At 39.9% G+C, this 71,133-nt stretch overlaps 4 protein-coding genes across 4 annotated transcripts; 3 read left to right on the top strand and 1 right to left on the bottom strand.

Moving 5' to 3' along the window:
- The first annotated feature begins 7,042 nt into the window (after positions 1-7,042).
- On the top strand, positions 7,043-12,291 carry LOC134629458 (germ cell-specific gene 1-like protein). The gene is made up of 5 exons (XM_063476794.1): positions 7,043-7,650; positions 9,029-9,076; positions 9,671-9,823; positions 10,384-10,495; positions 11,127-12,291. Exons 1-5 carry the CDS (start codon positions 7,362-7,364, stop codon positions 11,419-11,421), a joined length of 897 nt encoding a protein of 298 aa, XP_063332864.1. The 5' UTR covers positions 7,043-7,361; the 3' UTR covers positions 11,422-12,291.
- Positions 12,292-12,941: 650 nt separating this feature from the next.
- Positions 12,942-22,251, bottom strand: tmc5 (transmembrane channel like 5). The gene is made up of 20 exons (XM_063477320.1): positions 22,178-22,251; positions 21,395-21,594; positions 21,132-21,200; positions 19,063-19,179; positions 18,823-18,925; positions 18,454-18,532; positions 18,063-18,344; positions 17,427-17,560; positions 16,981-17,125; positions 16,697-16,849; positions 16,227-16,402; positions 15,702-15,777; positions 15,488-15,585; positions 15,300-15,395; positions 15,081-15,156; positions 14,516-14,649; positions 14,160-14,333; positions 13,902-13,980; positions 13,659-13,751; positions 12,942-13,570 (listed from the first exon to the last, which is right to left on the bottom strand). Exons 1-20 carry the CDS (start codon positions 22,249-22,251, stop codon positions 12,992-12,994), a joined length of 2,937 nt encoding a protein of 978 aa, XP_063333390.1. The 3' UTR covers positions 12,942-12,991.
- Positions 22,252-23,690: 1,439 nt separating this feature from the next.
- On the top strand, positions 23,691-37,832 carry LOC134629460 (transmembrane channel-like protein 7). The gene is made up of 16 exons (XM_063476796.1): positions 23,691-23,797; positions 26,643-26,907; positions 27,000-27,148; positions 27,325-27,480; positions 27,571-27,653; positions 27,736-27,881; positions 27,953-28,100; positions 33,418-33,600; positions 33,723-33,868; positions 33,966-34,080; positions 34,387-34,484; positions 35,425-35,608; positions 35,713-35,843; positions 36,041-36,196; positions 36,284-36,362; positions 36,973-37,832. Exons 1-16 carry the CDS (start codon positions 23,782-23,784, stop codon positions 37,171-37,173), a joined length of 2,256 nt encoding a protein of 751 aa, XP_063332866.1. The 5' UTR covers positions 23,691-23,781; the 3' UTR covers positions 37,174-37,832.
- A 612-nt stretch (positions 37,833-38,444) lies between these two features.
- On the top strand, positions 38,445-53,446 carry nomo (nodal modulator). The gene is made up of 31 exons (XM_063476795.1): positions 38,445-38,644; positions 39,154-39,243; positions 39,325-39,370; positions 39,484-39,584; positions 39,851-39,957; positions 40,080-40,152; positions 40,851-41,003; positions 41,182-41,319; positions 42,479-42,568; positions 42,695-42,800; positions 42,912-43,062; positions 43,155-43,332; positions 43,779-43,920; positions 44,049-44,180; positions 44,717-44,853; positions 44,953-45,040; positions 45,216-45,279; positions 45,379-45,474; positions 45,615-45,836; positions 46,079-46,161; positions 46,264-46,423; positions 47,536-47,662; positions 48,271-48,384; positions 48,525-48,652; positions 48,796-48,937; positions 49,133-49,216; positions 49,969-50,079; positions 50,211-50,312; positions 51,037-51,156; positions 51,239-51,331; positions 51,563-53,446. Exons 1-31 carry the CDS (start codon positions 38,489-38,491, stop codon positions 51,692-51,694), a joined length of 3,666 nt encoding a protein of 1,221 aa, XP_063332865.1. The 5' UTR covers positions 38,445-38,488; the 3' UTR covers positions 51,695-53,446.
- The last annotated feature ends 17,687 nt before the right edge of the window (positions 53,447-71,133 follow it).

The raw sequence follows: 71,133 nt of genomic DNA on the forward strand, positions 1-71,133 counted from the left end.
ATACCCAAACAATTGTCTTTTTTTTTTTTTCGTTCACTGCTACTGTATGAAAAGCCCACATAGAACACAATCCCAATCATAAAACCACTCACACACCATCTACTATCACTGTAAGCTGATTTCAGAGCACCCAGACCGTATGATTTCGAGGATCAGTGAACGGCAGATTATGAAGACTAATCCTTAGGGGCTATCTGTTTAGAGGCACATTCTACTCTTAGCAGCTTTAAGTGGAAGTTGCTGTGGAAATACAAATGAATGCTGTGTCTGTCAAGAGCTTAGCCCTTACTATGTGTGCTATGAGACTGCATATGCTTTAAAGGTATTCATGACCAAATCAAAACATACAGTGCAATGACTTTTAATCTCTTTTGACATGGGTAGTTGTGCATACTATCAAAATATCCTTGTAAGTCTGCATTTTGCAGTTAAAAATTGCTATGCTGCATGTATTTTGTGGTCATATAGAACACGGATATGAAATAATCTCCTGAAGGAAAATTTGTGTCTGTTAATCTGTGTGTCTATATACTTGGTCATCTTGATTTGTGCAAAAGCTGTCACCCAAAGATGTTCCAAGGGACAAAAGAACATACAATTGCTTTTAGTGCTTTAGTTTTTTTTCCTTTTTTTTTCTTCTTCCATCAATGATAATTCATGATGCTTGTGCCCTAGGCTTAGGAAAAGCTGTAAGGAAATGTGCCAACTTATTTTCTCCTATCAAATCCTAACATTTCAGTTGTATTTTTCTATTCCAGCAACTAGAGAAATCCATTCTGGCTTCTGTGCCTGAAAGCTAAGATGTCTATACACTACCAGTTGAAAGTTTGGACACACCTTCTCATGGTTTCTCTCGTGGTTTTTCTTGATTTTTACTGCTTTCTACATTGTATATACAAACTGAAGACATCAAATATATGAAGCAAGATATATGGAATTACGTAGCAAGTAATTATATTTTAGATTATATTTTTGATTCCTCAGAAATCGCAAGTTAAATGATTAGAGCCCACACAGAGTTGTCTGTCACACAGAGTTCCAGCAGCAGACACATTTCTACATCAACTGTTCAGAGGAGACGCATGGTCTCTACTTTCCTGTTTCCCACTGTGAAGCATGGAGGAGGTGTGATGGTGTGGGGGAGCTTTGCTTCTGACACTGTTGGGGATTTATTGAAAGTTGAAGGCACCGAACCAACATGGCTACCACAGCATCCTGCAGCAACATGCCACGCCATCCAGTGAACAGCAGTGACAATGTGTGAACTACCTCAGCTGCAAGATGATTTTTTGCATTTAGTATCTCTTACAGCATCCTGACTATGACTGTGAAGAGTATGGCGACAACTGTGGACACAAGGTCAAAGCCAAGAACCCATGGACATGAGCAAATGCTGTATTTCCTTCGCTTAAGATACTCTGCCAGGCCTTTACTGCCTTCAGGTGCTGATTGTTTGTGACTCTTCCTGAACTCAGTTTTGTCTTCAGTGATGGAAAGTATGCCGTATGGCAGCGGTCCCCAACCTTTTTTGCACCACGGAACGGTTTATGTCCGACAATATTTTCACGGACCGGCCTTTAAATACAACAAAATAAAACCAGTACTGGTACCTAAGTAAGAAGAATTATTCATAACACACAGGAAAAGACCCAGGGAAACCGAGTTAACGATAAAAACGCTTAAAAAAACCAATAAAACTCCTGAAAAGCATAAATTTCACACCCGACTCACCAAACGACTCACGACCGGGGGTTAGGGACCGCTGCTGTATGGCCATGCCTCGAGAAACTCCTGGTTTGCTTTAACAGTATTCTTTAAGTCATTAGGACTGTAATCCCTTCTGAGCAGATAGTATGGACACTGCAGAATTAATCCTGTTACTTCTATCAGCAATCACATTATCAGTAAACACTAATGACCCGGTTCCATTGGCCCTTCCATAACATTGCCATGTTTGATAGATAATTTGGTATTCTTTGGATTATAAGCTGTTTCTCTCCTTTTATACACTTTCCTCTTCTCATCATTCTAGTTCAAGTTAATCTTGGTTTCATCTGTCCAAAGATTTTTTTCTTTGCAGTACTGCACATGCTCTTTTAGATGTTTTCTGGCTAAATATAATCTTCCTGATCTTCAGTGTAATCACTGGTCTGCAACTTATTGTGAAATCTCTGCATTTCCATTCATGAATGTCTCTTGATTGTAGACTCTGAAAATAATATACCTAACTCCTTGTGACATCCTCTCACTCCTGTTTGGTCACAGACGTTTAATTTGCAGGATATTTTGAAGTGGTAACCAAAGCAAAGAGTATTGTGATCATCCTCTTTGGCTGCCATTCCTGCTTTTCCAGGCCTTTTGGTGTTGGTGAGCTGACCACTGCATTCATTCTTTTTAAGAATGTACCAGATAATTGATTTGGGCGCCCCTAAATATTTTGCTATCTATCTGATTTGGACTTTTCAGGGTAACGATGTCCTCCTTCATTTTCATTGACATTCTTTTGGATTTCATCTTGAGAGTTCCAGGGAATAGCTGGATTAAACAATGCAACTACAAGTACAACACTTGGAATTAACTCCAGATCTTTTATATCTCTAATCTGTCATAAAGTAATGAGGGAACTAGTATCTTTATCAGTCATCTGTCTAATTTCCTTTGAGCCTCTAAAAATGAGTATAAAAATGTTCATTATTCCTAAACAGTCGGTGCAATACTTTTGTTAAATCCCTTGGATTAAAGATGAAAGTCTTCAGTTTTTGCATACCAATAAGATACTTACATAGGTCTGCTAAGTGCAGTATTGTACCACAGAAGTAAACTACTGCTGTGAACCACTGTACATCCTGTCGCTCCTGTTTGGCCACAGATAATTTGGCTAAAGTGAGAGTACACTACATCCATTCTCTGGATCTACTCTGGATCTACTCTGTGGTCTCCTCCTTGCTATACTGCCTTGCTACTTTTCTTTCTCTTCTGTGAGGGGGTTTGTTTTACAATAGTCATATTTACACTTGTGGCATAAGCAAATTTTGGCGTGTAGATGGATTACTGTCCATGCAGTGCCTCCCAAGATAAAAAAAATCAAATCAAAAAAATCTTTTGGAGAGTAAAACTATCTGAAATATTATCTACTTTGATCACAACGGTATATACAACTTGTAATTAGTTGAAGTGCTTGAACAATTGTGCTTAGCCATTTGCCTTAATGCCCTAAACATTTGCCAGTGCTAACAAAGAATGAGAAATGCCATTCCCAATGTGCACAAGTAAAAAAAAGACTGCTTTGTTTTACATGCTTTGACAACTTCAGCTACCATCCAAAAACTGAAAGCCCTGGCTGTTCCAAAGTTATAGTTCCTAACCAAGAGTATACTTTAAAAAAAAAAGCTGGACTTTAAGTACAAGAGAACTAAAGAACATCTATTTTGCTTTGCTTTATACTATGTTGATATGAATACTGAATCAGTCTTAATTTCCATTGGTGGATGCTGTGTGCATAGTAAAACTCTATCTGACACATTTGTGAACTGAATTATTGTGCTCAAAGTCTTGGTTGGATGTGTGATTGGATTTCCCACATTACAGGAAAAGACTGGTTAACTTAAAAGTGCGGATTAACTTCTTGTCACGAGCTTAAGAGACGGCCTATGACCATCACAGAGACGTCATAAGCAGTTTACCAGACTGTAGACAAGTGCAGTGCCATAAAAATTATTTGACTCCTGAGCTCTTAGTTTGTTGCATATTTTTCACACTCATATGTTTCAGATTAAAGAACTGCAGTGTAGAAAAAAACAACCCAAATGAATACAAAATGCCATTTTTAAATGATGATTTCATTTATTAAGAGAGAAAAGTTATCCAAACCTATGTGAAAAAGTAATTGCCCCCAAAATCTAATAATTGGTTGTGTTACCCTTGGCAACAAGAACTGCAATCAAGTATTTGTGAGTCTTCACATCATGGTAGGGGGGATTTTGGTATACTGTTCTTTGCAGAATTATTTTAATTCAACCACATTGGAAGGTTTTTTTAAGCATTAACTGTCTGTTTAAGATTATGCCAAAGTGTCCGTGTAGGTTCTTAGTTATCCAGGTCATTCTACTCTAAGGAGCTTTGAAAGAAAATAACTAGACTTATTAAGGTTTCTTGAAGACTTTCACTTCTAATCTGAGAAGAACTGAAGAAGCTTCTTGGGTGAAACGTCTTCGAGATACTTAAAGAAGTCCAGTCGCTGTCTTTCCAAGCTCCCTAGATTATGCCAAAGCATCTCAATAGAATTTAAGTGTAGAGTTTGACTAGGCCACTACAAAGCATTCATTTAGGTGGACTTGCTATGGATTATAGTCCTGCTACATAACCCAAGTGTGCTAGAGCTTTAGAGCACAAACTGATGGCTGGACATTCTTCTTCAGGATTTTATGGTAGCACATTCATGGTTCATGGTTATGCCGATTTAACAGGACTCAGACTTTCCAATAAACATTAAACTTTTGTTTCATCAGTCCACAGAATATTTTCCCCAAAGTCCTGGGGATTGTTTTGGGCAAATGTGAGACGAACCTTTGTGTTCTTCTTGGTCAGCAGCACTTTTCTCTTTGGAATTCTCCCAATTCGCCATTTTTGCCCAGTCTCTTCCTTATTTTTGAATCATGAACACTGACCTTAACTGTGGAAAGTCAGGCCTGCAGTTCTTTAGGTGTTTTTCTGGCTTTGTGTGTGTGTGTGTGTGTGTGTGTGTGTGTGTGTGTGTGTGTGTGTGTGTGTGTGTGTGTGTGTGTGTGTGTGTGTGTGTGTGTGTGTGGACGGGTATTAACATCTTCATGGGGACCAAAAATTGGTAGTTTACTATACTTGTGGGGACAATCAGCCCTCGTGGGGACCAAAATCCCGGTCCCCACGAGTTTGAAGGCATTTTTGAGACTCAAAATGTGGTTTTAGTGTCAGGGTTACAATTAGGTTATGGTTAGGTTTAGGGTCAGGGTCAGGGTTAGGCATTCATTTTTGATGGTTAGGGTTAGGGTAAGCGGCTAGGGAAAGCATTGTGTCAATGAGATGTCCCCACAAGGATATAAATACACACATGTGTGTGTGTGTGTGTGTGTGTGTGGACGGGTATTAACATCTTCATGGGGACCAAAAATTGGTAGTTTACTATACTTGTGGGGACAAACAGCCCTTGTGGGGACCAAAATCCCGGTCCCCACGAGTTTGAAGGCATTTTTGAGCCTCAAAATGTGGTTTTAGTGTCAGGGTTACAATTAGGTTATGGTTAGGTTTAGGGTAAGGGTCAGGGTTAGGCATTCATTTTTGATGGTTAGGGTTAGGGTAAGGGGCTAGGGAAAGCATTGTGTCAATGAGATGTCCCCACAAGGATATAAATACACACACATGTGTGTGTGTGTGTGTGTGTGTGTGTGTGTGTGTGTGTGTGTGTGTGTGTGGGGGGGGGGGGGGGGGGGGGGGGGGGGGGGGGCTTCCTGGATTAATTATCAACACATTCTGAAACTTTGGTAGTCCAGCCTCTCCTGGGAAGGTTCAGTACTGTTCCAAGTTTTCTCCATTTGTGGATAATGGCTCCCATTATGGTTCACTGGAGTCCCAGAGCCTTAGAAATTGTTTTGTAACCCTTTGAGGACTGGTAGATGTCAGTTAAAGATTAAACCAACAACAACAAATGTTTTCCTCACGTCTTAATCATCTTTGATCTTATAAGGTGTTTACTACCTTGCCCTGCTACCCTAGTATGACTAGCAGTTTGTTCATGAGTATTTGGGACACTCTGGTAAACATGCTCTGGCCTATTTTATCAGTTCTCATAGTCATGTTGAAGTGCGGATTAGCTTCCCAGGCTGAAAATGACAGCATGTTGCTGAGCTAACAGAGATGGCAGGCCTATTTGCCCTCTTTTTCCCCTGGGGTTGTAAATATTTACTGTACAGGAGCCCTGTTTTTTTTTGTTTTTTTTGTTTAATAAGCACATTTCCTGCAAAATTCAGATTAGAAGTCATTCGCTGAGGACTCTCGGCACCTCGCCTCTAGAGTCTGCAGTTTTCTCTGCTTATATCAGTGAGCAGAGCTCAAGTCCGTTGAGCTCTGCTCACTTTTGATTTTGTCCGGAGCAGCTGCAGGCTCATCATCCTCCCCACATGACCTCCCTCTAAATGCAAGAGCGCAGGTCAGCTTCTCTGAAAACAAAACCAACTCTCAGAAATGAAGGCGAGAAGTAGAAAGTGTTGCCATGAATTTCAAATTAACTCTTATGCAACTGAATTCTATTACATTTCATTCATTTTAAGAACTGAATGAACTGGTGAGGACATCATAGATATTATTTATTCATCTGTAATGTTTTAAGTCTGATACTCCTTTTTCAAACAAAAATAAATTAAAAATAATTCTTTCACAATTCTCTTTCAGCCTTCCTCAATTAAGATCAACAGATAAACATCTGAAAACATTTCCTGCATTAAACTTTTAATAAGTTTTAACAGGTTTTGCTAAGTTAATTGACTGATTATTTACAGCTATTGTCACTGGTCACAACATAAAATTAACCGAAACTTCATGAGGTTCATTTATTGTTTAGTTTTATTTTTTTCACGTCCTCACGTCCGTAATTTTCATTGTGCTAAATAGGCTATTGTCCTCTAGGTGTAGCATTATAAAATAGCCACTATTATTATATTAAAGAATACAGTTACAAAGTGGCTTCCAAATAGAGGACTATTGAGGTGTCAGAAGAAAGTCTCTTTTTGCCGTATTGCTTTAAAATAGCTTGTTGAAGCTGAACTCTCAGGATCAACCATATGAACTGTTTCATAGGTCTGAGATTTTTTTTATTTTAATTTTCCGCTTCGTGAAAATACACTCACATATCCCAGAATAGCCTCTTACAGCTTTCACTTTTAAACTCTTGCTGCATCTTATTTCAACGTTTCCGTGGTAACTTCCTACGCATCAGTCTGATAATCGCCTTGCAGCTGATAAATTGTTAGGCATGGAGGGAGGGGAGGCGTAAATGACGGCGAGAGGGAGTCCGGGAGAGAGAGCGTCATAAGAAAATCCCGCACTTGGTCAAATCCTCACACAACGTGACATCCTATAGGGTGGACACTCGTGGGGCAGCGCGTGTGAAAATGACGGAAATGTGACATTTTGGCAAACAGCTCAGCTCTATCGGAGATGATGTTTGCACTTCGTGCATCAGTGGAAGTTGTTGAAAACTGCCGAGTGCCGAATGTGATCATCACCTTATCTGTTGTGCTTGGAAATTAGCTGCGGTTCGCGCGTCCCTCCTACTTCGCACCCATGAACTTTTCGGAACGCCGCGCGCTGCCTCATCCTTTACGCAGACAATGAGGATGAGCCGCCGATCCAGGACCCTTCTGTCGCTTAGCTTGAACTTCTTCGCCCTGTTTTTCTCCATAACCGCGTTCATAACTACTTACTGGTGCGTCGGGACGCAGAGAGTGCCCAAGCCAAAGTGCAGCAAGCTGCGGACGCACCAGTGTATAGACTACGGGGTGAACGAAACGGACCCCAACAAAGTGGTGTACAGCTGGGAGACAGGCGACGACAGGTTCCTGTTCCGTCAGTTCCACACCGGAATCTGGATCTCATGCGAGGAAAATATTCACGATGAAAGTAAGAAGGTGTGTGTGTGTAGTGCGTGAATGTTTTTCATTAGTTAACACAAGAGCTGGAATGATTACATACTATACTTTGGTTCTTTTTCCTAACTTAAGAGAAACACATATAACTATTCATTTAACACAACGATAGTATCGGCAATAAAAGCTGTAAGTGAAGAAAAATGGCACATGCTCCTATACATGATTACGAAGGAATGGCTTTGAAATCAGTGTAAAAACTTTAACCATTTGGGGCTAATTTTTTCTTATTATTTATAATCTTTTTTTAATCTTTTGTTTTAATTGTTTATAATTGTTGCCATCATCAAACTTGACAACGTTCTGTTACCTGAGCTGATGTAAGCATTAACGAACAAGCATTCAAAATTTAAAATAGCCAAAGAAATTTAAAAAAACAAAAAAAAAACAAACAAAAAAAACAACAACAAATAGTCATTTTTATAAATGTGTCATTTTAATCTCCTCCTTTGTCAAAATACAACATTTAGTTAAAATGGAGATTGGCTGCTCCTTCAGAGATTTTCTTTCCTTCTTTTTTTAATGGCTCTCCATTTGTGTCATTATGGCTTAGAAAAGTAAGCAGCAGCACTTGAAAGCTTGAGTCTGAAATCGTTTAATTCACTTTTTCATCATTATTTATTTTTTAAGGGAGACAAAGTAGCACTTAGATCCCCAGCTGGCCGGCTGCCTGGGACTTGAATAGTGTGTTGCTTAAGTTACTCACTAAGTCTGACCATTATGGAGTATTGTAAATTAATAACAGAGGGCTCAAGAGGGTGGATTAGTGATCATGACCATAAAAAGTTCAGGGACAAAAGGTGTGATCAGCCCAGATTAGTCCTCTCTCTGTTTAGTTTATTACAGCTGGATAAGGAATTGCTGCAGCATCTGTCTGTCAGCTCTGTAATACTCCATGACAACCTGTGCTGATAATCTGTGTTTTTGTGATGTACTAGAAACAAACCACAAATTCAGCATATCCAAGAAGCAATTGCAATAACACATTTTTATCTTATCAAGTGACTGTGGGATGGTGAGGAGGAAGGGGGTGCTGAGACAGCTTGAGTTAATAAGGATTACATAACAGAGGCCTTGATGAGTTTTTCCTCAAAACAGCTGTTGCCACCCTCCTTCTACCTGATTAAAGCATTCCACTTGCAACAAATCCAGTGGCATGCTCTGGTCAACAGATGGAAAACATCACGTCTGCAGGAATCCTTAGTGTCACTGGTTATTTTGTATCCTGTTTGCCACAGGCTGTCATTATGCCACAGTTTTTGAGCTAATCCGTGTTTTCAAAGTGCATATATACATAAATCAGTAATAAATAATAAATCATGACAGCATGTCATCTTTTCCTGTGTTTCTAGGTGAGAGATGTCGAAGTTTTATTGATTTAGCCCCTGCATCAGAAAAAGGTGAGTGCTATCTGCTTTACCTTGGTTATCACAACTCTTTAAGCCCTCTAATTCTTACAACTATTTTCATTCACTGAGCTGTACATCCCCATGTTTGTGAATATTTCTGCATCACTGTAACATCTTGGTCGATTCTAATTTAATCAGCAACTGTCAGTTCAAGAATGTTTTAATGTGAAATCATGAAGGAGGGCTCACGCATTCAGTTTAAAGTTTCACAGATGTTTAGCTGTGATGACACTTTCACTTGAGAAATGCTTAATTCCTGTCAGTCTGTCTGTCAAGATAAGCAAAAAATTGAGAAGCGGAGTGAAGAGAGTTGAAATGTCTGATCATCATGTGCAGCCAGATTATATTCCACTAGATTAATTGGAAGGCTGAATAAAGCTTTCTGTAAACCGGAAAGCTTTGACATCAGTTCAAGTAGCACTTCATATGAGATCGTCATGTTACTTTCACCCCACATTAAGTCTAACTAACCAGTGAGATTGAGATGTTAGGTGACAATAAATCAAAATCTTCCCTGTAATAAAGAATCTTCATCTTAATTTATGTTATTGTGCATTTCTTGTTTGCTTTTTGGGCATTTTTCAGGGATGCTGTGGTTGTCACTTGTTTCTGAGATGTTGTACATTATTCTGCTGGTGGTTGGCTTCAGTCTCATGTGTTTGGAGCTAGTGCACTCCAGCAATGTCATTGATGGACTCAAACTCAATGCCTTCGCTGCCATCTTTACAGTGCTTTCAGGTAGTGTGCTTCATTCTATTTGTCATTAACTTTAATGCTTTTGTGACATTTCCTGCAGTGTACTGTATTCAATTATTTGATTCTTGTTTCTAAGATTGTCATTTATCTTTGTAAGTCAGCTTTTGAAGTACGGCATAACAAACATATCCTGGTTAATCTGTTGATAAGGAGGGAGCTGTTGTTCTTGAACCAGAGAAACATCCCTCTGGTTTCCTTGTAATGATCAGAAATAAATCTGAACTCAATTCAAAATCTAAAAAAGAAACAGAAGCCTTGAGAAGAAAGCAGAGTGTCAGCTGAATATGTTTTTCACTTCTTTTCCCAAAATAACAGTTTGTAAATTAACCTTAGTAAATTACTTGGATGAGGATTTTAGGTTATCTACACCTGGATAACGTCATTGTTTTTACTTAAAATATTCATATTTCCATTCCCATGGAAAGGGTTGATTCTGCACTCGAAAGAAATCATCAAAGTATTTTTTTAATACTGTTCTTCTTTTCTGTTTGTACACTGAATCAGAAAAGCTTACTAACGATATACTGTGCATATGATTTCAGGTCTTCTTGGCATGGTGGCTCATGTCATGTACACACAGGTTTTCCAGGTCACCGTCAGCCTTGGCCCACCAGATTGGAGGCCCTACAACTGGGACTATGGCTGGTCTTTCTGGTAAGACTCTGCAAACATCCACCTCAATACAGATAATTTTATACGCTGTGTTATTTATAGTGTTACATAGATAGAGTTAAGTCAAATCGTTCTTTAAGAAACAGGATGAAGAAGTCCACTCTGCATGTCGCTGCCTCACACTGTCAGCAGAAGCTCTGATCTCACCTCTCTTCAGCATCACTGTCTGTAATGAAAAAAGCCCAAAGCTCTCGTGTTATGGTAGGATTAGGCTTTGGTGTCCAAAGCCCCAGTGCGGGTGTGATTAGAATTGCATAAGGGAATAATATTTTACTCCTTTACAATGTGCACAGTATGCTGAAAATTCATTTTGGAGGCTAAACAATTCTTGACCTTCTGTGGGAATTATCCAGTCTGCATGAAAACGACATGGGATGATGATTTGATTGTCTGACCTCACATGCGAACCAGCCTGCTTGAGGAGACCAGAGGGACTTAAAGTGATTGGCACTAATCTTACCAAATACAGTGTCACGGTATTGAGGGTAAAACGTCAGAATGCCTCACCACACTGAAGCGCACCATTAAGTTTTCACTTTTTTTGTTAGGTTTTTTTTTTTCAGCTACCACATCTGTTTATTAAAATGTGAATTCTTTTGCTGTTTTATATCAGCATGGCCTGGGCTTCCTTCACCTGCTGTATGGGTGCATCTGTCACCACCCTCAACTCCTATACGAAGACCGTCATTGAGTTCAGACACAAACGCAAGACCTTCGAGCAAAGCATCAGGGAGGAGGACGCACGGGAGGCATTCGGATATTTCCGGGAGCACTCTGTGCACTCCATCTCCAAATCTGTGGATTATTACTCTAGTCAGACCATAAAAAGTGGCAGGAAAACTCCTATACCAGGTGACTCGCTGGACTTCAGTGACATTGCAAATTCTTTGGGGGAAGAGCAGTGCTGAGTGAGACAGGACAGTAGGTGGCAGCATTTCTCTCAATGTGGCATCTTATTGGACTGAAGCATAGTTGTCTTTGGTAAGTGTTCACTGTGGGACGAACACCTACAAAGATAACAGGTCACGGTGTTAGCGGTGTCTGACACATTTAAATACTGCCTTAATTTAAAACCCATCGTGAAGGTTCAAGTCATATAAGTTTAAAGTTGGAAAATTGCAGCTGCAGCTGTAAAAGTGACATAAATGTGTTTTTTTTCTTTTGTGCAGCTTACAACGATGTAGATTTAAAATATAATGTTAAGTGTAACTATACTGTTTCAAAAGAATGAGTGTCTCTCTGATGCTACTAGCCTTATTAGACATGTTCAGTCAGAAAATCTAACTGGGTTTTCATTCTTGTGAATCAAAGCCATAAATGTATACTGCAAATGATGTGCCTGTTTACAGTATTTATGGTACTATTTATTGTAAAATAGATGTCAAGTTTGTACACAGAATGATTGTTGGTAATAATGTATCATTTTTCTTTTGAATGTTCACCTTGGCTAAGTTTGATGGTGTCATAAAGGTCAAACGATCATTTGCAAAACACTTTTGATGGACTAGAATAGGGTTGTTGTTTTTTTAAACTGGAAAGAAATTTACCGCAGAGAATAAAATTCCCATAAACACTAGCACTATTGGAGTGATCACAGTCAGTACACCACATTTCTAACAGTGTAAGTCATTTTCATTTGATGATTCTGCTTTAACTGGAGAAAAGTAGAAACTTCATGACGGTAAAATGGCTATGCGGAGTGTTTCAAGCAAGTATGATGACTATTAAAGTTCCCCATTTCAAAATTGTGTTTTGATTGACTGCTACTTTCCCACCACAAAACACAAAATCTGGTGTTTTTAGTATGATACAAATATAGAACACACAGTTTATTAAACTTTTTCAGTTACATTTTTGAACTATAAAAATAATACAAAGTTGATTTCAGTAGCTTTTAGTGAAGCGCTTTTTTTTTTTTTGCACAAATTAAAAAAATAATATTCAACCTAGTAGTTTTTTCCTGTGTCTGGAGAGTGTTCTAAAAGTGCCCAGAACAAGAGCTGTCGTTTGAAAAAAAAACAAACAAAAAAAAACATAAAACGAATGTAGCAATGTATGCATAGTTCCTGAAGAGGGCAGTGTTGTCTTTATCAGTCACTTCGGAAAATTACATTTCACTCCAGTAACAACTGTAACAAATTTTGCAGAGGCATTTTTTTAAATATTTGCCTTTATTTTGCCTTTTCTAGCTCACATTTCATTATGTGCAACAATTAACAACTTATACAACAATTACATTACAAATGGCACAAATTTATTTCTAATGTTCATGTTTAGGATTACTCATCACACAAGGCTGACATACTATCATAGAAAGATTTCAAAATTTACTTGTATAAAAGTTGAATTAAGAGGTGGACCTGCACACTCATCTCTTTCATATACTTCGCAAAGTGCAAATTCAGTCTTAAAAAGCCACTTGGATGTTTTTCATACATCTGTTTTTTCATCACAGTAAGATAAAACTCAGCATTTTGTTCAGTAACCATCATCGTATTCATTCTGGGCCTCCTGCCGGGCTAGCATGGCCTGGATAAGAGCACTGGAGCCTGAAGGCCCAGGGTTTTGTGGCGGAGCAGTCATCCACTGAATTCTGTCATCTTCCTGTGCTTGCTGCCTGGCCTGCATGACCTGCATCATGACACTTGACACTGGAGACTGCAGGTCACCCATGTCATCGTCTGTGTCCTCTGCTCTTCTTCTGGCTTGCATGGCCTGTGTGACGGCACTGGATCTGTTGAAAATGTCATATTGATTATTCTCTTCATCCTCCACCCTGTTTCTGGCTGCCATGGCCTGAGCAAGTGCACTGGAAGATGACGGGTTTTCATCATGCATCGGATACTGATCTTCATTCTCCTGGTCAGCTAGTTGACGGGCCAACATGGCTTGCATCAGAGGACTAGAGTTGGACATTTCAGAAGGAACAGGTACTCCACCAATGCTGTATCTTTTCTCCTCCTCTTCAAGTTGCTGACGTGCAAGTAAAGCTTGAACCATGGCATTTGAGTTGGACTGATCACCAGATGAGCGATCATCTGAATGCTGTTTCATGCTCTAAACAGAAAATAAAATATTCAGTAAGGCTGATAACAAGCTTCTACATGCAAAATGATGTCAGCATGAAATAATTTTCACAACAAACCCCTTTTTCTTTCTTCTGTTTGGTGTTTTTGTTTAGGATAGATTTTTGAAGGTCCTGTAATCTTTCTAACAAGAAGGACTTGTCTTTCCCTTCCTGGTGGGAGGGAAACAGAAGCAGTCAGGCAAACAAAAACAGAAAAACATAAACAAAATGTAAATGTATTCAAGACTAGACAAGTTCCCACTTGTTCCTGAGGTCTGGTGAAACATATATTAAGGGAAAAAGTTTCTAAAACAAACTCACATTGACAATCTGTTGTCTCAGACGACGAATAAGCTCCTTTCGGCCATTAGTGACTTGCCACAATATGTATATGATGACACTGAGCAGTAAAATTGTACACAGGAAAACCATTTGCTTAATGACACAAAATTTGCATCAGTACACACGAGCATTCATATGCAAAGCTCAGTTATATGCAAAACATGGCTTGGACTTTTTCAGTCAACGTTACAAAGTACATGCTGTGTACATAAGACAGCACTTGCACTATGCACTTACAGGATGATGAGTGTGATCAGAAAATAGAAGATTTCACTGCGGATGACATTTTTGTAAATCTCGATGACCCACTGAGAGCCAGTGGTGTTTTTTAGATCATCTATCCAGACATCAACCGCACTGAAGGAATTGTTGAGTCCATGAAAAGGGCCACAGACCTCTGAGGGAGTCAGGCTATGGAGCAAGACAGAGTGAACAAAACAAGACTGAGACTGGAACTTTTCTGTATTATCAGTACAAAATGCATTATTAATCAAAGACAAATGTATTATTTTATTTTATCTTAGAAAAGAATAAAATAGAATTTATAAATATATTTTTCTTTGTTTTTAGCGGTTGAAGTCATGTCCTCTTACCTCCAGGCAGTGTATGCAACAATTGACAGGGCTCCCACAAAGAACGGGAAGAAGAGCAGGAAGATGAAGATGGTTTGCATCTGAGCTGCCCTGCCAGATCGCCGCGGGGGCTGACAGTTATGTGTGAGACTGACCTGAGAAGTGCAAAAAACAAACTTGTACTACCCCATAAATACACATCCATAAACAAATTTATTATTGATTTATTTTTGTAGTAACTTTGCTAATAAACTTGTGAGCCATAACAGAAAACAGAGCTTGGAATTGACTTTTTTAAAGATCATTCAGCAGGTTCATGAAACACACAGCATCAGCAGATCCAGCCTAGATCAAATTACAAATCCTACAAAGTTCATTAAATTTCAGTGATTGATTGATCTTGTCTGGTACCATTAAACCATAATGGTTACTCCTTAATCCGAAACCCAGGCTGTCTTTTCCATTACCCAAAATAAAGCATCTATTCAATGTGATGAAAGGATTTTAATTAATTATTGACTGAGGTGTGCAAATAGAGTAACACGACCCTTATGGAGCATGGAGCAGTCCTGGTAGCAGCATTTACCTTCTTTAGATAAAACAGGATGAGGAATTTGAGAATCTGCATGGCAGGTAGCAAAGGAGAGAAGTAGATTCCAATCCTGTGGAGAGAAAATAGACGATCGCCTTTAAATAATTTAAAAAGGTCCAGGATCAAGATAGATAACATAGGATTTGGCTAAAATCCACTGACACACTGCTAGAACTTATGAAATGTTGAATGTATTGTTCATATGGTTCATACCAGGCCAGCGTCTGTGAATAGATGAGTTCAAGGACATTTCTGGCTACGTCAAACTCAGGAACCCCCATGCGTGGTATTAATTTTGTCCCGATCACACTATTAGAAAAAAATTGAGTATGTGATTTTAAACATAGGTCCATTTAACAATTTAAAATATGAAGGATACAAATTGAAATTGTATAACTCACTTGCTAAGAAACTCTCCAAAGAAAGATCCCAACATCAGGAAAAGGAAGTCAAAAAGGACCAGACGGTACAAAGACTGTCCTACCATGGACTCCCAACACTGACGCTGAAACAAATTCACAAATGAATGTCTATGCCTACTGAATAAAGTAGGGACAGATAAAATAAACGTATGTTGTGTTTAAAAAAGGAAATAAATCGATATTTATTACTTACTGGATCTTTAGAAGGCACCATACTCATCCAATAATAACACAAAACAGATAGAATGGACATCTTGAGAAAGACATTTCTGTATGTGAAAAAAGAAAGTATTTCAATTTTTATTATTGGTTAAATAAATAATTATATTTGCTTTGTGCTAGATGTGTCGATAGCTGCACCACTTTACATATATACAGTCATGGCTTTACATAGATACCACTATACTTTATATTTACTTTTGTTTAAGCCTGATCCTAGAACTGTTCCTAGATCCTAGAACTCCCAGTCTTTTCACTATACTGCAGGAAGTCCTACGTTGTTTTATAACAGAGCTCACAAATTACACTGCAATTAACTTTAACAAGATTGGGAGCCTGCTACCATGGTGGTGACTCTGTGATGATGTCATAGGCACACCAAAACAAGGTTAGTTGCCTCCTTATTTCCAGTCTAATGGTAAACTAAGATATCTATATTTTCATATCTATCTAGACATAGACATAGACATATTTATATACATATATTGTTTTACTTCACCTGATCAACAGAGCATATATCTGTTTGCGGTGGGTGGAGTAATGCTCAAATTTGTTGAAGAGGGAGTAGAAGAGTGGAATAACCAGGTTTATTAAAGACACCACAAAGGGAACCAGGAGTGTCTTTGCCTCGTCAGGCAGAGACCAACTGGTAATGTTTGTTGCCGGCGGTAAAACCTAAAACAGGTAAAGATAGTGGATAATGACGAATACTGTGTGCAATGAAACAATAAAAACCCTGCACTGTTGGTAAATGACATGACTTTCAGTAAATTTATGACACCTGGTTTAGATTTTCACGCTCTGAGAGTACAGGCGAGGTATATATTTTTACATGTTTTTTAGTTTATACTAGTTTTACTAACAAGAAAAGGGATTTCTCTAGAGAGAAAATATGCATTCGCATTGCCTGTAGTCTACATTTAACAGACACAATTCCAAACTCTAATTATTCCATTTTAACTTATGTACCTTATTCTCATACTTGCAGAGAAAGTGAATACTGGCTGCACAACCAAAAGCCAAGCTTGTGGAGAGAAGCCAGCAACCAAAATGAATCCCATAGTGCTTCAGTTTTTCAGAGACTGTAAGTCGCTCCTGCTGGGCTGTTTCTGATAAAGACTCCTGAACGAGCAGCAAGAGGACAAACAATGAAATACTGATGTGTATGTAGGTGTAAAATACAGAATTTCAATCTGTCACAGTTAATTCAGCATTTGATATTTAAAAAAAACCCAAAAAACGCTATAAGTCACCTTGAGCTGGACACAAAGGTTGTTCCTGCGCTGTTTCACTGCTTTCTCATTGGTTACACTAAAATCCCAGGTGCAAAGAAGTTGCCATGCACTATTTGATGTCGAGTCTGCTAGTACATAGTTGTTCTTGAAATTGACTGCCATGCTGCATGTAGTCAAATCAAGATTCAGAATCATTGTTAGAATCAGAGCTATTGGAGCAGCTATGAGAGGACATACATATTTTCAAAGTTTTTATATCTACAGCTATTAATCAATGTTATGATTGCTTGTTTTGGCATACTTATATTAGAATTTTCACATTTTCTAATAATCTATTATTATATTTATCATTTTTTTCTTTTGACTTATCTCCTCTTCTCCCACGTGCATATTGAGGAGTGATAACAAAGCAAATTCCCTGTGGACTTAAGTAAAGATTTTTGCATGATGAGGACTTAACTAACCTGAAAATAAGTGAAATTCCACATAGCACCATATAGACTGCAATGGTGAAGAAATAGGCCAGCTGCATGTTGTAACCCACCAGAGCTTCATTGCTGTAGCTACCGTAGTACATGACCGTATAGTTGAAGTAACCCTAGGAAAGCCAAAATATATGCAACTCTTGTTCACTCAGTACAGAGAGAATTGGAAAACATCTAACATGATATTACATAATACATATCAACAGTGTTTGCTAGTTCTAATTGATTATGATCTGCCATGTAAAGCGGATTCGTCTTTTAGATTTTCTTTTGTGAAAACAAATGCTGTTGCACTGTCACTCCACTTGTGGTTGGGGTTTGCATGTGCTCTTTGTGCATGAATGTTAGGTTAACTGGTGACTAAATTGGCTATAGGTGTGGATGTGAGACTGGTGATCTTTCCAGACTGTAGCACACTGCTCACCCTATCCATCCTTGGAAAACAAACAACTGCATCCAAAATAATGCAGATTTAAGCCATGAGCATAAACCAAGTAATTAGCTCCTTAAATATTATATAGTCATTTAATTACATGGTAATTATTACATTAGCTTTAAATTTTAAAATAATGATGGTTGTGACTTCAACAGAAGATAAATGCATGTACTACTTACAGCTCCAGTTAGTATCTCCAGTCCTCTGAAGGTCGCATTTTGGGGTACGTTATTCACATTTTGAGAAATGTTTGGGGTTTGCTTGTAAACAAGCAGAGGGATGGTGACAAAGCCGAAGTTGACCAGGAATGAGAAAATGTTAAACATGAGAAGCCACTTCAGGAACACAAAATAGGTGAGAACACTGGTCCCAAACTTCCCACCAATACTTTTCATAGCGCCTTGCCACAGTTCCAGGGTCTGCTTGGCTGACTTTACATGGTACCCGCATTTTCGTGAAAACTGAAAAAAGGTCATAACATTCTGTATGTAGCATATGAGCAGAAATTATGAATGAGCCAGGCTCATAAAGAGATGCAGCTGTTGCTTTTATGACAGATAAAACACTCACCAGAGACAGCTTTTCAGAGCAATCTGCCAAACATGTGAATTGGCGAGACTTCTTGGAAGACTGTAATTCCAATTCTTTCCTGTAAGAGTAAAACCATTGGGATCCTTGTCAACCAAATTACCTGCATCACAAGTTTCTGCAGGCTGTAGAAGCCCCTTTGGACTTCAATTAGTACTTTCTTGTGTAATTTGTGTTGGACAAAAATAGCAATACTTCCTTCAGAGATCTTTATTGCAACACCTGTGGCCTCCAAGCATTTGCATACAGCCTAGTTTATGGTTCCCAGCAGGATGCAATGCTTAACTAAATGTTTGGAATGATATTGAGAAGGATTTTGTTATCATCTTTATTTGTTTGTGGCTCACCCACCTGATATGTTTCTTCTCTTTAAAGCTCATTGGAAGATTCCGAATGGCCTGGATTCTGTCTCGTGTTGACAGAGCAGCAAGTTCCTCGAGCAGGTTTTGTTGCTCTGTCAGACACAAGATGACAAGACAAGTGCTGGCTGTTAAATCTTTGCGAGTACTGCCGTTCAGAATACATATCAGGTGTCATAATTCACTTTCCAAAAATCCACAGGATAATCTGACACCCCTCAGGTGCGCTTACCATTTTGCATCTCATTCCAGATGGCATCCTCTGTGAAAGCTGTTTGGGTATGATCTGCATTAGGAAACATGCTCATCCTTCTCATCGCTATTCCTCTCCACCGCATTGTCATGTTTCCTGGATTTGCACACAAGCAAAAGACAGCCAGCCTTCTGTTGTGATTATTGTGGATTTTCAAACTCAAACGCATGAGATGGATACAAGAACAGAGTGACAGCCAGCAAATGAACTGGGTAGCATTTTGAAATGTAACACCTGCAGCCGTTTACGCAGCCTTTATCACTTACTCTTTTCTATAATAACAATAAGCTGCTACTTATTTATAAATCTAAAGATAAATATCGACTGCAAAAACACTGACAGAAAGTACTGCTGATAGTACAGGACACAGCACCATATACAAACTAATGTGGGTCCTAATATGCAACTGTTTGTTCAAAATCTTTATTTCTGATGAATTTATTATTTCATATTTATTTTTATTTCATATAATGCTATGATACTGAAGGTGTTGGTGCCATTGCCCACCAAACTGTATTACTTTGCAGTTATTGTCAGAGTATTAGTCCGTGTGTACTATTTGCATGCATTAGTTATGCCTTTTAACAACTCTTGGTATGACTCTGGAATTTCTTTTTAGTCTTTCAGAAGCATAAAGATTAAATGAAATGGGAGGAAATGGAAGACATGGTTATAATTCATCCTGAATTTCTATCTATATGGATTCCGTGACAGTCCATCCAACAGTTGCTAATACAGTTTACTTGTGTATTTAATGTAATAGGTGATGAAATAGATATTAGACCAGTGAAAACAGATGTAAATCAAAGTCGTATATCTGTGTCATGTTCTATGGTAATCAAACTATAATTGAAAAACAGACCAGCAAACACTTCTACTGTATGCTGTAACTTTTTATTTGAACTTCATGCAAAAAACATTTCCTAAAGAATCCCCTTTGCTCTGTTTTATTTTCTTTGCCAATTTCCTTGTAGCTTTTATTGTTGACAGCCATTATATCCACAATTAAGGATACAGTCTAGTGAAGACATAAGTATGAGGATGAATGGCAATGTTATTTGAACACTCAAAAAAATGAAATTGGGTGGTTGTTAAATGTACAAGATTCAAACTTGTAATTTGAACTAAATAATTTCATATTTCTATGGTGAATGTAATTAAATCATGTAGCATCTGCAGGAAATTCAGCAACTTAATTTGTTCTTGTTGAGATGACATGATACAATCTAGTAAGAGTGGTTAGTTGCCTGGACTCACGAAATTCACAAGATCACATTAGATGTTAAGCTGGAAAATCGCTGGAATTTTAAGAGGCAGACAACTACACCCACACCACGTGTATGCTATCGCTATTTATTGTGGTTTAACCTGTCAAGGACAAAAACGTACAGAAAATTCTGCATCAAGCCTTGTAATCATAGCTTTCCTAGTTTTGGTAAGCCTGGATTGACAGCTTGGTGGCGTGATGGTTCGTGCTGTTGCCTCACAGCAAGAAGGGCCTGGGTTCAAATCCATAATCTGGCTGGTTTGCAGTGTGTAATTAGAGTTAGGTTAATTGGTGATTCTAAATTACCCATGAATATAAGTGCAAATGGTTGTTTGTCTCTATGAAATCATCAACCCCCATATTGGTTCATTGAGCACGACTAGCAGTAATTGCCTTGATTAACAAAGTAGTTGTTCAAACAACAAGATTTCATTGCGTTTTCCTAAAGTTTTTAACTTGTGTAGAATGAATTAAAACAAATTTCACTCTACATACTTAAATAAATCACTTCAAGTCAATGTAAGTATACTACGTTGATCCAACATAATCTGATTACATTAAACCACCAAATGCCAAATGTGTTGGTTTGACATGGTCAAAAATCGGTTATTGTACTTGGTTAAATCACCCGGAAAAAGGTGCCATGATTAAATTGTGTTCATCCAACAACAGATTTTTTTGAGTGAAATGATTATCCTGTGATGCAAACTTTACAGATTAATGTGTGTTTAGTAATACCATAAAGGAACTGTGTAATCTTAAGTGTCATAAGGCGTATTACCTGAAGACGATGGAAGTGGAATAGATCTTGACTGATTATATTCAGGGTCCATCCCAAATATACTGTGATCTAAAATGTAGAGGAGATAGAGAGGAAGTATCAACAAAGGGTTACTTAGCAACATCCACTGGCATATACAAAAAACGAAGCTGCTGAACAAGTAACACGACTTTTCAATCAAACAAACACAAATGTATACAAAAACTTTATGTTGCTTTATAGTTAAATAATTTAACATGGCCACAAAGAGGTGGTACACATACTGGGTCCATGGTGCCTTGGAGGACTCCTTGGGCGTATGGAGATGGCATCCATTGGGATGTTTTCGCTACCCCTCCAGCTTTCTTCCTGCCAGCCACCTTGAGGCACTTTCCCTATAGCAGCATCATTGCTAGCCCTGTCACCCCACCAGGTTGGGTCTTCATTGTCATAGGGGTTAGTATGATGGGTTTTGCTGGAAGCCCTAGAGCCCAAACAGAATAAATTAAATTATTAATAAATTATATAAATTTATGACACCTAAGAGCACTGACGTTATCACATCAGGAAGAGAACAAAAATTTCAAGTCACTGATATAGTTATTTGAATTTAAACTGTGGAGGTTTTATTTAATTTAAAGTACATTCAGTCTTATAGAGTACTGTCAGACTCATTTTAACAGTAAACTTTAGAGACCAGTGCGCTAAAGTTTACTCTAGGGCTCTCATATAATCATCCACAATCCTCAGACCTTAAATCTTGTACCAAAAAGATTAACACTAAAATGAACCAGCCGAGGATAAAGCAAAGATATATAACAAATTCGCGCTGTTGCCTGTTTCTTGAGGAGATCCTGTTAAAGCTAGTTTTTCATTTGTTTGCTTGACATTCTGATCTTTTCTTCACAGTACTTCCTCTTACTACAAGCACAAACAACACACCACTCAAACTCCTTCACAAACACATTCTTTGACAAATTGTAATTCTATACTTTTCAGGAAAAAAGATTTCTCTGATGCACATTTGAGGACAAAAACAAATTTTATGTTATAATATTAACACAAACCTTCTATCAATTTCCAGAGTCTCGGTGTCATGGTATGCATGGTTGAAAAATCCCCCGTTCCTGTAACTTGTCATGAGATCCTTCAAATCGATCCGTTTGCTTTTCTTTGGAGACAGCAGTGATTCTTCAGCTCAGTATGCCCCAGTCGCTCTCAATATGAGGATTTCGGTGTCAAGTAGCAAAATGTAAATGACTTATTCCATATGAAAGACAAAAATTAAAATAAAGCAATAGAATTGTGCTTGAAGTCAAGTTATCAAGCTAAAGACTAAACCTAAACAAGTAGTATAACATGTTAATACCACATAGTTTTCTGTATAGAGGCAGCTTCATAGAAAGCATGTGCAATTTGATCTCTAGAGCGCTTGGTCCGATCATTATAAATTCATGTAGGAGGTTTGGTTTCAGCCTGGGGAAAGAGGTTTGGTTGCAGTGGTATAGCTCTGTGGTTCTCACAAAAACCATTATATTATGGCAAGATAACACCTCTGTCTTATATAACAATGAACAGAAAACAACAGACTGATGGCTGAACTATGGAAACAGGAAACCTATAAGAAATGTGTAGTTAGAGTTAGGTTCTCATATAATAACAAACCTGTAAAGATTAAAAGAACTTGTCAAATGATATTCAGCTCTGTTATTAGCCTCTGCTTACCTGGTTACTGTCCTGTAATGGAGAGAATATATCTAAAAGGGCGTCCTGACAATACAGAGTTGCAGCTTAAAAGTCTGAGGAGTATCTCTGAATTACCGTCAGTGACATAAAAAGAAGGACTGTCCTCCTACCAGGAAGTTTAGCCTGAGCTCACAAAGGTAAAAGTCCGTTGCTTCTGGACTGGCACTTGGATATTGAAAGGTCACGCTAGATTGTGACATGAATAATTAAACCGCCAGTGCTAATAATTATTTAGCATCCTTATAAAAACTTAAGGTGAGCGCTCAAAAGGCTGGCCTATAGGGTTGACACTTGTTACAGACAGATAAATGGAACCTAACCAATAAACAAATAGTCGGAAACCGGAAAAAATGCGCTTGCAAATTATGTTTACTATGCTCCACACAGGGAAAACCAGGGACAAATGTGTCACGGAAGGAAGAGATGTGAGCAAGCATTTTAATTAATTGAAAGGACAAAAATAGACAAACTGAGAATATATTGACTGTGAAACTAACTAATATAATATGTAATCTGTATGTTCATAATTTTGTTTTTTTTTCTTTTGAGACTGTGAGTTAACTAAAACCTATTTTAAACTTAAACCTGACCCTGACAAATACGTCATATTAGTATAATTAGCACATTCGCTTAAAAAAAATCCTACAAAGATGACTACATAGCATAGAATATAATATTAAACATGTAACTAGCAACGTAGACTATTATAAAATGAAACCAAACACAACACCCAGAAATAGCGTATAAATAAATAATAGCTAGTGTCGCTCTGGAGCTGTATCCACATCCAGGAAGTAGATGTTGGGAAAGACTGCTATTATCTTCCTGACAGCTGGGAGAGTTAACGCCTTGTTTTGACGAAGTCTGATAGTTAATTGTTAGCTAATAAATAAATAGCTGTATTTATTCTGTCGGAAGGGAAACAATGGAAGTCGACTCAGGTATTTTTGAAGTTTGTGCGGTACTTCAGAGCATTAATTAACCCAATTTATTTCTACATTAGCTAACTAGCTAATAATGCTAGCCGCTAAAAAGTAGCTAAAAGTTTGTTGTGCTGGTTAATGATTTGACAGAGGGTCATATAACGATTACAGGGAGACGTTCAAATGAGAGCAGGAAGAGATTTTGTTTGTCTGGTTTGGTTCGAGTGTGTTCACGATGTCGAAACTGAATTGTCGGCTCATAAAACAGTTTTCTCCCTTGGTTAGCATTGTCTTTTCTCCTGGGAGGCAAACGTAAAAAGGAGAGAAGTGTCGAATTTTAACAATGTTTTTTGTTAGATGTAGAAACATATACTTGAGTTGTGATGTGATGTTATTGTTTGTATGTGTAAACTTATTATAAGGCGCAGGGTATCAGGGACATTAGGGTAGCCAGTAGTGAACTGTTCGTATACAGTATTTATTAAAAATCTATTAAAAGCTCATAAGTGTGCACAGTTTGAAATATCAGTATCCTGTAGTCTACAATTTAATTTATGATTAATTACTTATTTGTGTGGAATGTCGAGTTTAGGGGTGCATCATTTTCTTCATTTTTATTGATTTTTATTATTATTCGCATAATATAAAACAGCTTCTTCTCAGTTTTCTGTCACTTAGAAAAGTGTTAGAAAACTCTATCCTCCTCTCGTCTTTCTCACCACTCTCAGTGCAACCCCAATTTTCCCCTTTCTCTTCCTTTCCACCATCCTCTATCACATGTTCTTGCTCACTCTGCTACACAAACTCTTACTTGAAGTATAATTTTTCAGTTTTCATCCTTTTGGGGCTCATGTCAGAGGTCAACTCTGATCATTGAGGCACAGTTTAATTCTTGCGAATAATGTAGCTATCTTTATATTTGTGAAATTTTAAATGAGTTCCAACACTATAACAACAGTACCTTGAGAAGACCCGATATCAGTATGTTAAAATATGTTTAAAAATACATTAGGTTAAATTAGATTTATGATATGTTCAATGTTTTGAACTTGTGACAGCCATTTTCTGTTTGTTTTACTTTAATGTTATCAAACAGAAGTTATATGGCAGTTTAAAGGTCTTGCAGATATAACCCGGGTGATTCAGTAATACGTAAAAATGGTTTCCACGGGTATGTTGACATGCTGCCAGAGGGTTTTTCGCTAGATGTAGAATAAGCTAAATCTAACGAAACTATCGGCATGTGAATGTTTTTCCTTTTCATTATTTTTATTTAGATTAAGAAGAAGTGTCAGTGCGGTATTTTAAGCCTTAAAATATACCAGCTTCCTCAAAATGCCTTGCTTGCCTCACAGCTGGCTCTACATACAGAAGCAGAATTGTACTTGATGTTAGTCTTAGTAAAGTTTCAGTTCAAGCTGCTATCGAAACAAATGATTACTTGAACTAACTTTTTGTTCTCAAGATATGAGCTCACCATGTGTCAAATAATTTGGAGGAGACCTGCTTCTGGTTATCTGGCTGTTTCTGAAATTCATGGCCACATGTTATAATGGTGTTAAGTTTAGCTTGATAAATTTGAGAGACATCTTATATTGATTTAACGTTTTCAACAACCTCTTAACCATTCTTAACCTCTTAGCTGTTATCTTTGCTGACCTTCCTTTTGAAAGAATTGTGTTAATGGCTGACAAGTGAACTCAGTTTACCTCCTTGGCCTCTCAATTCTTTTGTTTTTTCCATGTCTCAATTTTGCTTTCTTGGAGAAAGACATGAGTAATGAGACTCATTAGCAGTCACCTGGAGAGAATAAATTAACTGTGCTATAAGGTTGAGCCTCAATGTGTGTTGGACTAAACCATTTCTAAGTTTGTAAGTCTGGCAGAGAGCTTCTGTTATTTTTGTAATCATCCAGCAGATTTCTTCAGGCAGTTTAATTATGACATAATTTACATAGGGATTAAAAAATGTAAACAAAAGCAGTTTTTTCATTCCCGACTTGGAAGGGCCCCTCCTGCTGGAGCACTAGGTAGTCAGTACTTTTCTCTCCACTGCTACAACCTTTTTTTTTTTTTTTTTTTAAATGGTGTTGAGCAATTTTTAGTCTTTCTGGAGGTTGTTTTTTTCATGGTTTAAATTTTATCTTTAGTCACTATGTTAATATCAGTTTGTTCCAAAACACATAATTTGTTCCCATTTCTTTTGTCATGGTGTGTGGTGGTCCTTTGATAAAACTGGATATGTGGAGGGAAAAAAATAGGAAAAAAAGAAAAAGCAAACTTGTCTAAGAGAATTCAGACTGTGTTGAAGAATAAAGGTAGTCAAATGAAATGCTGACTTTCAAGCTGCACTGTATTTGTACAGTACAGCTGTACAAATATAGTTTTTTTACTCTATTTCTATGCATGTTTGCACTTGTCAGTAGATCCCTGCACTTATTTCTCAATTTCATAGCAAAACATGAAGAAATGAGGGATGGTTTGTGTCTTTTGCATGGTAATGTAGTTATTATCGCAACTTGAATCCAACTTGAGTCTGCAAATAAAAAAAGGTTTAATTTATGCAAATCTCAGACAACATATACATCCTTAGAAATATATCTGTGCTATATCAAGTGAATCGTGTAGCTGTCCATCTTTTTATGTGGACGTGAATGGATTGGATGAATGGATCGATGGATGGATTGATCCTGATTTGAAGTGACAGTTGTGAAAATGCAGGGGTAATTAGCTCAGCGTGTTAAACACAGTCATATTTCTTTGTACTATGTATATTTCATCAAGCTTTGTTTTCTGTACAGATGCAATATTACCATCTGTTCCAGAAGAGCAAAAATAAATGTCATGTTGTTTGTCTTTTCAAGTGTTCGTCACTGATCACAGTGGGCGAATCAGCAGTAACCCTCTGCTGGACCAGCTCCCCAGTTACCAGTCCCTGCTGTACCGCAGGAAGTCGTCAACTGTTGGCGCCAAACAAAGAAGCAGCTCTAGAGCAAGGGTTGGCTCATCTGGCAGTGGGAAATGGGGTATAAACACCTTTGTAAGACTAACCGTGAAACAGAAGAGTCAGACTGAGAAGCGACACATCAGAGAACTAGCCAAGCCCATGGCTGAGAAACGCAAACACAAGTAGGAAACTGTAGTCTGTTATGACTTCTCTCACTAATAGCTAAATAACGCTGTTGTGTACCAGGAGTTTATTTGACTGTTTGATGTTTTAGGAAACAGTGTGCAGAAAATGCTCAAGAGTTGAGCAGCTGGCAACAGTGGCGACAAAGCACCCGCAAGTATCTGAGGAGGATGAGAGATGAAAGCGAAGAATGGCTGAGCTCCTTGAAGCTCTGGAGGGGAGACATCCACCTAATAGAAGGTAAAAGAAAGACAAACAGATTGTCTGACAGAAATTGTTTCTTTGGACTCAAAGACATGTTTGGATTTCTGTTCAGATGGTGCTAATCGGTAATTATAATTTTGCTAAGACAAAGTGTACCTTTTTGTTGTGTCAGACTTAAGTTCTCCCTTTTTGCCTCTTTCACTTGTCACTAGGGATGTTTGGAACAGGGATCCTGTCTTACTTCTCCTTTCTGCGCTTCCTGGTCACGCTCAACTTTTTCATCTTTCTGCTCATGTTCGGTTTTGTCATGTTGCCTATCATCATTGCACCCCATGCTTCAGGAAATATCACCTTCAGCCAGAATGATAGTGAGAGGATTTTTTGGTTTGTTTGTTTCAACTATAAGCACATACTAAGCAAGAAAGACTAAAAAGCTTAACTTATCTGTTATATTACAGGTTACTGCAGCGTGTATAAAAGCGACAGTCGTCAAGGTCTTGTTAACTATCATAAGTATATTACTGATCTACTTTCTGGCGAAGTAAGTGTTGTCACATTATTAGTCTCCTGAGAAAGAGTCCACTCTGTAGTTTCTGTACTCACCTGCTGTGCTTCATCTGCAGGGCTTTCTAGAACAGACCTATCTTTTCTACGGCTTCTACAATGTGGACAAAATCCATTTCTCCCACATAACTTATAATTTGGCACTGGCATACCTGCTGGTCACTATAGGGTACCTCTTCCTCAGTCTTATCTGGATTGTTAAAAGGTATGAAAAAGGCAAACTCATGAGAAATAACATCTATGTGATGAGGTCTTGAGTGTTTTCTTCTTTTAAAGGTCTGCCACGGGATTCAAAGATAATCTGATTAAGGATGAGGATTGCTTTCAGAGTTTTTGCAACAAGATCTTTGCTGGCTGGGATTTCTGCATCACCAGTGAGAATGCTGCAAAGCTGAAGAAAAAGACTTTGCTCTATGAGCTGAAGGTTAGTTTATACATCAGAAGCATGATTGTAAAACTGGCTAGTCAAAACAGTGGCCAAATTACAAATTTGTTTTAAACTAATTTGAAAAAATGGGTGCTTACATGGCACCCCAGCAGCTACATACTCTAAAGTAAAAATAAGATGTGCATTTTAATATAATCTACTTTTATGGGTTTTATGACATTCAAGGCCCCAGTTCCCGCATGCATTACTACCAGATCACATGCTAATCAGCGGTATTCTGTGCTATCATTGGTAGTCGCTTCAAATCCTCACCAGGAAGTTAAAATAAATTTATCACAGGTCCCGCCTGCTTCACAGTGTCAGCAGTTATTTAGCCTCTAACCACATGAAGTCACTGAATGTCATTCACTTTCTATTGTCCCTGGTTGCCACATAGCTGCCAATTGTTTTCAGTGTGGATGCAGCTCTACCCTGTACCTGTGTCCTGAAGGTAGTAGTTCATATGTACCTTAGAGAGGGTGCAATACATCACTGAGAATTGCTTACACTTGTCCCCTCGCTCAGGAAGCACGAAGTTGGGTCACAGTTGGGTTGATCTTTTTAAAGGACATATGTTGTTGTCTTGTTGAGTTTGTTCTTATTATCTACAGACACAAACAGATACAAGACAATAAAAAAATAGAACAAAGAATTAATGCAAATCTATCCCCATCACACAGTTGCAGCTTGGTTCCAGTTTAGCTCACAGTGTACTGTGTGTCTTCCCTCCCATTCTCTCTCCCCACTTTTCTGTCTTTACTGCGCCATGCTATCTAATAAAGGAAAAAAGGCCCAAAAAATAATGTTAAAAAAACCCAAAACATCACAGCTTTTGCGTGAAGCAGAACCATTATATTTTTTTCCTGTAAATGACACAATGGCAATCACTGTTCCTAAATATATATATATATATATATATATATATATATATATATATATATATGTTAGGGCTGCCACGATTAGTCGACTAGTCACGATTACGTCGACTATCAAAATCGTCGACGACTAATTTAATAGTCGACGCGTCGTTTGAAGCTTTGTAAGATCCCAAAAGACGCAGGAATAAGTAGTAGGACTTAAGAGTGTAAGAACGGACTGAAACAGAAGATGGCAGCACTGCATGTACAAGGATGCCAGCTGCCGTTAAACCCCGAAGAAGAAGAAACTGTGTCCCAGAATTCATAGCGCGGCCCTTCGCGGCCCAGCTCAGTTTCCAACAATGGCGGCAGGTAGTTAGTTTTAATATTACTCTTATTATTCTTTCTGGGTCACAAAATAAACGTTTAACACATTTTCAGGCGAGAATGTAGCTGTGTAAACTTCAAATTTCTGCTTAGTTTATTAAGACATTACATATTTTCAAAAGTGCTCCGACGTTTTCGGAGATGTCTGTTACGATAGCTAGCCGGGGTTCAAGGCTCACTAGAGCCGGTGAGAACACCGGACTCCCGGCAAATCGTTTTCAAACCCACCGCTGTCTTTCGCTACTCAGGCTAAACATGATATATAAGTCACTTAGATAACTTAAAATTTTATTGTTTGGCTTTTTTCAGTATTTTATTTGTTCCTGAGTAAATCGGTTTGGCTGAGATTAAAGTTATAGTTTTTACACAGCTGAATAAATGTCAAGCAGACAACTGATTATCAGAAGTGTGAGATGCTCGAGAATATACTCCGGTGTCCTGTTATATTTTAGATAGCAAGGAGCAGACGGCTGAGTTTATTGAACTCCACCGAAACAATCTGCAAATTTCATTAAAATTTAATAAACTATCATCTTGTCTTTATTTTTAGTTAGCACATACCTTAAACACTTAACGCTGTAAGCTAATGATAGTTATATAAGAGCAGATGCATGCTGGTGCAATAAGCTGTACGTTTTATGTTCAATGGATTATGATCTGATAAGTTGAGTAATCGCAAAAATAATCGGTGACTAGTCGACTATCAAAATAATCGTTTGGGGCAGCCCAACTAGTAGCTCAGTGTTCCAACATTCGAAAGAAGGGACTGCTCTCACAGCTAGAGATTGACGAGGTACAACATAAATGCTACGGCAAGGAGGAGTCAGGACGCCAGGTCAGGGGGGAGATATCATCACCCCCACCCGAGATTGGGTACATAGCCCCAAGTGTGATAGGAGAGTTGAGTGCGAGAGGAACTGACCTGAAAGATAGGATCATGGCCAAGCTTGAAACCTGGATCCCCCGTAGCCGGTTACCAAGATTACGTGAAGTACCCTCAGAAGGTCTGCTAGATGTTGTTAATGCAGCACTACGGACGATACCTACAACCACGATTACCGACACTAACAAGCTGATCTACAATACGGCAGCAGTGATCAGTGAGATGCTTGGCTACAAGTTGAACAGCCACAAGGGGCAGTACCCTCCATGGAGAAGGAGGCTAGAGGGCAAGATCAAAGTAGCACGGAGGGAGGTTAGCCAACTAACGGAGTTGCAGAAAGGCGCGACAAAGAAGGTGCATGAGAAATACAGCAAGCTGTCCATACCTGAGGCCTTGGAAACTGCCAAGCAAAGACTCACAGCCTTGGCCAGCCGCTTGAGGAGGTACACCAGAGAGATAGAAGGCAGGAGAATAAACCAGCTGTTCTCCACAGAACCAGCAAAGGTGTACTCTCAGTGGCAAGGGAACAATAAGAGAACAGCACCACCAAGGCTGGAGACGGAGCAATACTGGAAGAGCATATGGGAGAAGGACGCAACCCATAACGGCAATGCTCAGTGGCTAGTGGATCTGAGGGCAGACCATAGCGACCTCCCTGAACAGGGTCCAGTAACCATCACAGTGGCAGACATCCAAGAAAGGGTCTCCAGTATGAAGAGTTGGACAGCACCAGGCCCCGACATGGTTCACGCCTACTGGCTGAAGAAGCTGACTGCACTCCACGAGCGTCTGGCAGCACAAATGAACCAGCTGCTAGTTGACGAGAGACACCCAGAATGGTTAACCGAAGGTCGGATGGTCCTGATCCCCAAGGACCCCAAGAAGGGACCGGTCCCATCCAACTACCGACCAATAACCTCCCTCAGTACTATATGGAAGCTCCTGTCAGGCATCATATCGGCTAAGATGAACAGGCACATGGGTCAATACATGAGCGGGGCACAGAAAGGGATTGGCAAGAATACCAGAGGCGCAAAACACCAGCTACTGGTAGACAGAACAGTCAGCCGAGACTGCAAGACCAGACTGACCAACCTGTGCACAGCCTGGATTGATTACAAGAAGGCCTATGACTCAATGCCCCACAGCTGGATACTGGAATGCCTAGAATTGTACAAGATCAACAGGACCCTAAGAGCCTTCATCAGGAACTCAATGGGGATGTGGCGTACAACACTAGAGGACAACTCCAAGCCCATAGCACAAGTCACCATCAAGTGCGGGATCTACCAAGGAGATGCTCTGTCCCCACTGCTGTTCTGCATAGGCCTGAACCCCCTCAGTGAGATCATTAACAAGACTGGCTACGGATACCGACTACGAAACGGAGCGGTTGTCAGCCACCTCCTGTACATGGATGACATCAAGCTGTATGCCAAGAGTGAACGAGACATCGATTCACTGATCCACACTACCAGGATATACAGCAATGACATTGGAATGTCGTTTGGACTGGAGAAGTGTAGTCGGATGGTAACAAAGAGAGGGAAGGTAGTCAGAACTGAGGGGATTGAACTACCAGAAGGCAACATTGCAGACATAGAGGACAGTTACAAGTACCTGGGGATCCCGCAGGCGAATGGGAACCATGAAGAGGCCGCTAGGAAAGCTGCAACCACCAAGTACCTGCAGAGGGTCAGGCAAGTCCTGAGGAGTCAGCTGAACGGTAAGAACAAGATCCGGGCCATCAACACCTACGCCCTGCCTGTGATCAGGTACCCTGCTGGGGTAATAGGCTGGCCAAAGGAGGAGATAGAAGCCACTGACATAAAGACAAGAAAGCTCCTGACCATGCATGGAGGGTTTCACCCCAAGTCCAGCACCCTGAGGCTGTACGCTAAGCGGAAGGAAGGGGGCCGGGGACTGGTGAGTGTCAGCACCACAGTCCAGGATGAGACAAGAAACATCCACGAATACACCACAAAGATGGCCCCAACTGACAGCGTGCTCAGTGAATACCTCAGGCAGCAGAAACCCAAGAAAGAGGAGGAAGGCGAGGAACCATCATGGAAGGACAGGCCCCTGCACGGTATGTACCACCGGCAGATAGAGGAGGTGGCTGATATCCAGAAATCCTACCAGTGGCTGGACAAAGCTGGACTGAAAGACAGCACAGAGGCACTAATCATGGCAGCACAGGAACAAGCACTGAGCACAAGATCCATAGAGGCTGGGGTCTATCACACCAGGCAAGACCCCAGGTGCAGGCTGTGTAAAGATGCCCCTGAGACAATCCAGCACATAACAGCAGGGTGCAAGATGCTAGCAGGCAGGGTATACATGGAGCGCCATAACCAAGTGGCCAGCCTAGTATACAGAAACATCTGTGCCGAGTATGGCCTGGAAGTTCCGAGGTCAAAATGGGAGACGCCCCCAAGGGTGATGGAGAATGACCGAGCTAAGATCCTGTGGGACTTCCAGATACAGACGGACAAAATGGTGGTGGCTAACCAACCGGACATAGTGGTGGTGGACAAACAGAAGAAGACAGCCGTAGTGATTGATGTAGTGGTTCCGAATGACAGCAACATTAGAAAGAAGGAACACGAGAAGCTGGAGAAATACCAAGGGCTCAGAGAAGAGCTCGAGAGGATGTGGAGGGTGAAGGTGACGGTGGTCCCCGTGGTAATCGGAGCACTAGGTGCGGTGACTCCCAAGATAGGTGAGTGGCTCCAGCAGATCCCGGGAACAATATCGGAGATCTCTGTCCAGAAGAGCGCAGTCCTGGGAACAGCTAAGATACTGCTCAGAACCCTCAAGCTCCCAGGCCTCTGGTAGAGGACCCGAGCTTGAAGGATAAACCGCCCGCAGGGGCGAGATGGGTGTTGTTTTTTTGTTTTTTTTATGGCAACCATTAATAGCTATATGTTGATGTTCCTTAAAGTAAAGTAAAAGCAAAATTTTATTTATATAGCACCTTTCAAGATAAAAATCACAAAGTGCTTCACAGAAGCTAAAACATAAAAATCAAAATCAACCAAAAGCGAGTTTAAAAAAAACAACAACAAAAATAAAAAACTGATCAGTCTTACTGATGAGTCTAAAGTAAAAAAAAATAAATAAATAATCGAACACCATCATTTTGTTGTCTTGCCTTATTTTAAAATTCATATTTTTATATCTTTAGACAGATTTGGAGGATGAGAAGATCAAGCAGAAAATAGCAGAGCGCACCCACAAAGAAAAATGTCGGCTTTACTTCATCCGTCTCATTCTGAATCTTTTCGTCATTGGTGTACTGGCTGCTTGCTTCTACTGCATTTATTTAGCCACTATCTTCTCCCAGAAAGCCCAAATGAATGACCAAAAGGTAAGACAATTTTTTTAATATTCTTTCTCTCTACCCGCTTTGATTCAACCTTTATGTGGAAATTTCTGGTAAATGTTGGCAACACAGGATAAAAAGTATTTGTTGTTTCTCCTCTTTTGCAGGTGAATTTCATAGTAGATCTCATTTTTGAGTATCTACCTTCAATTGTTATCACCTTTGCCAACTTCATTACCCCAGTACTTTTCTCATTTATCATCAACTTTGAGGACTATTCTCCTGCTTTTGAGATCCGCTTCACTCTTATGAGGTAAAATGGAGTCTCGTGTTTTGACCTGCTTACTCATAGATGCAGATTTGAACTTGAAAGTATTTCTGATTTGCCTTCTTTCTTCCTATCCTCACAGGTGTGTCTTCATGCGGTTAACCAGTATTGTGGTTTTGCTCTTTTCTGTCTGGTCTCGGATCACTAAATGTAAAGATGATCCCTGTATTTGTGGCTACAACCACGATCTTTACCCTGTAAGTAATCCTCTTTTGCCATAATGTAATATACAGTGGTTTACAGGGGTAGTGCCACAGATACCAGTGTCAAACTCACTTTTATCTTTGCATTAGCTGTTATACATATGTGTTAGAATGTGAATATTAGATATGTTAAGTGTAACTGCACGAATGTGTGCCCATATTTTGGTCTCTTAGACTTTTAATTTAAAAAAGTATTAAAAAAAACAGTATATTCCTAATCACCCTATAAAATACATTTCTTAAATCGTGACATGCATGTATGGTAAAATCCAGTCTCTATATCCTTGTTGCTGTCGGCAGTGCTGGGAAACGCATGTGGGCCAGGAGATGTACAAACTCACCATCTTTGACTTCATTGTCATCGTTTCCGTCACCATCTTTGTGGAGTTTCCTCGAAAGTAAGACCTCATTTATCCACAGTAGAAAAAAAGTACAGTTCATCTAGTTTTGTGATCATCACATGACATTTAAAGAGGTGTAAACATGTCACCTTCATAAAAGATTAAGAATCTCCAATGTAACAGTTACAGGAGCTGACTTGGACTACCGTATTTTTCGATAGTGCGCCTTATGTGTGAATTCTGGTTGTGCTTACTGACCTCGAACTGATTTTATGTGGTACACAGCGCTCAAAAATCTGTCAAAAATGTTTTAGTACGACTTTGGTAAGCTACGAAGCCGCACCGCTTGGATGGATTGTCGGAGAATTATGGCTACCGTAGTCAGGAGCCTCGCCGAGTAATCTGGGTCCAAAACTTCGTCTGCTTCAGGTCCCAAAGTCAGATGAACACTGCAGCATCACTGAGAGTTAAAAACTGTCTAAATTCCTTCATCTTTAATAAAATGATCAGCGTTGCTGCTTTACCAGGTGTAACAATTAAGTTTAACATCCACTCATCCGTGAAAACAGAATTTATTAAATTTAACAGAGTTAGTAGTTAGCATGAAGTTAGCTCGCTAGTTTACACCTAAACATGATATAGCATGTTTGAAGAACCGAGATTATTCCTTGCACAATATGAGGTTAGTCATTAATATACTGCAACAACATGGGAATAGAGCAGCTGTGAGAGAATTCAGCATTAATGAATCAATGGTACGGAAGTGGAGGAAGCAAGAAGAATGAGTTGAGTAAAATTTGACTTATCTGACTGTTTTGTTTCGCTTAATGCGCCTTATAATCCGGTGCGCTTTATGGTCAGAAAAATATGGTAGTTTTAGTGTTAGCTTAGTTAGTCTAAATAAATGTAGCTAAAATTATTCTGTCACTGAAGGCTTTGCTTTCTCTGATTATTTCTGCTTTAGTCATTTTTGTCCTTCTTGTTCTATCCTACCCAGACTGCTTCTGAGGTACAGTGATTCTGCCCTGGGTAAATGGATGGGGCAACAGGAATTTTCTATTCCTCAGAATGTACTGGAGATCGTCTATGGTCAGACCATCTGCTGGATCGGCACTTTCTACTGCCCACTGATGCCTGCTATCTGCACCCTCAAATATTTCTTTATCTTTTACATCAAGAAGGTGACATTTTGGTTTGAATGCATGTAGTTTTCTTCCTTGTAAGAGTGAAGGAAAAAAGCATGAAATATTCTAGTAAGCCTCATTTGCAAATTTTTGTTTGCTAGGTATCATTAATCAAAAACTGTCGTCCAGCCACACGTCCTTTCCGAGCATCCAGCTCCAACTTCTTTTTCCTCGGCGTGCTGTTGATCGGCCTGACTCTTGCCTGTGTGCCTGTCATAGCTAGTATAGCACAGTGAGTAATGTTAATACTGTGTTCTAATTATATTTGTATAGTTTGTATGGAGCTTTAAAAGAACCTCTAGCAGAAATATTCATGCCAAAGGTCAAAATCTGACTGCTGCCATATAATACATTTTTTCTTAATATGGATAAATATAGGAAACCTTGTGAGTACTTGTAAGCACTCACTTATACTTCCTTTTTGTACAGGATAAACTGTTCTCGGGCCTGTGGACCTTTTGTTAATTACAGCACCTCCTGGGACGTGGTGCCAGTTACAGTTTCTCAGCTACCCAAAGGAGTCGCAAAGCTTCTCTGGGCTCTCTCTTCAGAGGCCTTTGCTGTCTCTTTCTTTGTTCTCACATGGTTGGTCCTCTTATTATATATTTTCACCTTTTTAACATTGTTTTTCCTCTGCTGTAATTTTATACTTTGTTTCCATGTTTTTTCCAGTTTGGCCATGTTTTATGTGATTGCACTTGCTGGAGCACACAAGAGGGTCATTAATGAACTAAGACACCAACTAGAAATGGTAGGTCTACTCATATTATACAACAACAAAGTTTTATTCTCCCCCCCAAAGGGAGGGAGTATGTAATTGGTTCTGTTTGTTAGAAGTTTAGTGTCCACACTTTTAAAGATATCATTTTCAAATTTTGTGTGATTATAGATACCGATAACGGCTATTTATTGTTGGTGAAAATCTAGTTGAAGTTACACAAAATGTGAAAATCGGTAAAACCTATATTATCAACAGTTTTTTATGGATTGTCTTTAAACTTCACAACTAGGCCTTGGGGAACATTAGTACCTAAGTTGGCTAAGCATGTAAGCTTCATTTCAAGCGCTCAAGATCAAAGTTGACCTCATTTAAAATTCCAAGAACCCATGTTAAGTAATATCATATGAAATAGCATGGAGATAACTGTATAACACACCTTATTTTTTCAATATCTTCTGTACGATATCAGTGATGCCATAACAAGCTGACGTCAGCATGTTTTAATAAAAACATCATAAAAAGTCTTTATTATAGCTCTTGTCCTTCAGGGGGAGTTGCATACTCTGAGTGCTCTTGTTATCACTTCAGTTATTGCCAAATGCAGTGTGAACTGAAATCTGTTTTTTAATTTGTCAATCAGGAGGGCCGTGACCGGCGTTTCCTGATCCAGAAGCTGTGCCAGGCCCAGAAGCGCTCAGGTGTGAGATCCCCACAATCCAAATTCCAACCCCGCCGCAGCAGCAGCAGAAGCAGTCCTAGCTACCACACTAGCTTCGCCACCAATTTCAGTGATGCAGTGTTCCTGGCCCATGCAGCTCCAAGCTCCTCCACACAAGTTTAAGGCAAAGGCCTTATTTTACTGAACAAAGCAGAGATGCATGCTTAGACAATTCTTCAATTGTCTAAGCATGAACTTTTCAGACTAATATCTTAAATGTGTTTAATTAACTGTGAAAACACTGCAATGTAAACAGATATCCTGTTCACAATGCTTCTGACCTTTTCAGTGTTTTTTTTCTTTTGTCCAAAAAAACAGTCTGAATATTTGTGAATATATGAATTGACAATCTCAAAAATATTTTTTTCCTTTAACCAAAACTTTATTTTTGTTGAGCTGCAGTGTATTTACTTGCTTTTTGCATGTAATCTTTTCCTTCTGAGAAGGACTTCAATTCCTTTAAACTACTGGACTGGTTTTTAAAACTTTTCTCAATTTCATGCACTTTAAATGTATTAACGCAGGGTTTGGGGGGTTTGTTTTGTTTTTTTACTACAGCTTCCTTGTTGACTTGTTTATTTGTGGGTGTTGTTACATATGCAAATGGGTATTTATGACTGTGCCTAATACATTTTGAATGAAATTACTTTTAACACTACTTTTTACTCAGTTTTAGTACCTTTTTAAAATATCTTCTGGACTGTGGGCATGTTATTAACAATGTTTCTGTTCTGGGTTTTTTTTTTTGTCAGATTTGGGTGAAAATACTCTTGTACTTTCATGATGCCTTAATTTGACTGTGGGTACTGTACATATAAAATAAATGTTTTGTTAAATATATTTTCTCATTTACTTTTTTAAATCTTACTCTGTTAGTCTCATCATGTTCTTACACAAAGGATATGCAGATATTTTATGGAACAAACGGATATAAGTGAATGTGAAATACTCAGTTTTGAATAGTCAAATAGTGGTTAAAGCTCTGTCAGTTGGATGATATATAAAAAGTGATAGAGGGTAATCAAGGAGAGGGTAATAAGATTACGAATTGGCCATTGAAAAAGTAAATGGATTAATTACAAGGCCAACACAATACGCTTACACTATAGATGAGTTAATTGTTATTTTTCTCCTCCTACTTTAAGTATAGTATTTTGCAGGGTACTTCCAGAATATGAAAAAGCAATGTCCTCTCCAACAACCGAGATGTTAGAAAATTGATCAGAGGGTTCGGTAAAAACGTAGACGTTTGTAACTTTAACCAGAAGGGGGCAGTGATACAACTTAAAACGTTACAAGCGGCCGTGAGCGAAGGAGAAAATGGCACCTCCTACCCGCCAGAGGTCGCTGCAGACGCCGCCTGTGACAGTTCATTGACAGCCCCTCAGCTGGTACGGAACCGGAGGCAGCGTGCGGTTGCTCGGCTCAACCAGTCAAAATGCTCAGAATTACGATCAGGGCAGAAATGGGATCCCTTTGGATTTTGTTCGGTGTCATCTACTCTCAGTTCTTGGCCGTATCCTCTGATGACATAGTTGTGGCATGCGGTGGATTCGTGAAATCCGACGTTGAAATCAATTACTCTCTGATCGAGGTGAGAGTGCAAATGTCCCGGCTAGCGTGCTAGCAGCTAACCAGCAGCTAGCTGGTTTGTGGTAGAAAGCTAAAGGTTGGGCGGAGTTTTTCGTTTCAGTGACAGTTTGAATGAAATTAATACAAGAGCAGTGTATTTGTGTTTAATCTGTTTCTGATTGCTCGCAAACATTTGTGAGTTTGGTCTTGTTTGACATTGATTTAGCTACTTATTAGATAGCTGACGGTAACTGAGCATTAATATCCATATATCACATAAGGCATTCACTGCTAATCCTAAAACCTGCAGGCGTTGATGAGTAAGTGCTCCCGTCCTAATCCCTGCTTTTTCACGGGCTACATGGGATTAGCAATTTGGTTAATTAAGATATTGAAATGAACTAAATCCGACAGACTAGGGTTGTTTCTTTGTTGCTAGTTGACATATGTCGCTCAGTTTAGTTGTTGTAGTATGATCACTATAATAACTTTCATTATGATTAATGATCACTGTGTGTTCTTCATTCTCAGATTAAACTATATACCAAACAAGGATCACTGAAATATCAAACGGATTGTGCTCCAATCAATGGTTACTTCATGATCCCTCTCTATGACAAGGTATGCCAGCAACTGATTTAATTAGCTCTAACTAATTCTTTCACTGATGGTGAATTTAATCAAGCTGTCACTTTAACGCAGGGAGATTTCGTTTTGAAGATCGAGCCTCCGCTTGGGTGGAGCTTTGGTAAGACTCTCACAGAAACATCCCCATAATTCACAAATTATCATATAAAAGCCATTGTGCATTGTCCCATATTCTCTGGTCTCTTTTCCTTTTGGACTTTGAACTGTCATCAGAGCCTACCAGTGTCGACCTGCATGTGGATGGAGTCAGTGACATTTGCACGAAAGAAGAAGACATCAATTTTGTTTTTACGGGATTCTCAGTGTCAGGAACGGTGAGAATGGTCTTCTTGAAAAGAAATTTAAATTGTTATAGTATGTAGACAGAAAGTTTAACAGTTAAGACCGTCTACTTTGCAAAATGTGTGATTTTAAAAAAAAGTGCTTTGACACATTTGATGGGGTTTATCTAAATGCAAGAAAACTTTGGAGCCCTTTAAAGCTTCTTTAACCAATGCAACAAAGGTTATTAATAAAATAAATAGTAGTATCAAGTGGTGATTAGTGTCTAGTTTCCTCAAATATATTGTGTTTTGCTCAGGTTCTGAGTAAGGGCCATCTCATGGGCCCGGCTGGCGTGGAAGTCAAACTCAGCCGAGCCGGAACAGGGGAGAAGCTCCAGAGTGTCACCACACAGCCTGGAGGAAAGTAAGTTACTCACACCTTTGTGTTCATCTGTGTTTATGTTTGTTTCTGCATTATACAGATGTTTGAAATGAACTTGCCTCTTTCTTTCTTTTTTTTTTTTGTGTTTTTTTTTGCTTACACAGGTATACCTTCTTTAAAGTACTACCAGGAAAGTATGACATCACAGCTTCTCATCCTTCCTGGACTCTCGAACAGGTTTGTTCACGTTGTTATAAGGCAATCGATATTGCGACTGCACATTGCATTAAAAACGTGTTGCCCATGTTCTATTCTGAGTGCCTCATGTCAATTTTTTACATCTTACATCCACCAAACGCCATTTAAAATTGATGATCAACTAATCATGCATATCTTTGGACTGTTGAAGAAAGCTGGACTTTGCAAGACAAACTTGAGAACAAAGTATATGTAAAATAAATGACACAAAGTGTAACTTGGTTCATATCTGATGTTAAAATTAGATGAAAAAAAGGGTCAGAATATAAGTAGAGTGTGGTAAACTTTTAGTGAAAGATTTAAAATCTCTGTGTACAAAAATACACTGTCAGATTTGTAATTAATGATGCGAATAAGAACTCAGTTTAAAGCTCTCCCACATTATTTCCCCCCCATACCCACCTACCATCATGCTCAGTACCACGCCGTCCCAGTTTCCAATTAAAGTACTGTCATTAATACTGTAGAGAATGCATGATCTCAGAGGTCTGTTTGATTCTGTATTGCTTGAGGGTAGAAAACTTCATTATTCACCTACTTGCTTAGCTGATACAGTTCCTTGTCAGGTGAGCAAGGTTATAACTAATGAGCTCCAGCAGTAATCACAGTGAACCTGACAGGGCCATTATTCCATCTCTTAATGCAACTTATGGGTGACCTCTGCCATCTTCATATAGAGTACTACCTCAGTGCACGTCTCCAATGCCAATGCCCCGGCCGCTGACCATCTGGTGGTTGGAGGCTACGATGTCTCGGGGGAGGTCCGCAGTGATGGAGAGCCCATGAAAGAGGTCACCTTCCTGCTTTACTCAGCCACAGTCAAGAGAGAGGTAAACCTACATAATTTCAATTTTTGCACACTTTTCATATCCGTCCTACATTATATGTAAATGATCACACTTTAACACTTTACTTTAACTTAACACATTTTCCACGTCTTGTAATTTCTGGAATATGCTGAATTTTGCATTGCTCCATTGGTTCAATTTCAATGTTTGTCATTTCCAGGACATAAGTGGCTGCAATACTTCCCCAGTGGAGGGTGCAGATTCTGGGGACAGCACGCTGGTCTACCTGTGCAGCGCTCTGTCCAGAGATGATGGTGTCTTTGTCTTTCCTTCGTTAGCCAGCGGCGAGTACACTGTGGTGAGTTATTGTTGCAAAAGCCAACAGAAGACTGCTGTCCTGTTTTTTTTTGTTGTTGTTTTTTAATTTAAGCTATTGTGTCAGAAATACAACAGAAGACCAAATGATGTATATGTACACAGTGCAGCTACTGTGATTTAATAAGGAAGTCTTTTCCTTCGTGCCATAAGATTAGCTACATCATTTTCTGCTTTGTGAATTCCTATGTTGAAGCCTCTATTTGGCTGCTTCCATGTTTCCTATTTCTGGATGAGAGGGTGGAGTGTTTAATTATCAGCTAGCGCCAGCAAGTTACATCCATTAACTCTAACAGGGCATTAGACAGTCATAGATACACGCTAATTAGCGCTGCATAACATACAAATAGAGTACTACAATTTGATCCGAAAACTGGACCACAAACACAGCCTTATTAATCTCTGAAAAGCACCAAGAGCACAAAAATGATTGAGTTCATGTTCAGTGACTTGGCTTGGCTGAGGTAAAGCTTAGCAGACAGCTGCCAGAATAGCCACCTGCATAGGTGTCCACCTATCAGTCAAAGCTGCTTCACTCCTAATTGAATACATTGGAGCCTGAATAGAAAGTAAACAGGAGAGTTGGAGCGAGACACGGTAAAGTCAGTTGTTATCTTGCTGAGGAGTTAGAGGTGATGACACTCACAGCTCCTTATCCACCCACTCACAGCAGGTACTCGTTATTCCATTACTCCTCTCAGTATTTAAAAAACAGCACAAAGTCTTGCTTTTTAAAAACTTGATGACACACACACAAAAATAGTACTTCAACACTACTATTTGAACTATTTAAACAGCTCTAACACCATTTAAGGAGGTGTGGGTGATTTACTTAAATTAACCAAACAAAGACTTTCATAGGATTGTATTACAATATATTGTAATGACAACTACAACATGTTTTATGTTTCCTGTTTTCTAATCCACCCCACATTTAGCTAGGGAATCTGAATCCAGTGCAGGAATTACATGTGTATGAACTTTTTTTCTACCGATATAACTACAAGAGACAAGGTGGCATGAATAATGGGTTTTATGAATGCATAACTTTTATATGCGAACAGTGAAATTCTATCTCCTCTATCTTAGAGATGTAATCGTTTTTCCATCTAACTGTGCTTCTGTGAAATCCTTCACTTCAGATACCTTTCTACAGAGGAGAAAGGATCACTTTTGATGTTGCTCCTTCTAGGATGAATTTCAAGGTGGAACACAACAGCTTGAAACTCGAGGTAAAGAGAACTGTTATATCTTAATTTTTAAAAAATAGTTATTTTTAATGCATATCAGCAGGTTTCAAAAGGAAACAAGTTTTGTGCAAAATATTCAAGTTTGACATTCTGTCTCTTTATGTGTAGCCTATCTTCCGTGTGATGGGCTTCTCTGTGACTGGCCGGGTTCTCAACAGTCCTGATGGGGAAGGTGTGCCCGATGCTACAGTCTACCTAAACAACCAGATCAAGGGTAATCACAAAAGAAGACTCATGTTGTCAGTAGAATATCTAACTAGAGTTTTTGAAGTGGTTCTCTGTCACACTTTAAACTGTAGCTTGCTTTACCACTCTGTCCTCATAGTTGTCAGCAAAGAAGATGGCTCTTTCCGGTTGGAGAACATGACAGCTGGTACCTACACCATCCGTGTCAACAAAGAGCTCATGTTCTTCGAGCCAGTCACAGTGAAGATCGCTCCTAATACGCCTCAACTTCCTGATATCGTCACAGCAGGGTACGTTATAAGAATTAGAAGCTTATTACATAAATTTAGCTGCAGTGTAGTTCTTCATATTGTCATGACTTCCTTATTTTGGTCCAACACAGGTTCAGTGTTTGTGGCCAGATCTCCATCAGCCGCCTGCCTGAAGGCATGAAGCAGCAAGGTCGCTACAAGGTCACTCTGACGCACAAGAGCACAGACAAGGCTTTCGTTCGGACTGTTGAATCTGACCATCAGGGGGCCTTCTGCTTTCAGGCCAAACCCGGAGACTACAGTGTCCATGTAAGACTCGAGCAGCATTTTATTTTATATGACATATCCATATCTTAATTTTTATAACCTCTTATTTAATCAGTTTGAAAGCTAATTCAAATAGTATTAAATATATACAAGAAACTGACATATGTCACGCATATTCAATTTTCAGTTTTAATTGGTGAGCCTCCTAAAAGATGAACAGATGTCATGTTGTCTAAAGCGCAGATGGTGCTTTTTACCCATATTCTATGATATTTGCACATTTACGGCGTAACAGTTGCAACAGATCATCATCTGAAAAACTCATTTGTCATTGGAAAGCAAAAAACCCAAATCTTTAACTTTTTTTTTCTAGAAATTCAGATTCCTCTGTGTTATAAAAAACAAAGCAGTTAAGCTTAATGTTCATGTAGCTGTGTGATTTTAAAAAATATGGTTTTAAGCAAAAGGAATTTTGTTTGTGTGTTCAGGTATCTCTACCTGAAGCAGAGGTGAAAGCAGGCCTGGCTCTGCAGCCTCAGGCCCTGGACATCTCCCTTGTGGATCAACCACTCACAGACCTAGTTTTCACCCAGTTCATGGCTTCTGTTTCTGGAAAGGTGTACTGTCTAGGTAAAGTCTTAGTAATTTACACTTTACAGTCTTTTTGAGAAGACAAAGTTTACCAAAGATGCAGCTTTAATCCATAAAGAAATATGTTTTCACACGAGCCAACCTTGTGTTCTCTGGTTGTCTTTTAGCTTCCTGTGATGACCTCTCTGTAACCCTGCAGCCAGCGAGTAGGCAGGGGGAGAGGAGGGCAGTGGCTCTGTCTGGGAGCAGCGACATCCTCAGCTTCTCTTTTGACAACGTTTTGCCCGGGAAATACAAAGGTTTTAAATATACTTCTAGGTTTTTTTTATTTAAATGTAAACTCTGCATGCAGTCAGGTTTTCACTGGAACAACTCAGTCAAGCATTCTGTACAATATAAACCCCTCAATCTATGCACACTTCTATTTGGAAGTTGTAGTAGTTATTCTCAAATAGGGAAATGAGCAGGTAATCATCAGCCTTTCAATCACTGGTTTATAGCAGCAGCTTTCAGCAGGCATGCCATTACTCAACTAGTGTTTCCCCACCTTCTGGTAATGTGGATCCATCTGTTCATTCCACACAAACTCTTTCACTGCCTGCAAGTGATCTGCACACACTGCATGTTTATTCAGTTTATAGTATTGCTGGGACAGTTTTTATATATGTGTGCAATCATTCTTTTTAATTATTTTTATTCAAAGATCCTGAATGGAACTTGTGATATTTTTCCACCTATAATAGTGTGACATATTTAAATTACATATTTCTTTTTTTCCCTGTCATTTAAAATGTATTTCTCACGGTTTATTCTCTCTAATCTTTACCACTTGTAGTAAGTATTTCTCACGAGGAGTGGTGCTGGAAACATAAGTCAGTGGAGGTGGAGGTTCTGGAATCGGACGTCTTGGGGGTGGAGTTCAGACAGATTGGCTACATCCTGCGCTGCTCCCTTTCCCATGCCATCACTTTGGTTAGTAATCAGTAGCTCACTCCACTTGCACTACATGCTGCCTGTCAGTTCAGATGCTTACACTTCCATATGTATTATTGAATGTGTGTTGCTGCACAGGAATTCTTCCAAGATGGCAGCAAACCTGAAAACGTTGGCGTGTACAACCTCTCTAAGGGAGTGAACCGCTTCTGCCTCTCCAAGCCTGGTGAGTTTCTTTCTTCTGACCTCTCATTAGCTCAACATAGGATAAATTAGCATAATCTAAAAAATATCAGACTGTACCAACTGTTCTACCATGCACAGTCGAAGAGTCTATGTCAGACTTATCTAAATATACCACTGGAACGTAATAATTAATCAGCTAAAAATGGCTTGTCCAGGTGTTTACAAAGTCACCCCTCGCTCCTGCCACCAATTTGAGCAGGACTTCTACACCTACGATACGTAAGTAATGCAACGCCGTGTCTTTTTATTTCTGGGTTAATGCAATGCAACCATGCAGCCAAAGCATTCTAATGACTGCTGTTGACCTGTGTGTAACAGTTCAGCCCCCAGCATCCTGACCCTGACTGCAGTGCGGCATCACATGACAGGACTCATCACCACTGACAAGATTCTAGACGTCACAGTCACGATCAAGTAATTATGACTCTGCATGAGTAGTCTCATTTTCTGAGATGCTGTGTGCTAACACGCAAACGCTGCCGTGCATTTGCGTGTTTGGTAATGACCAGCTTTAGCGTTTTTATTTATTTTTAAATCCTCATCCCCCTGGTCAGGTCGTCCATCGAGAGCGAGCCAGCGCTCGTGCTGGGTCCGCTGCGGAGCCTGGAGGAACAGAGGCAGGAGCAGCAACTGCAGGAGATCGAGCTGCGCCGTCAGGAGCGAGAACGTCGTGCAGCTGAAGAGGAAGGAGGTGCCAGAGATGATAGTCCTCCTATCCAAGAAAAGGCTGATGAACTGACAGGCCCTTTCCACTATGAGTTCTCCTACTGGGCCAGGTCAGTTTTTGCTCTTTAAAATACCATGTAGGGCTGACAGCGAAACTTCTGTTCACTTTAGTGTTAACTTGGAAATTCCAGCTTTATATTTCTGTAGAAAATTAACAGGACTTGAGAGAAATTAAGAGTGGAACTCTGACATCTGCGAATAACAACCATCACAAATCAGGGGCTCATTTGAGTCTAGAACTGTTGTTCATTGCTGTTAGTGATTTTTTTTTTCTTTCTGTGTAAATATGCAGGGCTGGTGAGAAGATCACAGTGACTCCCTCCTCGAAGGAGCTGTTGTTCTACCCTCCTGAAGTAGAGGCAACTATCACCGGAGGTAAATACACACAAGAAGAAAGTCTATTGGAAACCTTAAAACGGACTCTGATACAATCCACGCAGGTTATTCTAAAATAAACCGTATCTTTGCTGTTGACAGAGACGTGTCCAGGTCGGCTGGTGGACATCACTGGTCGTGCAGGTCTTTTCTTAGAAGGCAAGGTGTCACCAGAGCTACAAGGTGTGGAAATATCTATCACTGAGAGAGGCGCTGCTACACCACTCATTACTGTGGCCACTAATGAGATGGGAGCATACAGGTATGAGAACACGGTGATAAAAATAGGGTGTGTGAAAATGAGAGGGAGGATATTCAAGAATTTTTCATTCGGGTAATGCTGCCTTCGGGTTCTGCTATAAATGTTATTGCCTTAGCAAGTCATTATACTAACAGGGTAGTTCATAAATGCATTTAAAAAAAAAGAAAGTAAAGGAAGTTTTTGGCCTGGAGTGAGGTGTGAATTCTTGTTAAAGCTCTCGCAGAAATATAATTTTCTATTTAGGACCAAAAAGTTAAAGTTAAAAAAGATAAAAAGTTGAGATTCATGGCTGTGGGCGCAGCCATCATCATTTTGTTACTGACTGAAATAACCCAACAACTGCTGGATTCATTACCACGGAGCCACAGATGTTCATGGTGCCCAGAGGATGAATTTCAATGACTTTTGTGTTCACCTGTTTATTCCTCTTTTCTTTATTTGAAAAAAAAAAAAAACCTGGAAACTTACGAAGCATCAACCAGGCTAGCATTTTTACAGCAGATATTTTTGACTTGTCATAAGAGCGAAAGCACAGGTGGCACTAGAGACATTGGCGCTGAATCAGTATGCAGAAAAGCAGGGCTTGCAATACATTATCAAGCCTGTGATCTGCGATCTTGATGGTGTTGTAAGCATCTTAGTCTGTAGAATTAGGGTCACAGGGACAGCCTCACGGGGCTGCAAGTAGACTTTGTGTCCTTAGAGCAAAGAAACATGCCTTTTTTCTTTCACATGAGTAAAGCTTGTATTGTATGTAGTGCTGTCAGCGTTAATCTCGTTAAAATGACGTTAACGCCATAACTGCATCAACTCGGCAAATCTCTGTTAGCGAGTTAACGCGGATCGCCCCGTGCGTGGGGCTGCACGGCGTTAACGAGCTAACCGCACTGACGCGTTGACGCCGTGCAGCTGGCGGTTATGGCGTCATTTTAATGAGATTAACGCTGACAGCACTAATTGTATGCATGTATTTTTTTTCCCATTGTTTTAGCGTTGACGTTATAATAGGCTTTATAGATTGGCTTGTGTTCAAATCACGTTGCATTTAGTAATAAACAAGTATCTTGAAGAAATTCTGACCTTCACTTAACTTTTCCCCCGGTTTTCTTCAGTGTGGGTCCGCTCCACAGTGACCGGCAGTACGACATCAGTGCAAGTAAAGAAGGTTTCGTGCTGAGTCCCGTGGAGGGCACCCAGGGAGATTTTAAGGCATTTGCTTTGGCTGGTGTCACCTTCAAGGTATATGCAGCCATCCTCATGTGCATGTATTACCTCCCAGTAATCATCAGACATTTAAGTACTTTTTATATTTGTCCAATTGTTTGTTCACAATCACTAACCTTCACTGATTATGGTGGTTGGACATGAAATAAAGAAGTGACATAATGAAAAGTACTCGTTACCGTATGTTTTGGAAAAATGTAAGAAAGAGAGAAGAGCGCTCATGCATAGTCAGGTCATTTTTGTGTTTTGCCACGTGCTCTCAGTATACTGCCTTTGTGCTGCCCTTTGTTAAAAGGATCTGCAATTACCTACTGTGACCATGAGATCTTGACACAAATGATCAGTATTAGTTTCCTTTTCACACTGTGTGATAAATTGCTTTGAAATCTTCTGCTCAGCATTGACAGAGCTTTGTGCCCATGTTTATTTTTCACTTGTACATCTTCTCTGAAATTAAGCTCACCTGTCAGCGTGATTACACCCACAATTTGGCACTCACTCGAGCCACGGGCTTTCATTATATTTTATCCGTGTGATCTTTTATTGTGAAAAGATTAAAGGGGTTTAATCGATTAGGTCCCTGTCTAGCAGTAAAATTAACAAGTATTCTGTCTGTGCTGTAGATCAAATCGGAGGACGGTCAGCCTCTCGCCGGCGTGCTTCTTTCTCTGAGTGGGGGTCAGTTTCGCTCCAACCTTTTGACTCAAGACACTGGCATCCTCACTTTCAATAACTTGGTAAGAAACCCCTTTTAGTAGTATGTCAGACTGCCAAGCATTGTTGGTGGTTGAAGGTAATTCTAGGGATGCTTTGACCTGTGTCTTGGTTCACCTAATGTCCATCCTGTATTTTCTGCTTCCCACCTTTTTTTCCTCAGAGTCCTGGTCAGTACTACTTCAAGCCCATGATGAAGGAGTTCCGCTTTGAGCCGGCATCTCAAATGATTACGGTGGAGGAGGGTGAAAACCTCAGTATTGATATAACTGGCATCAAAACTGCATACAGGTAAATGAGTGTACATTGTCCACTCTTAGCTTGCAAGCATAGGAATATCTTTGAGTGTGCAAATTACTGAGCCTATAATCATCTGCTGGTGGGTGCTGCAGCTTGCTCATGTGCTCATTGCAGTCTTGTACTCTTGTCCTCAGCTGCTACGGAATGGTGCAGTCTCTCAACGGGGATGCAGAATGGGACGTGGCTGTGGAGGCAGTGGGTCAGGGAGACTGTAGCCTCTACAGCGAGGACACGGTCACTGATGAGGAGGGCCGATTCAGACTCAGGGGTCTGCTGGTGAGGACGGGATGAGCTGTTAAAATGAGACCAGACTTGAGAATTGAAACAGATCATGGCCTCTAGGTGTAGTCTTGGATTACTAGGGAAACTGGTGATTTTGCAAAGTGTGATTTGTAAGCAGTATATGATTTGCTCAGTTGTAATGGAGTGTATGTGATCATACCTCTAACTCATGTAATGTTTTTCTTGCAGCCGGGTTGCAAATATCTCATTCAACTGCGAGCTGAAGGCAACGACCACATAGAGAGGGCCTTGCCACAACACAGAGCTATAGAGGTAGGCAGCAGCTTGCTTCAAGTTTGTCCTGTGCAGATGTTCAGCATCTTTGGCTTTTAATGGGGTTGAGAAATTACAATTATACCAAGTTTCTTAGACCTTTAAATATGAGAGGGGTCACTTGAGTGTCATGAAGGCACACATGCTTAAGCATAACTGGTCAGTTTTACATGTTTGGCTACATATTTAGACTTTTTGTCAGTAGCTAATGATGCAGTTATCTATGTTTAGGAAGTATTTTATTTATGACTTAAAAGCTGTGGATCAGAGTTGACTTGGATTACTCTTGAAGACAAAGCTGCTACTAAATGAAGCTCACTGAGTGCTTACTTTAAGTTCAAGAATTCTGCACACATTTTTAAGTCTTACTCGCACTGCTTTAACACTTATGAAAACTATTAAGGAGGCTATGGAAAACTTTTGTAATTGAATTGTTAAAATAACTGTGGGAACCCTGTGATTATGACTTATCGGCACCCTCATCACATGGGTCCTTTCAATATTCAGAACAAAAGCAGCGATAATCCCATTGCCAAAGTTTAAACCTCTCACTTCATAATTTTAGCTTGTCTGAAAAGTGCAGCGCTCCTAATCTCCCTCGCAAGGCTGGAAATGCCTTAATTCCCTTTAATTCTCTGTTATTATCACACCGTGTGACTTGAACAAAAAACTTTATCCGTGGTTCACATTGGGCATTTTCTTCACAAGTTCCATTGTTACATCTATATAATGAGCTCTATATTCCCTTTCAGGTTGGCAGTAGTGACATTGAAGGGGTCAACATTATCGCCTTCAGGCAGATCAATCAGTTTGACCTCAGTGGAAACATCATCACGTCTCCTGAACACCTTCCAACACTATCAGTAGGGCGTTTTAAACCCGGCATTTTTGTCTTTCTTTTGAAACTTTTAAGTCTCTACAAGTCTTTTACATTAGCTGTAGATAAGTTAGACCTGTAATCATTTTGCTTTACCTTTACCCTTTTCCCCCCCAGGTGAAATTGTATAAGAGTGATAATCTGGACAATCCAATCAACAGCGTCTCTCTGGGACAGTCCCTTTTCTTTCACTTCCCTCCTTTGGACAGAGATGGCGAGGTAATTCAGTCTTAAAGAGCTCCTGTTATCTTTTACTGGTTTGAGTAATGAGGTCAGTGTACGTTTAGTAATCCCAGTAAGCCAAAAGGTTCGGGTTTCAGACCACAAAGACAATTCTTTCCTACTATTAGACATGTATAATGTCTACTTTGTGAGAGGAGATCCCTAACATGGTTATGTCAGGGACAGCGCTCTTGATATGAGCAAATTTACCACCCACATGCTGTTCAAACCTTCTGTTTAGCAGTAGTAGCCAATCAGAAGAAACCTGGCTTAAAGGGAGAGCGGTTTTAAAGAGAGAGGAGGTAAAATACCTTTCTGAAGGTGGTGCAGGCCCTCAGTTCAATGAGGCCGAGTATAAGATAAAAGTAGGATTATTTTTCAACTGTGAAACATGCAAAGCAACTTGATGGTTTTTGGTTTTTAAGCCAGTATTACTAAAATATAGTGCTGTCAGTGTTAACGCAACGTTAACGTGCTTAAGCTGCATTAACGCCGAGTAACCCCTCACACAGACTAATCTGCGTTTACTCGTTAACGGGGATTTGCCAATTTTGACATGTTAACGTGGGTCAGTTTGCGTTAATGCTGACAGCACTACTAAAACATCATTTACTTAGTCCTTAATTGCGTATTTTACGTAATTCATAGTTGGCTCTACGCAAAACATGACCCAGAATACACTGCTGTTTATCCATAGTCACCTTTCTCTTCTCTTTTCTAGAGCTACGTACTGATGCTGTACTCCACACTGTCCCGTTCCCAATATGATTTCACACTGCCTCAAGTCTCCTTCACTTCCACTGGCTACTACAAACATGTCACTCTTACCTTCCACCCTACTGTAAGATACAGATGTATTTGTTTTGTCTTATTTGTTACAGAAAAGTATGTTTTTATATAAATGTGTGTGCACTTTCCCACAGCGTAAAGTGCCTGACCAGGATGTTGCTCAGGGGTCTTACATAGCTTTGCCGCTCACTCTACTTCTCCTCTTAGCGGCCTACAATTATGAGAAGGTACAGAACAAGTTGCATCTAATCAAGACAGACTATTCAACCAAGCTTTTGTTTGATTTTTAAATTTCTAAATCTGAGGAATAAATGTCACTAGAAGTGAGCCTTGTCCGGGCCAAGCCTATAATGTATTAATGCCCTGTAATTCTAATAGTTATTGCATGGTTGGTTTTTATAGTTAAGGTTTTTGATCCAGAAAGCTCCATTTAATGCCTTTTCCTGACCTGTTTGCAGGTGATTCCCCTTTTGTTACAGTTGGGGAGCCGCATCCAGGGAGTGAGGAGCATGGCTCAAGCCAGCAGCGAAAGTGCTGCTATGGATGAAGCCAAACGTCAGGCCAAGAGACAGAAAGCCAGGCGAACATGAAGTGCACATTAAGCCGCATCTTCGTACACTAAATTGCCCACTAGCATCCACGACCCCAGCATCGGAAAGCAATGGGTTACCAGGGTTACACATCTTCATTGTTACCAACCAAGTGCTGTGTGTGCTAGTGAACTTTTTAGCTTGCTAAGGTGTGTTTGAAACGGGGCCCAGGTGAACCCAACATGAACCACTCAACACCCTTTATCACCACCACCTCCACCTCATCAGCCACTTTGATTCACTGGACCGATAGCTGACATTTTACAGACTGTTTTTTGTCCACAGTTAATCTTAGTCGAAGAAAATTGTTGATATTTGTAATAGAATATGAGCCATTTTTTGTATTTGTAATTTATCCAGGTCAACAACAGTGTTTTGTGGGTTTTTGTTTGCTTTTTTTAATGAGTACAATGCTTATTTTAATAGTCCTAATAATATTTAGGACTGTGAGACATTGTATGCCTATCAGCACTGGGGCCAAGTCATTAAAACGTGGCTTTAATTTGACAAAGCGTTAGCTTAAAGCAGCAGTTCTCAAACTTTTTTTCCTGGCATGCCTCCATTTAGAAGCTACACACACACACACACACACACACACACACACACACACACACACACACACACACACACACACTCTTTCTCAGCATCAGCAAAGTTGATTATTTTACATACATAAATTATAGTCATAAAGTTTAATTTAACTTTGTATTTTTTCTCTGGGTCATCCGCAACCCTCCTGCAGTGGATTTATGCCCCACCAGGGGGGCCCGCCCCATAGTTTGAGAACCGCTGGCTTAAGGATATTTAAAGTTTCCAAACTATGTGCTGGTCTTTTCACAAGCTTAAAATGTTTTGAACTTGATGTGTCCCCATGGACTTGATCTAAGACTGAACTGAGCCTTATAATCCCATCAGAAACAAGGGACTCTGTAACTTCCAGTTACGAGTGAAAGACAACCAAAGATGTTAACGAGCTAATATGGTTGTTAGTCAAATTACATCAGACAGTGTCAATCACCAATGAAATACTGTAATGCATTCACTCCTGATGGCATTTTATTAGGCGTTAAGTGTGATGTTAGACTTTTTGACTCCTCTGTTTGCTCAGGTACAGGATGCGGGAAATTTCGGTTTGAATACTGTGTTTTTGTTTTCTTTGAAGGATGGGCTGCGGTGGCGGGGTAGGGAGTGATAGGGCTAACTAAGAGTTGATTAATTTATTAACATATGTTTAATCAGATGTGAACGATAACCTAGTTTGAATGCTCTGACATGTTTTTTCAGAAGTGTGGTTGATTTCATTTTTTTCTCATTTATCTTCCATAAGATTAAATATGTGTGACAAGCTAAATTAATTTTCAGAAGACCCATGTACTGAATTGAAAATGAATATCTGCAAAGGGTTGTTCATGACCTTTAGATAAACTTAGAAAGATGAGGCAGGATTGTGATTTCATAAGCTCATTGTTTTACTGCAGAGCAGTTTAATGCACTGTGAAATCTATGTACCCCAGCTCTTTTTTTCTGTATTGAATTCATCTGAACTCAGCGGTGGCTGCCTTTTACAGAAAGATGAAAAGGCCACTGACTATTTACTGAGTTGAAAGATATTCCAATTAGTCCACATTCAGAAGTTGATTACTTTGGTTGGGGTGGGAGATGGAAGATGAGGGAGGTGGGGTGTAATTGTCATTTGTTCAGAATCTGTTAATTTTTCAGATAATCAATAAAGTTTGACCAGAATAAGATTACCTTTTTTTATGCCTTTACCTGTAGGGGGCAGTGTAATGCCAGCTATAGGATAATATAACAGGCAAGAACTGTAACTCCTCACCCTTTAAGTGTTACAGTACAAAACTCCTATTATATCAGTTCTGGATCACAAGAAGTCGACTCAGAAAATCAATAAGTCTGAGTCTGACTTATCTCATTACTCCCCTTCACCCGAGCAGTACATGTTATAAAGTGCCTTAGGGTACATTAGAGAACAGCCTGCACAAGTTGATGTTTTGGGAAGCGAGGTTAAACGGCTTAAATAACAGCAGAGCTGCCTAAAAGGAATATGCTTCAACTGAAATCCTATTGTTTTAGTGTGAAAAGGAAGCTTACACATGAATAACAAATGTGCTCTGCGCTGTCTTGAGAACTTCACCCCACCCTGTCTTTGTACACAGCATCAGACAAAGCCGGAGCACTGGACAGTTTTTAAGCATTAACTGATGGAAAAACAAAATTGATCACAGTTTGTATTTTTTGACTAGCCTTTGCCAACTAATAATAAACAAACCACACTATTGATCAGGTTTATGACCTCACATCTGGCATTTTGACCTGCAGTAGAGGAAACATCAGGTGGAACAGATTACATTAACCATGCCTCTTCAACCTCTAAGGTGTAGCACTTGCAAGGCTTGGGTTAATTGCCTGTTGGTGTGCTGGCATGGCTTACAGGAACACTAAAATTAATTGAATGCACTATTTTTATGAGTCATTCATGTAGCTTTCTACATCACCCATTTGTTTAGTATTCTGGCATGTGTTGTGTTTTTCTCAGAAAATTCTCAGACACAATTTACCATATTTAAAGAAAACTCTGGACTAAGTTATCAGCTAACACCAACAAGATTGGTTAGCAAGCTGCTAACCATGAAAATTAGTGCAATTAGCAGATGAATAAAATACAAAAATGGAGCATAAACGCCTTGGACCGCACAGCGAGATATATTACGGTGCTGCGCAAAATTCTTCAGCCAACACAAAGCCAAAAAACTCCCAAAACCTTGAAAGTCAGTATTTGGTATGAAAACGTTCTCAGTAAAGACCCCGCACTGCCTCAGTTATGCTGAGTTCTGAGCTTTGGGGAGGCCAATCCATGACTGATAGTGTTCTCAGTGTGTTTTTCTGTCCAGGTATGCTTTTACTGTATCAACAGTGACGTTACATCAGTTTTGAGATCACCACCACTGGCTGAAAACACCGGCCCCAAACCATGGCAGAGCCTCCACCGTGTTTACAGGCTGTACAGACTCGTTGTTGTCCCTCTCTCCTGACCTCCTCCATACATACTGACAATGATTTAAACCAAAAATGTCACATTTTGCTGCATCACCCCATACAACCTGTTGCCACTGATTTTCAGTACAGTTTTTGTGTAACTGGCATACCTCAGCCTCATGTCCCTGTTTTCCTTCCTGAAGAATAGCTGCTTGACAGACACCCTTCCACTGAGACCATTTCTGATGAGGTTTCAGCAAACACATACATCAACTGAAAGGTTTTTTTTAGGGTTGTGACTTCTTCTCTTGTCCTTCCCCTTTTGTTGAGTTTTCTCAGATTTTTTAAGAACACATTGCACACAAAATATGCCAAGTTTTTGCTAATAGCTCTTTGAGTCAAAAATACTATCTTATGCCTGTCGAACTGTTGTCTCTGGCTATGACTAAAGACGTGGGATCAAATTATGTGGGTTTTTTTTTTTTTTTGCTTAAAATCTCAAAATGCCTTAAGATATGATTCAAAATGAGTTCTTTACTAAGTCATCTGTTATGTGTAGGCAACATGCTGGTTCATCCCTTCAGTTAGGTGCCTTTTAAGTGTTAAATGGCTTACCAAACAAACATACCACTGAAAATGGTCATCTACAAGGACTGGACTGAAAGATTGAGAAAACAGTCAATTTCCAAAGAAAACCTTCAAACGACCACTTTAAAAGTCTGGCTCCTTGGAAGCAAAATATAAGGAAATGAGAGGTAATGGAAGACTTTTGCACACTACTGTATGTCTTCATTAAAAAAAGCTCCTAATAGCACTAATAGTACAAACATTGTCAAGACCAGTTCATTGACTCCAATTGGCAAAGGTAAAACCTGATGGACAGTATTCAGCTACAGCTGCCACTGCTGAGATGCCTGTCAATCAAGGCAAACATGCTATCAGCTCCAGTATCCAGAAGGATGAACTATAAAAAAAATAAAGTTCGTTATGCAGTTCACTATCCAGAGACCAAAACCTGTTTTTGTCCCAGGCTATTAACATGCTTTTTAATAACATAATTTTGGGTATTTTAACACAGGAGTCTGTAGGGATGTACTCGCCTTTGGGCCAGCCTCTAGTGGCTACTGAACACTTCTGATTGGCTTTGCTGTTCAGCCCTGGAGGATGCTAACAGAGTCAAATTAATGAGGTTTTATGAAGCTTAATTAATCACATAAATGGCAGTAACAATGGCTACAGCATGCAGTATATAATATACTGTATATGGGTAAGCTGGAAGGCATTTATTCAAAATTTAGCCTAAAAGAACCTTCATACAGGTAGAATGCATAGTTGATGACAAGTGATGTATGCACCACAGCAAAATTACTTTTCTGCCCTTTTTCTGTTCATCAGTTTGTGCTTTAAATAGAGAGCTTTTTGACCATCATTATTATTATTATTTTTTATATCTGTGACAATTGTTAGGCTGTCTCCTCTCCCACCTACACACTATACATGTGACAACAACGCTTATGTGAATCCTGGATGGACTACCTCCTTTTACTCCATCCACTTCATTGAAAAGGAGTGCCGGTGTCTTGTCACTCAATGCACAATGTTCTGACAGCGGCTGAGACGCCATACGGGGGCTCCTCTGCTGGCATTTTGAATTGATGAGATTGAGATGCAGCCAATTAGTGTGAGCCACTCAGCTCAGCGTCTGTCTGGAACAACCTGGGGAATAAAAAGCTGCAACAACAACACACACCGGTGTCATCAGCTTAATCACATAACATTGTCACTCAAGTTCAATACACATGGCAGTCTTCTATAGACATGAGTTACTGTTACTTCTATATATTTCTTGAGAAAATTGTTTTTCCCTCAGGTACCTCTGCTAGCAGGGATCCTTATCTTACAGTCTGCTGACATTCTAGTGTGATTTTATGGGCCGTTCCATTGCATATATCACACCCTGTCATTGCTTATGCTTAGAAAACACTGCCTGTGCATCTTAAACAGTGTTATTGCAGCTCCCGGTTGTATTTCAGTGACCCATGAGGTCTTATACTAATGACAACAGCAGACTGTGGAGTAGTGTGAACTTTATAAACCAGATGATCTGTAAATTCCCACAGTTAAACAGCTCCATTCTTATTATAGAAAACCTTTTTTCCAATGAGGTTTTCGTTCTTACTGTAAGTGAATTTATAAAAAATTTCCTGGGCCTTTGCCTGCATATTTGCATCACGCTGTCACTTAACATAACTCTCTCCATTCATGTCGTCCCACACTCCAGTGGCTCACTGCCCAGCCTGAGTCACCTATACCAGTCATAGTGCATTGGCCAGGACACAAGTCATCGTAGAGCAGTGGAGGGAGAGCAGCGCAGCACACCGTCTGTGGCACATTAATACCAGACGTTTGATGAGAAGGCCAGAGAGAGGGGGCACGGGGGTGGGGGGAAATTAAATATTCATAGGGAATGATGACAAGACGGGCAGCGGTGGGGATGATGTGTAATAGTATCTACTGGCTGCTTTTTGTGGGAGCCGAAGCCTGTATGTGTGTGTGTGTGTGAGCCCAGACGCAAACCAGGCCGACTCTAAGTGCCAGTCTCTATCTATACAAAGAGGTGTGTCATGTCACCCTTTTATGAAACCTAATGCCTACTTACTGCATGCCAGATGCAATGACAGCTGAGGTGGCTGTGTCCCCACTAATGTAATCAGAGAGAGCAAGAGTGCACAGAAAGCCTTAAAAATCTTCCGTCATTCATACGTATTATGACCGAAAACAGGATTTTTATCCCCAAGGCTGTCTCTCGCTACAGTTGTGTTTAAGTGCAAGTTAAATCTGCAGCCTTTATAGCATGCTCTTTTTATTAAGTTTTCTGGACCGCAACTTTAATGTTTTGAGTCACTTTGAGCACTATCATCATTGTTGTTTGGAGCCATAGCAGAAAGCTTTTATTTAGCAAAACCCATCTAAAACCAGCTGTACTCTTATACTTTCTGCCCAGCTCAAAATAACAAAGTGAGAAATGAGCTGTGAAGACAGTGAAACGCAAGAGCCAAACAGTTTCCCCAGAAGTTGTTGGAGACTTACATTTGTCACATGATTGTAAACGAATTAACTGTTCAGTTTAATAAATGCAGACCAACAGTAGAACAACTGTGAAACCCAGACTGTGAACTGCAGGCGTGTCATCGTGCATGTGGTTCCACATGCTTAAGAAACTGTTCCATATCTTAACACAACTCCATATATAGATAGATAAATATATAAAGGATGCATGAATGAATACCACTTCCTGTTGTGCTCAGGCATTTTTTTTAATTGAGTTAGCTTCTCTTAATCAATATTAATATCAATAATTCAATATGCCTTACACTGGCTTGTCTGGAAGTATTTAGCAATTCTTCAGTGAGTTGTGATGCTCTTAGCTGTGTATCTTAAATATGGGAGAATAATGGAGGCCAGGTCCATGCAAGAGAGTCTCCTGACTTGAAATAGAGAAGCTTATGAATCGCTCATTACGTTGAATGGCCACCAAAGATATTTGACTATATCTATTCAAATACATTTGAATTCCAATAATTTGGTTTTATTCCATTATGTTAAGTTATGCAGATTGAAATGCAAGCTTTAATTCATTTTAATGTATATATGATCTTTGTTTGATTCTTATCTCTTTCTGCCTTCCTTTCTTTGTAGTCCAATGGGACAATTTCTTTACTACGACACAGCATTAGTCTGTATCTGCTGCGCAGCTCTTCACAGTGTAAGGTGAGCCATGTACCAGCGGTGTCTTCTAATCTTCTGCCTGTCCACAAATCTCTCCTTGAACAAATGAGTCTCACTGACCACTGCCGCTGCCTGTCCTCTACACATTTTCCAGTGCCCTTCCCTACATCCCACACAAGTGAAGCTCAAATGCCTAACGGATCAATCGACTGTTCAGGCCCGCTCGCATTCAACAAGGTCTCAGCATAGCTGCCGGCCCATTGGCTTTAAGAGATTTTTGTTGGCGGGTACGGTGATAAAAGCACAGACATCATGGTAATAAAAAGGCTGACAGGTTCGGGGAAGGACTGACTCTTTTTCTCTCCTCCTCTCTATCCATCTCGTTTTGTCACATGTCTCCTCCCCTTCCCCTCATCGCTCTGCTCAGCCTTTGGTTCCAACAGACTGGTGCTGTAGTCTATACTGTCATGTGTATGGGCTTTGGAGCTTGACGAAAGGGTAGGACGACTGACACAAAGGGTGTGGAGAGACGGAGGGATGTCTGGTGTATGCAGTGGAGAAGTTGATCAGTCTGGAGTTGTAGAAGTCCTTGAGCAAAGTCACATTATAGAGAAGGACAAAAGCAGCAGGCATGGCTGCAGACACCCCTGGAGGAAGCCTTGACCAAAAAGCTTCCGTATACTAAGACCTTTCTTTTGTACATCAGTGGAATGAGCTTTGAATGTTAAATCTAAAACATTGGCTCGCAGTGCTACTAGTATTGATTAGCGCCCAACTAGTCATTAAAGTTACCCTTCCAGGACAGGACAGCATAGTGATGAGCAAATTAGCAGGGTTTTTTTAAAAATCAAAGATTTGTTCAATATATATGCAAAATTATTCATGATATTCAGCTGTGTTACTTGTAACTTGAATGGATTTGCTAAAATGTCAGGAGAAATGTATCTGCTGTGGTTATCTGTGTTTTACACATCCAGCGAATACGAATGCACGACTTAATAAGGTGTTTATTAATTATGTTTACAGCTACGGCGAAACAATCAAACTTTCATTTCGGGACTCAGTCTGTCAAAAATGTGTGGTCCAAACATACTGAGGAATCTGTGGCTTTAGTGTCAGCCTTTGGAAAATGTCATGTTTCACAATAACTGAGGATAATGAAACAAGGAGGAAAACCAGAATTAAAGTTTCATCGTCTTGTCTCACCCTTCACACGTTGCTGAGCTCTGGTGTCAGGATAATGATGGTGCTGGCAGATACAAAACACGTGTTTTGATTACACAGACATACCTTTTCTGATGAATTAGATTAATTAGGTACATGAACAGTCAGGCGAGGGGTAGCACGAGAGGGTTTTCTATGCAAATTTTATTTGACTGGTGTTTGGTGCATATGATTAGCAGAGCCGTGCGAATGCAAAACAAAAGAAAAAAGAGGCATGTAAGGTATGTGTGTGAGACAGTGTGAAATCCTCACTGACCTCTACTGTTGGTTAGCCTGAGGAGGAAGAGATGACACAGTGGGAATGGGTAAGCTAGAGTGGGCGGTCTTTGGTGCAAGACGGAAGACACATGGATGGAACGCTGTCAGAATTTAAATGCACTGTGCACAGCTTTTACCATCAAAAAATCATTACCACATAAGACATACATTTATTTATTGTTAAAGCAAGCGCACACACATGCCCATATTTTAAGTAATTCTCTACTGTGCATGCATTAAAAGAAAATCTGTTGTTTTATAAACAGAAAGCGGTTCTTTTCTCTTAATGCCTGGACAGTAGAGAAAGGTACTCCGTACCTGCTGAATTTCAATAATTTGTGTCTTAACTGTTCAGTTTAATAACTGCATACCAGTCATGGAACAAGGGTGAAACCCAGAATGTGAATTGCAGGTGTGTCACTGTTTATTTAGATCCACATGTTACAGAAATTATTCCCTAACATATTTACTTTAGTGGTAACTTTAGGGGACTTTTAAACCAAACTGTCACATGATCCTCACTGTGTGGAGTTTGCATGTTCTCCCCACGCCTGCATGGGTTTTCTCTCATCGCTCCAGCTTCAAAGACATGAAGTAAGTGGGGCTTAGGTTAATTCGTGATTCTAAATTGCTCATAGGCGTGAATATGAATGTGAATAGTTGTCTGTCTCTGTGTTAGCCCTGCCCAGGGTGTACCCTGCCCCTTGTCCCATGCAAATTGGGATAGTATGCCTTGTTGAAGAATTTCTCGCTTCTTAAAATGCACCAAGAGGAGAGCGGAGCGAGGAATGAGGAGACTTGCTGGAGCATCTATAGCTGAGGATGCATAGGTTTATTTTTTTTTACCCATGATGCATTAAATAGGTCCTATTTTCAGAATTGAATTCAAAGTGGTCTGAAATCTCAACGTTTACATGAACACTGTTGTGCTCATTACGAATGAACTGACAAATGAAGGCACTTTAAACCAAGTCTTTTTTTTTAGCTTACATGGCTTTAAAATTACAGCTCCAAATTTTATTATATGCCTGTTGCCACCACTTCTCCCCCCCATGTAGGGTTGCCAACTCCCTGAAAAATAAATAAGGGACGCCTCATGGCCAGGGCTGGGCGACCCGATTGTCTTCACCCTTCCCAGTGTGGGGAATTTCTTAGCTCTTTTTTTTGTGTGTGAAATTATTTTTTTAACCATTTGACAAAGTGCGTCCCTTTTCAGCTCAATACTTTTGTTTCTAAATACGGAACGATTCCGTTTTTCAAGGGACGGTTGGCAACCCTACCCCCATGTCTCTTTCTTGTCTCTCTGATCTTGAATCTGTGTTAGAAGAGACTAAAACATGAGGTCAGGATGTGAGTAGAGGAATCAAGGATGTATATACTGAGATATGGGATTTTTTTTTTCCATAAAAGCAGTCAAAAGATGGATTGTCAGTGAAAAAATATAGATTTTTTTTTTTGCAGTCTAAGGCTGCTTCCAAAAAGTTCCCACAATCAAAAGAGCGTTTCCTGTCTAGCTCCTCAGGCTCCAACCCTGTGCCACTGAAATCATGTTTATGCAAGATTTTGTTTAAGCCACACACAACAGCAGGTGATTTCACTGATTAGTTCCTCCCCTCTGACTGAAGGAGTGCTAATCAGTGATATCAAATGCTCAAGTGTTTGCTGCTGTAGATGCACAGCTTTTTATACTAGCAAGCAATCTTCATCTCATTTTTGATCTTCTGACTAAATTTATATCATCACTTTGCATCAGTTTATCTCTTTCTCACAAGTTCTCATCCCCCAAGTGCTGCCATCATCACATCTCTGCCTGCTACTGTCCCTCCCTTCATCATTTTCCCTCTTTCTTCTTGCCAAGCCTCAAGCTGAGGTACATCCTTTGTCTTCCTCTGTGAATAATACATGGCCTCTGAGGGTAAGGATGCAGCGAGAGTATAAGATCCCTGGCCTGGGCTGTTTTTCTGTCTCCTCACCTCCCAGGACCCTCTGGCTCACTTTGTCTGGCCAGCTGCTGAGAGGAATACTGAGTGACCCACCATAGTACACACGCCATTATCGGTGGGTCACCACGTATAAACAGAAATCCACAGCAAACCTGAATATGTGGTCTCTGTGTGCATGAGGATGAGCTCAGAAAGCAAATATAATGTTTGATGGCACAGTTTTATCTTTCTCTAGATAATGGGACATCATCACTTGTAGCCTTGTCTGGGTAATTTATCGTGCAAATCCTCAAACCTTCTCTGCAGTGGAAAACATCTGCTAACAATAAAACATCCCATAATAGGAAACAAGCTTCTGGGTCTTTAAATGAAGTGAAAATTACAAATTCACACCTAGATTCCCTTTTCCCAGAAGCACTTTTGACAACACAGCATCATAACAGGGACAAATGCAAGCAAGCCTCCCTCTAATTGATAACCTCATTACTTATGTGCACCAAGCTATTTACAACCCCGCCTGCTCTGCCGTGTGCAGGTCACAGGGTCACCGCTGGGACTCACATATGAGACCATGCAGCATTAAATTGGTACAAACTGGCTGAGCGTACGTGTGCCTCACTAGCTGTCTGCTGTCAAATGGCTCCACCAGATGGATGCACATCTCAATGGGACACCGTCTGCCACCAGCTGCTCTTTGATGATACTAACAGAGAAAGGGACACACAGGAATGCTGGATGGAGGGATCGAGCACTGGAGGTGTCAGGTGTCTGATACTGTTATCTCCAAAGCTGACAATATCTGTGTACTTACACTTTGTGAGGTGTGGATGTGCTTCAGGAGATGTGTTTGAAGAAGTACATTCAGTTAATCATACAATTCAATGTCCTGTGTCTCTAGGTAGTTAACGGTTGTCTGATATTAACGTCCGGCCTGGGATCTTTGTGTATTCAGCTTCAGCATGGTTAAAAGGTGTTTGCATAACTACTTAAAGAGCTCTGTGTAAGGCTGACAGTCAACAAATCTCAGTATCAGATTTGCTAGGCTCACAGACTTCAGGCACCAGCAGGTATACGCCATAGATTGTTTGAAGTTGGGCAACATGACAGCCACCTCTGAAGTGAAACCAAAATATTGTAAGGGAGACGTGGAATTGAGATGCCACCTCCTACTCAATCTGTAATACCAACTGAAAAGCAACTATTATATGTGGGGGAAAAAACTTAATATAGGTATCTAAACAACCAGCACCGTTTTTGTCCTGGAAAATGACAAATATATAGAAGATATGTATTCTTTTACTGTCAACATGCCAGCTACTGCAGATACAAAATAGTCTATGTGACTAAATCTTACACATTTATATGACATTTGTATATACCCAGTCCATCCATTGTATCCCAGCCATCAGAAGGTAAAAGGCAGTGTACACCTGGACAAGCCACCTATCTATTGGAGGGCTGACAGAGTTACAGACGACCATTCCTGCTCACATTCACAGCCATTGCCAATTTAGAAATGCTAAATGACCTAACCCATGCATGTTTTTCAAATGTGGAAGAAAGCAGGATTAGCTAAGGAAAATGCACAAAAGAGAACATGCAAACTCCGCACACAAATGCACCAACTGGCCGGCTGACCTAGGTGGACCTCTGTGCTCATGATGCGAAATCTGCAATGGTGAAAGTGGATCTCAGAAATAGTCATTAACTACATAAAAGAACAGTTTACCATAACTGTGATTTTTTGGCACACAGGCTCAACATTGATGAATGCGGTATCTGGTCCTGTGTCATAGCACTGACACTGATGCAGTGTATCTCTTTTCAGGGGGCACCTAAATTACACAAGCTACACATACTTGTGCACGGCAATCTGACTTTATTATTCCTTTCAAGTGAAGTCACAAGTTAATTCACTGAAATTGATCTAAGCTAAAGTACAAAGTCACACCTAATGAAGCATGACTTTAATCAATAGGTCTTAGTTTTCTTTGCAGGCAGCCAGCAAGATCCTTAAAACAAGAGAACATTCATCGAACCATGCATTTTTTTTTCGAGATTTTGTGACCGACCTGAGATCTGTAGCCAATCACATCAAGAATTTGAAAGATAGTATGGATGATCCTTTATGACATTTAGTTCTACAAATCCCACATCAAAAAAGCCATATAAACCCTAATAGCACTGAAACCAGTGAACTATATCTACCATCAATACAGCACCACATCTGTATGCAGCTCTCACTGCCACCCATTTGCTGACAGCTGTCCAGTCAGGCTTGATCATCACTTGTACTGACAGTTTATTGGTTCTCCTCAAAGACCTTAAAATACCAAAACTCACGAGGGAATTCATCAAAGTCAGAGTCGTCATTAGCAGTTGAATGTTTCTCTAGTCCGCACCAAAATTCACTCATTTCAGGACTTTAATGCTACTTTAACGCTTATGCTGAAAGACAGTTTGACATCACAGATTAAAGTAATCACCCTTTAAGGAAATCCAAATCCTGAAATGCTTTTGACAGAAACTGTGGATTCTTATGTATTTATTTTATTTTATTTCACAGAGCAGAAGCTACAAAACTTTCTGAAGATATTTCACTCTCAAATAACCTATGAGCTGTGCTTATAAACTCTGCCCCCTGTGTACCTGTCCAGTACCAGGTGTATTCTACCAGGTGAGTTCAATAGAGATCTGGCAGTTTAGGAGACAAACAAGGGTAAATAAGATTATTCCAAACAAATGCTACTACACCTGTTTGGAGCAAGTGTAACTAGCAACTGGAATTATCTGGAAAATAATTTGTTCTGCTATGATGTTCAGAACACTGAAGAAATCTGATTTTTGGTGAGAAATTCAGTTTGTCTGTCATTTGCCACTTATTTGCAGAATTAGCGCATAGTTTAGCACTCACTCTTGGCTAAACAATGGGCGAATGGGTGACATCGCATTGATACATAACATATAAACAGGCAATGCTGGTATACAGTACAGTTTAAAGTTTTCCATTCATACAAATACTTTGGTGCACATGCTGACAGTGGGGACAGGGGAAGAACTTTCTAAAAGAGCTAATCTTGATCTTCTCCTGGACATGCAGTCAGACTTGAGAGTGAAAGGTGATGGTGGATATACAAATAAGCTGATCAACAGGATGCTTTGCGAGTGTTTCCTGATGGACGGCCACAGGAAGGTGGACTTGAGTGGCAGCTTGGCAGCCAGTGGTGGAGAGATCCATCATGTCATGACAGGAAGGAGAGGGCTCTGACGTCTTGGCCTGCCCTGACAGGCCAGCGCCTGTCAGCTTAATGAGGCTCCCAGTGACAGGTGATGTGGTTGTTAGAACGTGTGTGTCAACGCACGTGTGCGGGTGTGGATTTTCACAGAGTTTGAACAAGTGCCTCGTTAGCATGACTCCCACAGCTGAAATGCCTGTTATGTCTGTTATGTTTCTGTTTCACATGTTTTTTTTTTTTTCAGAAAAAACTCCACATGCTGTTGTCTCCATTTATATCTCTTAGACTTGGGAGAGGTTTTGTTTTCTGCTGCAGTTCAAACCAGTTCACGAGTGATATTTGCACAGCCACTGTCCCACTTGCATCTAAATCTAGAAAACTTCCCCAAAGCTGCATGTCGCTCGTACCTGTGTGAGTGCACAAAAAAACTTTGTGTATAAACAATTCTGTGACCTCTCCATCTCAAATGTCCTTTTCCCCTCCACTGTGTTTTCTCAAACTCTTTCACCTCTTCCCCTCAAACCACCCACTCATCTTCCTTTCCCAATGTGAGGGTATTAGGTTCACACAGTAGAATATAGATGAATCCAGCATGGACACCTCTATTGATTTCTCCCACACCGCAGACACAGGAGATAATGAAAGGGTTTTCCTTGTTTCCTCCCAAGTAGCCTTGCATCATATTTCTTCAGGAGGTCTTCAAGTGAAAGACAAATCGAAAGAACTGGACTCTATCTCACTGGTGCCGGAGACTGTACTGGTCTGATATGTTCAAAGTAATCAGTGAGGTGTTTGATTGTACTACAAACATCACTGATAGAAAAGATTAATTAACTTCATGCCAGAGATCAGAGGAGAAAGCCCAGACTCCATCAAACAGATAGGAAAAAACATGTGTTATAACAAATGTATGCAGGAGAGCATCTCCAAGTCTCAGACAGGAATGGCCAGTTAACAACAGAAAACGCAAACTGCTGTTGGACAACAGAAGACCAGAAAACGTTGTCTGGTCTGATGAGTCTTGATTTCTTCTGTGACACTCAGACGGCAGGATGAGATTAGGCGTAAACAACATGTAGGCATTGATCCATCTTGCTTTATTCTCATTCCAATAGTGCACCTTTGGGGTGATCAGAGAATGAGTGGATTAGCGTCGTGCATGTGCAGCCGACAAATCTGCAAGACTGTTATGTGAAAATGAACCAAAATCTCTAAGGAATGTTTCCAGCACTTTGCTGAATCAATGCTACAAAGTAGCATTACCTATTCAAGCAAAAGTCATAAACTGTATCTGAGAGATATACTGTACATTCTCACTGTGATATCTACAAGTATGGGAGCTGATATCGGCTGGCACTGAGCTGAGCTGCTGGGTCTGTGGCTCAGCTTGACTTTGTGGCCTGCCTAAATTATGCTTGTTTTTCTACTGAGGGTAGAAAGCTTATTAGGCAGCTTGAAACAGAGAAGAAAAAACACAATTTTATCTATTTCCAGCCGTTACACCTTTGTATTTTGTTTGGAAAATGATTTTGAAAAGACCACAGAAGCTAAACATGGAATATCGCTTTCATTAGAGCACTGTTTGTTTTTTGAATTTTGTGTGATGATGTTTCTCATGGGTATTAGAGGTAACATTATCTGAACTTGCAGCATCTGTTCCTCTGCTAGATGTTGCCAAGAAAGTGATGGTGCCTAAAAGAAAGTTATTGTTGTCATGCTTTTACAAGCCATTTATCATCCCACAAAATATACCCAAAAGACCAGTACACATTTGTCGTGAAAGGCTTTGAGACAATATTTTGGGGAAGCAGCTTGGTGTAAATACAGTTATATGACTGCTGTTAAACAGCCAGCTGGGAACTTTATGTCACTTTAATACAGACGGAGCGCGATTCAAGTCATACATTGTCGACTGATGGACTGCCCGAAGCGATGACGGACATTTGGGAGCAGCAAGGGGCTGATTTCTCTTCTTTTAATCTGGTCACACTGGGCTGGGTGTGTTCTCATTTGGTTTCTCAGAGTCTAATGGCTGCAGCACTCTGGAGGACTTAATTACTACCCAAGCAGCACTCAGAGATATGCTCGGAATTTGTTAAAGCCACTTTTCTTTTAATTGTTGCCATTTCCCCTCTAAGAAAAGAAGCGTCTCTTTAAACGAGTTTGGAAAAAGAGACCTCACAAAAAAATCTGCTAAGTGAAAGATAAAAAAAAATAAACAATCTCACAATGAAGCAAAGATCCACGGGCACATTTTAATTTAGATTATGTCCTAGATTTTGTGTAACAGTCTATTAGAGTGTGCTATTGAATGGGAGCCATCACTTGGAATTTTTCTTGTACTGTGTTGAACAGCGTTTGTGCTCCAATATGTTCTGACTTTATTGATTTCTTTATGAGACTAGGCTCAGATAGAATATTGAGCTATTCAGCTTGAGTCTGTGCTCCCTCTGACTTTCTCTTTCTCTGCACACAGAGGGACGCCTGGTTTCCACAGCACTGAGGGAAAAGACACTTGTCATGGGAACATGACTAGCAGGTGCCTTGTCCTCATGAGTGATTGGTGTCAGTGCCTGCGGGACTTAAACTCTTGGCCTTTCCTCCCACGTCTCTGGATGAATATTCAGAAACGAGCTGATCAAACGTGACAGGCAAACTCAGGTTTACACTAATGAGCTCAGATTAAATGCAAAATGCGTGTTAAATCACTTAATCGTGTGGTTAAAAGGCATGGGTTTTGAAATCCCCAAGGTCAAGATCATAAACATCATGTGTCACAGGTCAGACAAGGGGAAAACTGTCGCTCCTACGTCCTACTGCTTCCCACCTGACTACTCTGCAGTTTGAGGATACATGAAGCTCATCCTCTACATTTAAAAATAGCATAAACTATTCGTGTAACTTAATTTAAGCTCTCCTCTTCTATCAAGTGATTTATCAGAGTTGACACATCAGTTTCGCTCAGCTCAAATTTTGCTGTATATGCTTTTGATCGTTACATTATCCTCCTATGAACGCTGTCACAGATGTAACATTTGACAGCTTAACTACAGTTATGTTGTCACTTTTAATCAAACTAGCACATTTATCAGTTTAGAGCTTAGAATACAAAATCCATCACTATCTATTATTGAATACTCCAAATAATTTTCTTATGTAAATTAATACTTAATGGAGCACAATGAATCTGTCATTGAGTCAAACCTTCATTTTAAGTATATTAATATTCAGACTGCTGCTAATGCAAAAACTAATTTTCTATTATCCGCACCAACTGTTGACATATATGTAACTTAACATGGACATTTATTTACCCACTACTTTCACAATCACTGTGTTATATTAGAAAACAGTGGATCATAGCTTCCGATAAACTTTTGTAGCCCTTCTCAGTTCCATATAAACGAGGTTTGGAGTGTGAGGATGTTTGTAATGGGTTAATTACTCCATGGCTTTTGGTCAGCTAGCTTCCTGCACTGGAAGCCAGATTTCACTGCCACATATTTTACAAATCCCCATCCATAATGTCAGGACCGCTGTTCCAGGAATGTGGGATTTTGCTTGAAGGTTTTCTTGGCATTTTCTCAAAAGGTCAGCTTAGCTGTTCACTGTTCAGTTATACTGTACAACTTTCAGAGCATGCTTTTTCACAGATATGTTTGGTGATACTGGCACAATATCAGCAGACAAGCCCATAACTATTATAGTTATTGATTGCAGAATATATGCAGGGTGGTGTGTGCTGAGCCAAAATTCCAAAGCCAAAGAAACAGAAGTGAAATGTTTTAAGAAGAGAAGAAAAACTAGTCTCACAGTAATGTGCAGTATTGTTATATCTATCTTTCTTCCTACATGTCAAACATGGTTTTGGAAGATATACAACGCCATGCAAACAGTTACAGGTCAGCTTCTCACCCTGTGGCCGCTCAACTAGTCTCCAGCTGACCCCACATAGCCCCCTACCTCACCCCCTGCAACCCTCAATTAAATAAGCGGAAGAGGACTGGACGTTTAGTCGAGACGTTGATTGGTCAGCATGATGTTCCCACCATCAGATTCAGAGACAAGCATTTGAATGTTTTAATGCTTGAATGCACAAGGTTGTAAGAAAAATTAATTATACATTAACAGAGGAGACAGACGTGCAGTTCCTATTTCAAACTTACAGTCAATGTTGTTTTATGCATGACCATAAATACGTTTAGTATTGCATCCACAACCCAAACCACAATGTTTTTTTCCCACCTCAGCTAAGTGCTTATTGGAATCCAAGCCATGATTCTTCCCTAAACCCAGGCAGGTGGTTTTTGTGCCTAATTCTAACCATTGTTGGTACACCAAAAAATTGATTCTCGGACAGTAATTTGTGATAGTTTTGGAAGGTATTGATGGATGAGAGAATACACACTGTGCCTTGGAATATAAAGGTGTGGCGACAGATGTTTTTTTGACTGTCCTCTAGTCAGTTTGAGAAGTTGAGAAGAGGGATTGAGCTAGTAAGATGTGCCTATTCATAAGATGTTGCTGAAACAAAGGTACTGTAAGAAAAGGTTTTCAAAATCATTATTTTGCCACATGAGCATAAAAACCGAAAAGGCACAGTAGGTTTGCAAGGATTTGTTTTCCACCATAGCTTAGTCATGGAGCTGTCTGAACTGCATCTTTGACCTTAACAGAAAGTCAGCAAGGTGTTATTTCAATTAGGGTCCTATAGATATTACGTCTAGTAAGATCTTTAGATAGAGGCACTATCTCAATTTCACAGCTTTTTAAAATAATAGGAACTTTACCCTCGCTAAGACTTTTTGTACTTGGCACACAAAGAGCTCAAAGAGCACAAAGGGCTTCAAAATGACTGCCTATATACCAGTGTGCATTGTGAACATGTATGACTGGTCCCACAAATGTGAACGTGTGTGCGAATGAATAGATGCTCTCAGGAGTAATTGGTTTGGTCTGCAGAATTACCAGTGGAACAGCAGAGGACAGGAGGAAAGGAGAGAGAAGGAAAAGAGAGGATGCTTTGCTTCAGCTCATTAACCAACGCCTGTTAGCTTGGAAATAAATTGGGTGAGATTCCACCACTGGAGAGGCTGATTAGTTCATTTTTCTCCTCCTCCCGACTGATCCGTCGGAGGTGTAGTGAGGCACGGCCGCTTCTCTCACTCTTTCTCTCTCACTCTGTCTCACTCACATGAGTCCAAGCACACACATACTAAAAATCAGCGGCCCATGGGTCCTGAAGCAGATGTGAATGAGACAGGTGTCAGATGACTTGCTGCCTGCCACAGCTCAAAGGTCACCTAGACTTACAGTACCGCTGTCTGACTGGGCTCACAGCCGGTGGACAAGGCTCCATCCAGGGGGACTGATGGCTGACAGAGTACTTCAAGAAGCGGGTAGAGTGATGGGAATTGCCTTCAGCCTTAGATGGAAATAAATAAATAAAAAACTTTCCTCTCTGATACAAGTATGTGTGCAAAAACACGAGGTGCGGTAGTGACAATTTTGGACTACTAATCACTCCTAACATATGATTCGGAGAAATCATCTCATTTCCCTTGTCATTACAGAAGTGGGGGGAAAAGCCTCTTCTGCAATGTCATAGACTCATTGTAAAACAGAGCATAAACGTTGAAATTTGGAATATAGCTTGTCATTTGCAAAAACCTCGGCATTTGGTTGCTATTATTAGCAAGCTGTTCAAAATGTAGGCTGAACACTTAACCAGGCTGAAAGGGCCATTGTCGTTCTTAATGAAACCACTTCCATTTGGCCAAAAGTGCAATCCAGAGTGGAGACGATATTCACAAATAAGTATTTGATGCAATAATCTGCTAGAATGTGCGTTTTTATCCGAGAAATTACCCCACACTGGTACAACAACACGAAAACACTTCACTGCCAGACTACATTACGCTGTTTTTTGATGAGTTTGTTAATACATACTGTACATCCATGCACGTTTACTTTAATATCCACAAAGCTCATTAAAGTCAGTGATGGAGTCCTACAAACAGCATGAATAAACACGAAAGAATGATGAGGGCCACAT

The sequence above is a fragment of the Pelmatolapia mariae genome, linkage group LG6, assembly GCF_036321145.2.
Source record: "Pelmatolapia mariae isolate MD_Pm_ZW linkage group LG6, Pm_UMD_F_2, whole genome shotgun sequence".
NCBI lineage: Eukaryota > Metazoa > Chordata > Actinopteri > Cichliformes > Cichlidae > Pelmatolapia > Pelmatolapia mariae.

Bases quoted from the DNA above. Each gene is read 5' to 3' on its own strand.
- LOC134629460 (XM_063476796.1), top strand. The intron at 27,149-27,324 runs GTAAAAGAAAGA...ACTTGTCACTAG, and splicing joins AGACATCCACCTAATAGAAG to GGATGTTTGGAACAGGGATC. The intron at 28,101-33,417 runs GTTAGTTTATAC...TTATATCTTTAG, and splicing joins CTTTGCTCTATGAGCTGAAG to ACAGATTTGGAGGATGAGAA.
- tmc5 (XM_063477320.1), bottom strand. From the start codon at position 22,251: ATGACAAGTTACAGGAACGGGGGATTTTTCAACCATGCATACCATGAC. The intron at 21,595-22,177 runs GTTTGTGTTAAT...TTTGGGCTCTAG, and splicing joins ACTCTGGAAATTGATAGAAG to GGCTTCCAGCAAAACCCATC. The intron at 13,981-14,159 runs GTAAGTGCATAG...TTTACTGCTCAG, and splicing joins CTGATCACACTCATCATCCT to TGTCATCATATACATATTGT.
- LOC134629458 (XM_063476794.1), top strand. From the start codon at position 7,362: ATGAGGATGAGCCGCCGATCCAGGACCCTTCTGTCGCTTAGCTTGAAC. The intron at 9,824-10,383 runs GTAGTGTGCTTC...ATATGATTTCAG, and splicing joins CATCTTTACAGTGCTTTCAG to GTCTTCTTGGCATGGTGGCT. The intron at 10,496-11,126 runs GTAAGACTCTGC...GTTTTATATCAG, and splicing joins GACTATGGCTGGTCTTTCTG to CATGGCCTGGGCTTCCTTCA.
- nomo (XM_063476795.1), top strand. From the start codon at position 38,489: ATGCTCAGAATTACGATCAGGGCAGAAATGGGATCCCTTTGGATTTTG. The intron at 41,004-41,181 runs GTAAACCTACAT...TGTCATTTCCAG, and splicing joins CAGCCACAGTCAAGAGAGAG to GACATAAGTGGCTGCAATAC. The intron at 41,320-42,478 runs GTGAGTTATTGT...CCTTCACTTCAG, and splicing joins CCAGCGGCGAGTACACTGTG to ATACCTTTCTACAGAGGAGA.